This window comes from Trifolium pratense, linkage group LG1 (assembly GCF_020283565.1).
Source record: "Trifolium pratense cultivar HEN17-A07 linkage group LG1, ARS_RC_1.1, whole genome shotgun sequence".
Lineage (NCBI taxonomy): Eukaryota > Viridiplantae > Streptophyta > Magnoliopsida > Fabales > Fabaceae > Trifolium > Trifolium pratense.
This window is the reverse complement of record NC_060059.1, coordinates 35,359,519-35,420,466: the sequence shown is the minus strand read 5'-3', so window position 1 is coordinate 35,420,466 and position 60,948 is coordinate 35,359,519. Positions and strand designations below refer to the sequence as shown.

The following is a 60,948-nucleotide window of genomic DNA, read 5'->3' as shown; positions in this document are numbered from 1 at the left end:
GAGAGGAACAGCAAAAACTGCATCTAAAGAAATGCATATAAGTTTTGTCCTATTTTTAATCCGTAACAAACGGCCTCTAAATATGTTTTTGATCCCTATAAATTTGTTATCTCTACTTTTCAGTTAATTTATGTATATCATTCAAAATTTTAAATTTTTTCTACGGTCATGTTTAATACATTATCAAAATCTCTCTTATAAAAGTTTAAATTTTTTAACAATTAATAAATTAAATATGAATTTTTAAGCTTTTTGCACTAAAAAATCATAAATAATTCATTTTATGTTAAAAAATTCTAAGTTTTTATGAGAGTGGTTGATTAAAAAGCATGACCAAAAATCATGACAGAAAATATTTGAGACCAAAACTTACTGAAATATTTTATAAGAACTAAAAACAAAATTTAAGATGTTTATAAAATTACAAATATAGTTACGATTTGTTTGGATTGACTTATTTTTAAGTTTATGTAAAACAACTTATGCAAATAAATAAGTTTTTATGTATTATTATAAATTTTTTAAAAGTAATTTATGAAAAAACAAATTATAAAAATAAAAATTTTATCGATAAGAACTTAATTAACATAATTCATTTTTTATTTGTATAAACTATTTTCGAAAACGATGCATTCTTAGAACTAGAACTAGAATCTCCCTCGGACTCGCTACTTCTTCTCATACCTTCATTCTTCTTCTTCTTCATTCACTAAATCTAATGTGGAGTTCAAACAGTAACAACAAATCAAGAACAATGCATCATCATCATCAACATCATCCACTATGCACACGCACGCACCAGATCGGCGCCTTACTCTTAGTTATCGCAACCTTCTTCTTCACGAGACTCTTAGACGCTCCTTGTAGAATCTCCCCCACCGTGTCGTCGCAACGGAAATTCCTTCTGTTACCGGAATCTCAAGAAGTTTCGATTAAGATCTATGTTTATGATGTTAATGAGATCGATGGATTGAATGAACTTTTGAAAGGAAGAGATGGTAAGATTGCTCCTGAAGCTTGCTTGAAAGGCCAGTGGGGTAGTCAGGTAATTTCACACCATACCGCCTTTTTTTATCATCGAAGTACCGGCATAGATATTAGACATATGTGCATTGGTAAAAGTGGAAGTGACTGAATGTAACTGCTTATGCAATTTGTGAAAATGGTAGTGATGAAATGTAATCTCATGTGTCGGTGTTGCTTTCGTGTCTAGCACGCCTAGACACTGACATGATACTGATACATTAGTTATTCAATGAATCTGATAAGTGAATATTTGTTTATAATTAAGGCGGATGGAGTATAATTTATGAAAATGAAAGTGATTGAATATAACTAGGTCAGTATTGTGTTAGTGTCCGGATATTGTGGAAAATTACGCTCAAATGTAGTTGATACATCTTGAATTTGATTTAGCATCGTAGCTTCAATTGTGGCTGTAGTTGTTGAGACGTTAAGAGAAATGATATTTTTGACATCAAAATTTTGATGTCAAGTACGGTGTTCTTTGTTTTTTATATGTATTTTTGAAATGTGTGTAAGTTGTTGAAGTAAAAAAATAAGAGAGATAGAGATAAACATATCAAAAACATCAATGCCATGAACAACTCTATAGAGCCCAGGAAGAGTAAAAGCAGTGTGACTCTCATACTGGCCAACGGTATGCATCCTGAAAGAAAGACGATAAAGTATCACATACTGCGTTTGAGTATCACATACAATAGTATGTATTTTGATGATCAAGTAACGCAACTCGACATTAAAAACCTAAATGTTGTGTTTGGGATCATTTATAATTTTCTAAAACCCTACTAATTACTACTTTTGTTTTGCAGGTAAAAATACACAAGTTACTTTTAGAATCAAGATTCAGGACGAAAAAGAAGGAGGAAGCAGATCTGTTTTTTGTTCCATCTTATGTTAAATGTGCACGTATGATGGGCGGACTTAACGACAAAGAAATTAATAACACTTTTGTTAAAGTAAAAAACTCTTTCGTTTCAATTTAAAGTGTATTGCTAATGTTCTAAATGAATCTTAGGAATTACTTAGCTGAAATTCTGTTTATGTGATGATTAGGTTATTAGCCAAATGCCTTATTTTCGGTTATCTGGAGGCAGGAACCACATATTTGTTTTCCCAAGGTAATAATGCTGGTGATGGTTTTATTTTTTGCATTGTGAAAAGCATGTGGCATTTGTGTTTAATAGGTTAATACGAGTATCAATGTTATGTTTCTTTATATGAATTTAGACATTGGTAAGGTTTCCTATTAGCTAATATACATGCTTTGTTAATTGCTTTGTTTTTAGTGGAGCTGGTGCTCACTTGTTCAAGTCTTGGGCAACATATATAAATCGCTCCATTATTCTTACACCTGAGGTGAACTTTTACTTTTCCTCATAGTTTTATAGGTTTTATCAAAGGTTTTAAGTTATGGTTGCTTGCTTTATGAAAATAATCGAAAATGTGGTTAGTTAGGCTGCAATTGTAGTTGTGAAGATGAGAAATCTAGGTGTTTTGGTCGCAATTTTGGTTGTGAACCACAACTTAAATTGTTGGTTTTGTATGTTTACCAGAAACACTGAAATGACAATTGTAAACCAAACTGTGTGTTACTGTTTGGTGTAATAATGTCTTTAGTAATTAGGAGATGGAATTATGTGAAGTTTGGAACAAGCTGAGGAAAGAAGTACCAAATGTAATGTATGTGATGTGAAACAGCAGGGAATAACAATGAGGCAAAACTTGAACATATCTCAACCTTAATTTTTACAGTGTTGGTTTTCATTTTGATTTTTCCTTTCTTTTTGTTGAACTGGCCAACTAGGGGTAAAAGTTAAAAGTTTCCGTGAACTGAGTAGTGATTACTCACCTTTGATTAAAAGAATTTAACATTCCTCTGTCCTGTAGTCATTCACCTTTGATTAAATGAATTTAACAATCCTCTGTCCTGGCCATGAACGTGAAAGCCCTGGAGGATTTCATTCTAGAATATTGTATTGATATTTTGTTAGCAATGTTACATTTATAAAAAATAAGCATTGGAGTAATTGAGAAGTAAAGTTTAAATCCCGCACTCTTTTGTTTGCTAGGTTCGGCCCTTAATTAGGAAAGAATCGATTACATCAAGATGGGCCAAGGAATCAAGTTGGCAGACTTTGTTACAATACACATTGGAATTTATTTAAGACATAAGAGACAGCCTTGTAAGGAAATCTGATTGAATATGTTGTTTTGTTAGGCTGTTATAAACAAAAGCAGAGAAGATACAAGGAGTTAGATGATTAGTAAGTTAGTTTAGGTTCTCTCATTCAGGAAGACACCGTTGATTCTTATTCCTGCTCTCAATCATGGATACCCATTGTTCAAAAGTTGAAGGATGATAAACAATTTTTTTTTAATATTTCTTTCTAAGTCATCTTTATATTTTGTACATGGTTTTTTCATCTTCACAATAGCGGTCATCTTTGTACAACCGAGACTACATAAGCCCTACTGATCAACAGAAGTAGTATTCCGGTACAGCAGAAACTACACATTAGTTCATATATCAATTTGGTTCTTTCCATTTAAATTGTGGTATTGAGAGTATCACTATGGTATAAATTCTACAAAATAATGGACCATTCTAGAACCAAAAAAATGTCTATTTTGGTACAAATTTTGTAAAACAGTAGACCATTTTGGAATAAAAAATAAAAGAGGGACCATATTGGTGTAACTTTGAAAAACAAGAGACCATTTCGGAACAAAAAAGAGAGATCAAATTGAAAAACCTTTATTTTTATTCTTCCAAACTTGCCCTTCATATTTGTTTGTTGAAAAACCTCTATATTTTCATATCTTTAACTATTGGGGCTTGAATCATCCAAGAATGAAAGGTTAAATTCATGAAGTTGTCATGAAATGAAAGGTTATTGTTTTTAAAGTTTGTTCTTTTGCAATTCAATGTAGGGGGATCGCACTGATAAGAGAGATACTAGTGCTTTTAATACATGGAAAGATATAATCATTCCAGGTAATGTCGAAGATGGTATGACCAAGACTGGGTCTCCCATGATCCAGCCTTTGCCTCTGTCTAAGCGGAAGTACTTGGCAAATTATTTAGGACGTGCACAAGGAAAAGCTGGCCGTCTGCAGCTAATAGAGCTTTCAAAACAATTCCCAGAGAAGGTATGTCATCTGAAACAGTGACTGGTTAGTTCTATTAGTGAAGTTATCTTATTGGCAGAATACTTTCTTTCATTATTTTGTTTTAATTTGAGTTCTAATAGTGATTTTGTTACCTACATTCAGAATGTTGTTATGCTAAAGCGAATGCAATGGCTGATAGATAGTAATCCATTTACTTGGTCATTGTTTAGTTCACAAGTGAAAATTGAATTGAATTAGAAACCAGTATGGTCAAACCAAACTCTTTTTGATGCACTGGAACTTTGGTTCAGTGGACCAGTTTTGAATTGTCGAACCAAACTGTTTTATTAAGTGGTTTCTTGAACTGTTCTGAACTGATTTTACGAAGTGGTTAAAACTCAAAACTAGTTCAAAAACTGTTTTTGTCAACTAGCCTCTACAACATATGTCAATTAAAAGTCGACAAATCATATCACAGTTCAATATCAAAATAAATTCATATCAATATTTAAAATTCTGAAGACTAGCACTTAAGATTCTTTACAGACTAAATTGCTATCAGTCAATATACAGTGTAGCCCTCGGAAAATAACATTTTGGTTGCATGACATCAAAATAGTCAAGATCGAGTGTCAAATCGTAGGATCATACGATCCAACGTGTCATTGTGCCCCAATCTGGTCAAGATTGTTTTCGTCACTTGTGGTCAAGATCAAGCTTTTTCGGGCAAGATCGTAACATGCTGGCCTGGGTATTTTCGTGACCTGTTTTCCTGGGCTTCCTAACCAGGTTGCGTTCGAACACTGAGAACACGCGTGTTTCCTTCACTTTTCTTACAAACGATGGAATTGGAAACCCTAATCTGCGATTCCTCTCCTCCATGCGACGCCGTCTACCTCTAATTTCGGCGATGTCGTGCCTGTTTCCTTCCTTCGCCACCCCTCTTTCCTTCATCGTCATTGCCTCTGTTTCCTTGCTTTTGTTCTGTGTCATCGGTCTTGTTTCCCCAAATTCTCTTTCATTTTTTTTTCTTTCACAAGATAGTAATGGCTTCAGGTGGTGGGTCTCAGAATGTTCAGCCTCTGTAGCTTCTGCCTCAATTAGGGTTGCAAAGAATGGCCGTGGAATGAAGACTGGCCCAGAATGGCAATATTGTGTCCTTGTTGATGAAGCTTCAAGAAAAGTGAGGTGTAACGTCTGTCAACAAGAATTTACAGGAGGTGCTTATCGATTGGAGCATCATTTGGCTTGAACTAGTAGAGATGCTAAGCCTTGTTTAATGGTTCCTGATAGTATCAAGAAAGCTATGATGGATATTGTTCATGGCTTACAAAAAAAGTTGCTGAAAAAGTCATATGCTTTTGACATTGAAGGTGACAATGATTCTAAAGTTGTTCATGAGGTTGCTGCTGATTGAAGTGGAAAGAGAAAAGTTTAGGGGAAATACCACGCAAGGATATGTTCAAAAGAGAAGTCACTACACTTACACAAGGATATGTTCAAAAGAGAAGTCACTACACTTACACAAACCACAATCATGGTTCGAAACTGCTAGACACATGTAAGGACACTGCTAGACACCATTGATTGTGGTTTGTTGTGTAAGTGTAGTGATTCCTCTTTTGAACATATCCTTGTGTGGTATCTCCCTTAAACTTTTCCTCTTTCCACTTGAATCAGCAGCAACCTCATGATCAGCTTCAACATTGTTGTCACTTTCAATGTCAAAAGCAGAAAACTTTTTCAGCAACTTTTTTTGTAAGCCATTCACAATATCCACCATAGCTTTCTTGATATCATCTGGAACCGTTAAACAAGGCTTAGCATCTATCTAGTTCCAGCCAGATGATGCTTCAATCAAGCACATATGCAAATTCTTGTTGACAGAAGTCACGCTTCACTTTTCTTTAAGCTTCAACAAGAATACGGTATTGCCATGCTAGGTCGGTCTTCATTCTACAGCCGGAAACAGAACAACAGTAAGGAAACAGAGGCGATGAAGGTAGGAAACAGGCACGACGTCGCCAGAATTAGAGGTGGACGGCATTGCAGGGTTTCCAATTCCATTGTTGATGAGAAAAGTAAAGGAAATGTGTGTGTTTTAAGTAAACTGGGTTTTTTAACAAAACCTGACCCAGTTAACAAGCGCGGGAAAAAAGTTGCGAATTATCCAGCATGTTACGATCTTGCCCGAAAATGCTCAATCTTGACCACATGCGCCGGTGGCGAAAACAATCTTGACCAGATCGGAGCATGTTGGATCGTACGATCCTACGAGTTGACACTTGATCTTGACTACCTTGGTATTGCTAACTTGAAGCAGTATCTTTAGACACATTGTGCGCTGAGTTTCAAAACAACGGAGATCCTAACAATAAATACTTGGCCAAGTACCTAGGTAATTATGAGAAACAGCTACTTGTCCATGAGATTATTTTGATAGAACTTAAGTTATATAATAAAATTAAATGTTAAATCTATTATTGGCAAGTCCGCAACTGCTTACTAAATCCGGCAGAAACAATGAAGAGTTGTAACTAGAAAATTTGGAAGAAATGGGAAATCAATTGTGATTATTATAAACAAATTAAAAAATCACACAAATAATTAACACATACACAAAGAAGCAACAGAGATTTAGATATCAGAGGGAAACACTAACTCCTTAACCGAGTTGGAGAGAGAGAGCAGGTTTTTGAAGTTTGAGATGATCATCAGCTCCTAAAGGCAAAAACAAAGTAAAAGAGACTCAATTTGTAGGGGAGTGATTCACATAGTATAAATTAGGAACAATTCATTCCATCTTGGTGGTGGTCCCTATTTTGTGGATTTGGGACCTACATGAGTGATAGTGAAGGAGATTCCACAATTAAAATTATGATATTTGGGATTTAGGTTTTCGTCGTTCTTGCCGAAATTGGAGAGAATAATTCTCTGACATGGTTTTTCTCGTGCAACAGTTTTTTGCAGAAAACTTGTGTTCACCGAACTGTATTGTGAAATGATTTGGTCAGTTTGTACCGAACTTGTGTTCACGTGAACTTGTTTCTAAAAATCCTGTTCGGTTCGAGAACTTTGTTCATAAGTTCAGTTATTTAAACAGTTTGGTTTATTAGAACACGCAAAGATCTAATTACATCGTGTCCATTGTTTGGTAATTTACTTCCATTGGCTATTGCACACTTCTTTAGTTTCTTCAGATTACATGTTAGTTGTTCTGATATTTCCCAGCAATTTCTCCCACCATTGTTTTAACAGGAGAATTATACTTAATATTGTGCGATCATACAAAAAAATTTATGAAACATATATTGATGGTATAAACAGTTGGAATGTCCAGATTTGAAATTTAGTGGAGGTGAAAAGCTGGGAAGGAAAGATTATTTTGAACACCTGCGCAACTCCAAGTTTTGCCTCGCTCCACGTGGGGAGTCATCTTGGACCCTTCGCTTTTATGAGTCCTTTTTTGTGGTATGTTTCTCCCCTTCCTATTTGTTCTTCACCCTAAAGACTGGTTTAAATGAAAAGAAATAACCATATATTTTTCCATTTCAAAGGAATGTGTTCCAGTTATATTGTCAGATCAAATAGAATTGCCGTTCCAGAATGTCATCGATTACAGTCAAATATCAATAAAGTGGCCATCCAGTCGAATAGGTCCAGAACTATTGGAGTATTTGGAATCCATTCCAGGTAAAAATCGTCAACCATTTACCTCCAAGTTTCAATAACCAATACCCAATACCCATCATGCCCTTTTTTTTACCTTCGAATGTATTGATTGATCTGTGCAGATAAAGACATAGAGGCAATAATAGCTCGTGGTCGACAAGTTAGGTGCATGTGGGTCTATGCTTCAGATTCAGAATCTTGTTCGGCAATGCGTGGAATCATGTGGGAACTGCAAAGGAAAGTAAGGCAGTTTCACCAATCAGCTGAAACATTTTGGCTGCACAATGGATCATTTGTAAACAGAAACTTGGTCGAATTTTCTAAATGGAAACTCCCTGTACCTTTGCCTTGATAAGCTTGGCATGTAGTTTTTCTTGTATAAAGTAATTTTTGTATCACTATTATTCTAGTCTTGATTCTTCACAAGCATATATTAGTTAATCATTGTCGTCTAGTAATCTATCTATATAGTATATATAAAACAGAATAACTTTTCATTGATTAATACACATGTGATATTAACAAAGATTTGTTTGTTTTCCTCTGCTGTGAATAATTTTATCCAACATGTTGCTCCAAGTTGAAAGTTTATTTCTCTTATCTGTTGGCAGTGATATAATTGATTATTGAAAACCACCAAGTGCCAACCAGACCAAACCACCCACTTTCTATACTTCTATTATATTTATTAATTAATATTTTTACATTAAAAAACTGGTGATTATGTTACTGCACAGTGATGATCCTACTTGCTCTTAATTTTTATTGCACACAAAATCAACATGATAATTATTTTGGTGAATGAAACCTTCTCATTCTTGTTCACAAACCCCACCAGCACCAGGTGAAGAAAACCAGAGAGCAGCTGAAAAGTATATGTACTTGACAGTTAGGAAAGAAAAATGATAAAAATTAGAAACAAACAAATTTAGGTATCTTATTTCGTGGGACCTGATATGAACACTTTTTTCTTTGGCAAACTACACGATTTAACTTCTAAGAAAAGAAAAACTAAGTTTTACAGTACTTGAGGATTCACTTTATTACATAAAAAGATTATTTGAAAATATGAACAAAAAGAATTGAACATGGGGCTTTGTCTAATATGTATCACTTAATCGGGGCACAAGTTAACAATTATACTATAATGAATACGAATTTTACAAAATTCACTGTTGGATTGAAAGTTTATGTTGTATAGATCATCTATAAAAAATTTGAAAAAAATTAAAAATCATTTGATATGTCATGGAGCCCGGTCAAAATTAACGGTAGTCAATAAAAAACCATAAACCGTTAATTTTGATGGGTCTCAATAACATATCAACTGATTTTCAAAAAATTTATGGATGATCTATACGATATAAACTTTCAATCCAACAGTGAATTTTGTAAAATTCGTATTCGTTATAATATTATCATTCACTCGTGCACCGTGGAAGATTTTCTCCACTTGTGCATGTTAAACTTGCCTTGAAGATGGTATTAGTAAACTCGGATTCCTAAAGGCATGAATCCTAAATTCACGTTGTAAAAAAAGGACCCACTAGATCATCTAATCTAGTTTGAGGATCAGTTATGAGTTATGACATCAAGTGGTTTCAGTCATTTCCCGATCACAATTGCGGGAAATCGAACCGTGGTCCTCCCTATCAAGTTCAGCGTCAATTATCAATAAACCAACTAACGATCGGTTGATAGAGATCAGGCTTAAATATGAAATTTTCCACTTATTTACATTAAAATTTGAAAAAATATAGGTCACCATAAATCTACTAAATCGGAACCTCTAATTTTTGTTAAGTGATGAAATAATCTCTATAGTCACTTATAGTTAGGGAATCTATTTTGTATGTTAGTTTCCTTGTGTCGGTGACATGCCTAATTTTGGCCATTAGATGCAAAACAAATTAACAAATCATCATCATATTCAATTTATGAATCTAAATTAATTAAATATAAAAGTAAATTTTTGCAATCATGCATATTTGTATGAAAATCTTATAATCATATCGTCCCCACTAGCCAAATTTTTGAATCCGTCCTTGTTTTTGTAGGTAAGATTTTTTGTCTTATAACTTTGTAGCTAAGATTATGTTAGAGCCTTTTAACCCTACTGTCATACATTACATACCTTTGCTGTTAGTTGTATCCCATGGCGAGTGGATTCTCTCCCATGAACAGTACATCCACTGAAATCATGGTCTTCTAATAAACAAATTAAAAAATATAAAAAGAAGAGAGAAGAGGATTTAATAGCTGAGATCAAAACTAAAGGGAATACAGTGGATAGTATATTGGAGACAATCCACTCCCGTATCCCGAGGATGGTGATAAATGGGCATTCACTTGTATTTTTAAATTTTGTATATGTCTAAGTAATAATCAATCACAAAAATTAATCTCCGTGAACATAACTTAATTGGTATAGACATTGTTTGTATATGCATGACCAGAACCACTGAATTTTTTTGTATGATTTGTGGCTAAATATCTATAATGCATAAATATAGATATGATATCAGATATATGTACCAAAATATATATATATATATATATATATATATATATATATATATGGGGGCTGCTAACTTAGACCCAGTTGGGTCTAAATTAGCAAGGTGCACCTTTTGAGTTGGACAAAAATACCCATTTTTTAATTTTTTGGAAGAATAGAGCAACAGGGGCATTTCTGTAATTTTATGCAACAGTACACGCGCCCCCACTTCTTTTTCCCCCCCCAGGACACGTGACAGCTTCTCATTTGACAAAAATCACGCGCGTGCATGACACGCGCCGACAGGTGCGCGTGGTGGACAGGATGACGCGGAGAGAGAAAGCTTTTTGAAAAGGCAGGCCACGTGTCACACAATGATTGGCTGCGTTAATTTTTTTCCATTTAATACTTTAAACTCGATTATTTCGTCGTAAATTAATTTTTTATTTTTTAATTTTTATACCAAAATTCATAATTTTTTTTTCTCTACAAATAGAGACTTGGTTTGTTTGATTTGGACACCGAAAAAAAAACGCAATTTTTCACTACTTTAAACTCGATTATTTCGTCGTAAATTAATTTTTTATTTTTTATTTTTTATACCAAAATTCATAATTTTTTTTTCTCTACAAATAGAGACTTGGTTCGTTTGATTTGGACACAGAAAAAAAAACCCAATTTTTCACTAACTTAATCTCATTTTTCACTACCTTACATCAACTCACTGAAACCATTCTACCAGAAAAATGGTTTCGGAGTACAAATCTCTGAAACCATTCTACAAGCTAAATGGTTTCAGAAGCAAACACAATTAATAAATTACTCACTGAAACCATTCTACCAGTAAAATGGTTTCAGAATACAACTATGTGCAACCATTCTACAAGCTAAATGGTTTCAGAAGCAAATAACTAATAATCAACTTACTGAAACCATTCTACCAGCAAAATGGTTTCAGTGAGTAATTTATTAATTGTGTTTGCTTCTGAAACCATTTATCTGGTAGAATGGTTTCAGAGAGTTGTAATCTGAAACCATTTTGCTGGTAAAATGGTTTCAGTAAGTTGATTATTAGTTATTTGCTTCTGAAACCATTTTACCAGCAAAATGGTTTCAGATTACAACTCTCTGAAACCATTCTACAAGCTAAATGGTTTCAGAAGCAAATAACTAATAATCAACTTACTGAAACAATTCTACCAGCAAAATGGTTTCAGTGAGTAATTTATTAATTGTGTTTGCTTCTGAAACCATTTATCTGGTAGAATGGTTTTAGAGAGTTGTAATCTGAAACCATTTTGCTGGTAAAATGGTTTCAGTAAGTTGATTATTAGTTATTTGCTTCTGAAACCATTTTACCAGCAAAATGGTTTCAGATTACAACTCTCTGAAACCATTCTACCATATAAATGGTTTCAGAAGGATTTCGGTGTCCAAATCAAACGAACCAAGTCTCTATTTGTAGGAAAAAAAAAATTATGAATTTTGGTATAAAAAATAAAAAATAAAAAATTAATTTACGACGAAATAATCGAGTTTAAAGTAGTGAAAAATTGCGTTTTTTTTTCGGTGTCCAAATCAAACGAACCAAGTCTCTATTTGTAGAGAAAAAAAAATTTTGAATTTTGGTATAAAAAATAAAAAATAAAAAATTAATTTACGACGAAATAATCGAGTTTAAATTATAAAATGAAAAAAATCACGCAGACCCATTCATATGCTGACACGTGGCTGCCTTTTTCAAAAGCAAAATTTTCTCTCTCCAGAATATAATCTAGTGTGGCGCAGACAAGATGATCTGATAGATCAGGATGATATGGGCTGTCTGATTGATCAGACAGTCTTAATGAGATCACATCTTGGCTGTCTGATGGAAATCAACGGTCTGTAACCATGGTCCTTCCGTACGCGCGCGACACTGGATCCACGTCTATTAATTGTTTAAGAAGGTGGGGCGCGTGTTGTTATTTTTTTTTTTTATGTAAAATTACAGAAATGCCCCTGTTGCTCTATTCTTTCAAAAATTAAAAGAATGGGTATTTTGGTCCAACTCAAAAGGTGCACCTTGCTAACTTAGACCTAACTAGGGTCTAAGTTAGAAAACCCCTATATATATATATATATATATATATATATCAGATATAGATGCGGTATAGAATATAATATTTTTTAAATCTATTTTTATTGGTCGATGGATAAATATACTTAAAAAAACAATATTTATGCTACTTTTTCACCGCTCCATGATATTGCCGTATTCACCACGGAATAAAACAGATAAAAATGAATACATATCAACATGCAAGACATGAATACTATACGAGTATCATATACAAATTCTTCAATATTTTAAGAGTATATATATTCATGCTTCGAAACGGATATATACTACATGATCATATAAGAGTATTTAGTATTTACATTCATAGTATCATATATTTTAGTGTATGAGATGGGCATATATATATATATGCCGTGGACATTGAGAAGGGTGCCCTCCCCTGAAGGCATGTTGGAAGTGCACCGCTAGTATTGAGGATTCATTTTAGGTATATGTGCCAACATTTATAATGTATTAAGACGTTACATAAATTTATAGATACACAATACAAATACAAGTATATTTATTTTTGAAGGATACAAATTATACACAAACTTGTTCCGTCACTTTTTTCAGTCACATACCCAAAACTCCAGTCTCTATATGATGAAATTTGGGACCAGAGTTCCTGGTAACAAATTGCCGCATTCACATATTTAGGACATTTTTAATTGTTAAAATTGAATGATCTAAATTTTAAGTTTAATGACTTTTTTTTTTAGAAGACGAAAAAAATCTAGACATCAGGGGAGGAAGAAAGGCTTCACCCCGTCATTTATCTATATCTTTTTATTATATTGATAAAAATAAACCTAATACATATCAATTTCTAGTTCTAATGATTTTATTTTAAAATAAATTAAAAATTGCATTAAAATTTAGACTTAGATGATATTGTTCTAATGAATATGTGCCAAATGCATGCAGCAAATATGTGATCGTAGAAAATCTAATTTTTAAAATTTATTGAATGAGATTTCGGAGAAATTGAATGATAAGAGTTTTGAAAAACTTGAATGATAGTAAAATTCATATGGAATTATTTTGATAAAAGATAGTAAAACGAATATGTGATTTTCATATATAGTATAGAGTTAGTGTATAATTAACTAACTAACTAACTTATGTCAAAAAAACTAACTAACTAATTAACAAATTCTAACTAGCTAATTAAAACTCTAACTAACCATTACTATTCCTTTTAAGGTTATGTTGATGATCCATGTAGTAGATTAAGGTATTTTCAAAATGTTTTAGTTACTTGTATAGTTGGGACCTGGATTCCCTACAGTAAATTTTTAACACAATTTCCTGCTGTAGTTAATCTGGACCATTCATTTATGATCAGACGGTACACATTTCAAACACAATTTTCTAAATTAAACAATCTGAACCGTCAATTCAGATCGGACGGTGTAGATCTGTTACAGCAGGGTGCTGCATCAAATCCGTTTCCGTATAGTTGCATGTAGTTGAGACATATAAGCCTCGCTATATATGTATGGAAGTATTTTATAGTCTATGTTTTGTGATTGATAATTGAACAGGTATTAAGTACTAAAAATATGAATATAAGATTTAAATTACGTAAGATTGCATTTATTTGAGTTTGAGACTATGAGTTGATGAGATACTAGTAGTAGCTAGGAGTGTCTCACACGAAGTACAAAAATAAAGGTCTTAAGGTTCCATTTTAGTTTTCTAAAAGAGTTTAATTGTTGTGCACCGTCGGTGTAAATTTTTTTTACACATACATCCAATGACGCGTTGCCACATTATTTAATGAATGTGACACATTATGTGTTTTTAATGACCATACATGATGTGTCGGTATATTATTGGACGCATGTGCAAAATAATTTTACACCGACGGTGCATATAAATTAAATTCTTTCTAAAATCATCCAATGTTCTATATTTTGTCTCATGTGTTTGACTCATAAACCACTAGTAATATTTTAATGATGCATCATGTCTAATTGACTTTTTGCTTACTCTATATCTTTTGCTATGTGACTAATTAAAAAGTGAAAAAAAAAATCAAAATAGGGGCAAGAATGTTTGATTTTAAAATAGGAGGATCAAAATCGCAGATCTTGCAAAATAGCAGAATAAAAAATGCAATTAAGTCTAATAATAATAATCGAAAGGAATATATGTATACTATCGTCTCAAATAAGCCATTAGGAATTCAATTCTTAACCTCAAAAAAAAAAATTGGTACCTTTTACGTCTGACAGAATTTAGTTGCTGTTAAACGGCGTAAAAAAATTTATTTCTATATATTGATAATATTGACATGTATATTACTAAGGAAAAAAAGTTGAAAAAATAAATAACCTTAAAAACAATAAAAGCATTCAAATGAACCTAATAAAAAAAATATATAAACCTTTCTCACTATATACACTACACACACTTCTCTATATTTTACTCCCACAAACACAACTTGTTAGTTAGTTACCTTTCAAGTTTCAATTCTTTCATTTGATTATTTTTCATATAAAATAATCTTTCCATTTTTCCTATAAATATTTGCTTTTTCAACTGCACATTACCACTCACTAGTATCAGTTTTCATTTCACAAAAGAAAAAAGAAACCAATTGATTCTTTCATCAAAACTCTCTCAAAAATTTCACAAAAACTTTCTTATAGTTTCTTCAACTTCTCAAATATCTTCATAGCTTCATCATCATCAAGATCATGGATATTGCTCATTTTGTATTCGGATTATTTGGTAACTTCATGATCCTCTTAATGTTCTTGTTTTGAGTTCTTGGTTTTGTAGAATTCTGTTTTTCTCTGTTTCTCATTTTCTTTCTTCATTTTTTCTTATGCAGGAAATGCTTTTGGTCTTTTTCTCTTCTTGGCTCCAATGTATTGATTCATTTCTTCAAACTTTTCCACTTTTTGAATCATTTTACAGTTACCCTTTTAATCTTTTTCATTTCTTGTTCCTTATGATGTATAAAAATTTAATCTTTTTCTGTGTGGTACAAAGTTTTGAGTAAGTGAAATTTGGCTTTTTTGTAGAATCACTTTCAAGAGAATTATTGTGAACAAATCAACAGAGAAATTCTCAGGTGTTCCTTACACTATGACACTTCTCAACTGTCTTCTTTCTGCTTGGTAACTTTCTTTCCTTCTTCATCTTCTTTCTTAGCATCATTCACTTATCATTTTCTTCATTTTTTGTGGCGGTTATGTTATATTTGTGGCGGGTATGTTATAAAATGGTGCAATTTCTAGAACTATACAATAGTAGTTGAATTTTCACTTTTTTTTTATAAAAGTTGAATTTTCTCTTTTAAATTCCAAATTTTGGCTTAGAACTAGACACACTATTCTAATTACTACATGGTACATTCTTTTTTCTTAATTTTTTTCTTGACAAAATTTTTTCTTAATTTTCAAATTAACAAGTTCATTTGAATTTGAATAAGAGAAATTTCAAGTGGGTTGATTCTATATATTCTTTATACAAGATTAATTTTAATTTTCATTCATGTGCAAAAAGAAAATGTTAATTTAATTTTAATTTCTATTAGTTTAGTTATTTATTAATTATATAATTAACTTATATAGAACATGTTTCTAATTTGAGTATTAATTAATTTTACAATTTATAGGTATGGTTTACCATTTGTGTCACCAGACAACATGCTTGTAACAATCATCAATGGAGCAGGAGCAGTTATTGAAATCATATATGTTTTCACTTTCATCTTGTTTGCACCTAAAAAGGAGAAGTTGAAAATAAGTGGCTTATTTGCCATTGTGATGACAATTTTCTCTGCTGTTGTTTTCATCTCTCTGTTTGCTCTTCATGGTAATTCAAGGAAAGTGTTTTGTGGTTTTGCTGCTGCAATATTTTCCATCATTATGTATGGTTCACCACTCTCAATTATGGTAAGTTATGTTCATACTTTCTATTTTAATTATTTTGTGTGTTTTGTTTTTCTTATCCTTATCTTGTCATTGGATTTGAAATTATTTACTTTTCCTTATCTTTACTATAGAAAATAATACTTAAAAAATGTTATTTTTTATTTTCTATCTAGTCTTAGTAGACGTTTTGAAGTATCTACATGTCTTAAGTCATTTTGGTTCGCTTTAGACGTAATTTAGGATCTTTAATTTAGTAGACGTTTCGAAGTATCTATATGTCTTAAGTTATTTTGTTTCGCTATGAAACTAATCATCGAGTTGCCGACTAATTTATGATGAAATTATCAAGTGATGTACATTTGGACTTTTAACTGTTTTACAATGTGAAAATAAGAGTAATTTAATATGAATGAGACATCTAAGTTTGAGTGTTTAGCTAAATAAAGCATTATGCTTAGTTTAGTGCATGGAATCTGTTTCCTATTATTTTCATTATTACTGTACAATTCATTCACTTTTAAAATAATCTACTCTTATGTGCATCTAACCTATATATATACAAAGTTAATTTTATAAATATGTCCATATGCATAATTATTTTTTATGAATATGTATTAAATTTCTTAATTTTGATGTGTGCAGAGATTAGTGATCAGAACCAAAAGTGTGGAGTTCATGCCATTCTTCCTTTCACTATTTGTGTTTCTTTGTGGTACCTCATGGTTTGTCTTTGGTCTATTGGGTCGTGACCCATTTATTGCAGTAAGTACACAATAATCACTTCAATTGGAATATTGAAATGACTTATGAGTGATTATTTCGTATTGCATTATTATATTTGGCATTGAAAGTGACAAAATGATGGGTTAATTTTGTTAATTGTAGGTACCAAATGGTGTAGGGTCAGCATTAGGGACATTGCAACTAATATTGTATTTCATATATCGTAAGAATAAAGGAAATGCAAAAACAAAAACAACACAAGAAGAATCAATGGAAATGGGCACCGCAAAACCATCCAAAAATGCAATGGGAGATGAAGAAGAACTCAAAGGGGACACGTCTTAGTTAAGGACACGTGTGTTAGTTTACAAAGATCATTCTTCATACTCATGACACAAATTAGATCAACATAATAATAATCCTCGGTTATGTTTGTCACTATTTGTCTCACACCAATTAATGTAGTACGTAGCACTTTTATTTTGTTTTCTATATATGTTTGTGATATTGATGATGATGATGTTCATCAATGGTTTGTTTGTAATTTTTACTTCTTTGTTATGGCAATCGTTATGATTTAGATTTCTAGTTTATCCAATGATGTATGTTTTGAAATTTAATTAGAACAAATTATCTACATGCATTGGTCAAGTCTCATATTGAAAGTTACTTTTGATACCCTTTTAATTCTATTACTTATGTATATATAGTTGGGTGAAAAGTGAAAAGCTAAAATGCGTAAGTGTAACTAAATTAAGGTAAAAGAATCTGAAAAATTGTCTTGTTGCAATGAAAAAATTAGTGGAAAAGGACATAGGTGTTGCAATGAAAAAATATGATTTGAGGATGACATGATCCAAACAGGAAGGACAAAATACGTTATCAATTAATTCATGTATGTTAATGTCATCATCTTTCACGTTATCATGATCAGTTCAAGTGGTTCCTAGTAAGAGATGGAGACAATATTAGATTGGAAAAGTGAATCGTATCTATATCTATATCCAAACCTCTCATTGTGTATGGGTTTGTTTTCAACTTTTCATTCAATTACCCTTACTCACACCATTCTCTGAGATGAATTATGAGTGGTTAAATCTTACATTAGTTATGAATGAAAAATATATTAGATTTATAAGAAGGTGGACTCATAGTATATCTTAAGATTTTGAATAAAAGATGTGACATTTCCCTCTTTTATGGTCTTGAAACATTGATCTGTTATATCTTCCAAAGTTCTTTCGATTTTTGAATAGATCGAATATCTGACTGTTTAATTAATCAAATCTCTCCCCTCCCCCCATGTTTCTGTTCTAACCATGTTTTTCTATTTTTGCCCTGAATAAATATTTCGGAACACGTTTTCCGAATTCTTTTTTCCTTCGAAAAAACTTCGGAATGTGTTTTCCAAATTTTTCCCGAATTTGAACTATAAAAAATTCGAAAAACGCGCTCCAAAATTTTTATACAAGAACAAAAATGGAATAACAAAGGTAGAAAAGAAACACAAGGGGTGGGATGAGGAAAATCTTGAGTAAATGAACTTGGTTTGTAGCTAAATTCCTACCCACGTTGAAATTTTGCTTAAACCCAATTCTATGGATACTAAGCCCATATTGGAGTTTTATGGGCTATATTAAGGTGTAGGCCCAGAATGAACCTCAATGAATTATTACAGTGTTATTTGTTATAAAATCAAGAATATATGTTGATAATTTGTATTAACTCTATCAAGTTTATGGCAAAAATTAGTATTTACCATCTAATTTTTCATTGAATTTTTTTCCTCTATTTCTGATAGTGATGTTTAGAATGCATAAATCTATGCGTTCCAATAATTTACACATTCTTCATACAATATACTTTTTTTTTACAAATGCAAAATCATTCAACTATTACAATGCTACCTCCGGTACAACAGATGTTAAAACATCAAAATACCCCAAAACATAGTATGTATTCCATTCGTCCCAAAATATAAGCAAAAAGTGATCAATCAAAGTGGATGTATTTGGTTTACCACTTTGGGACGGAGAGAATAGTATATTTTAATATAGGTTTAATTAGTCAAAATAGTCTCTTAAAGACATTTTAGGTTTTACAATGCTCATTTAAAGAAACAAAAATGTCTGGATTAGTCCCTTAAAGACATCTCCGTTAATCATTTTGGTCATTTCCGTTAGTTTTTGACAAAAAACGTTAAATTGTACAAAAAAACACTGTTCATCTTCTTCCTCATCTCTTCTTCATATTCTTCCTCCATTCTTTTTCATCTTCTTCATAAATATCATAAAAAATATACTCAAATCTTCAATCAACCTTCAAACAAATCCAAAAATTCATCTTTTTCCTCAATTTTCCAACATCATCTTCTTCCTCAATTTGTCTCTTCAATTTCCTTCTGAAGTTTAAACCAAGTAAGTATTAGTTGATTTATGTTCAATATCACGTTCTGAAGCTTTTCCAACCGTTAATTTTGTGTTGGTTTGCTTGAATCATGTTTTGGTCATTTTTATGTTCTTAAGTTGTTTCGATTTTCAAAATATAAGCCTCCATCATGAAATCTAAGCATAGATTCATGACCAGTGCAAAAAATCAAGCGAATATGTGTATTCTTTTGTGATTTTTGAGACCGGTTTGAGTTTTTTTTGTGAAAGCTCCATTGGAGCTTCAATGGTGTGTTCACGGTGAGTCCATTGAAGAAGATGGAAAAATGGAGAGAAAAAATAGTTGTTGATGGTGTATTGCTAGATGTGGTAGACATACAAAATCCAATGGTTACTATTTTGACAAAAGAATTAAAGGTTAAAATTAAATGATTTATTAAGATCTATGGTGGACCACATGTAATGTTAGTCCACCTAATATATTTGGTTTTAATAAATTAACGGAAGGGACCAATGTGGCGAACGTGATATCAATAAGGGACCAATTCATACCTTTTTTCTTTAAGGGACCATTATAAAACCTAAAATTTCTTTAAGAGACCGTTTAACTAATTAAGCCTTTAATATAAATATTGCAAATTTGCAATGAAAGGAGAATGGATTCTTTCCATTTAATTTTCCTCATATTCCTCAATTTCTTTAATCTCTACCTTTCAATTCACTTTTTTCTTCTTTTCTTTTTCTCTCTCCACTCAAATCAATGGTTCAAAACAAAATTTATCCTAAATTAACATGAGAGAATCCACTCTCCAATGAAAGAAATGAATAGAGAGCAAAATTTTCAATGACTTTGATTTCTCAGGGGAAGGTTCTTTCTTTGTCCACTTCTTAGTTCTAACCAATTACATTCTAAACCAAAAATCACAATCTAATAATTTATGGAAAATGCTAAACACTGAAACAATATTGCTATCGTCTTCAAGTGAAACAATATTTTTTGTTGTCTCCTTACCCAGATGGATAGTATTATTAATATGTTAAACAGTGCCCCTGGGACACTAGTTAAACATATTAATATGGAAATTTTGTTTTGAAAATTTCGAATTCAATGCATTGAAAGTGTAAAAAATTATCTTATCACCATTAATTTTGTATTTTATTTCCTTTTTTGTCATGTTTAACAAGTGCCCTGGGGCCGGGGCATGTTGAAGTACAAAAGTAAGTATTGTTTTTATCGTCTCCACAGGGACTGATGCGATACCGATGCTTTTCAACAATTAATATAATTTCAAGTAAAGTGGTTTCAAAGATGTTTGATTACAAAAACGTGTGAAAACATAAAAGTAGTAACAATGAGTACGTTGACAGAGAGATTAAATTGCTAGGATTAAACTTCAACTACGCATTCATACATATTTCCTTAATCAATTATACATATTCAAACTACTTATCAATATCATCACGTATTTACTCATCGAACGTTTCGGTCCCCAGATAACGTCGAGAAATCTATTAAACCTATCAAACCCCGATCCCTCAGATGCTTAATCGATCCAAATAGCATTAAGTGCCAATACCTTAAGTGAATATTAAATCTAAGTATATTCCTAAATCTTAGCTTTTAATAGATGTTATCCTAGAGCAAGATTCAAAACATATATTCCTATACCATTTTAAATCCAAAGATGAAAACAATAACAACAACGATAACATCAATATTGATTTGTAACTAGAACATATATAACACCATGATCAAGATCAACACATACTAATAGAGTAATTTACATTCAATCCCAACAACAAGAGAAATTAGTTACCCATATTCATGATGAGAACTTTACAAAAGATTAAGAAGAAAAGAGATGAACAAACATTACAATGATGATTCCTCAACTATTGTTGTGTATCCACCTCCAAAACCCTTGAATCTGCCTCTTAGGTCTCTCCTAGACGAATTTGAGTGGTGGGAATGGTATTTTCTCTGTTTTTTCTGCATATGGTGGCCTTATATAGTGGAACTGGATTTTTAAGCTGGCTCAGCCAGCTTCCTTACTTCATAGATGAGTTTGCTAACACGTGTCCCACTAGCCCTCTGAGTCACCTCTCAGCTCTTCTGGCTTTCTCTGGTCCAGCCAGAAACATTTTGCCAATTCAACAGGGTCGGTAGCTTTCTCTGACTTAAGCCAGAAACTCTCTGCCAATTCAACCAGATTTCTAGCTTTCTCTGGCTTTCTTTAGCCCAGCCAGCATATATCAGTTCAAACATTAATTTTTCATCAAAAATTCAACTTTAATTACAAAAACCTGTCAAAATGGTTGGGATTAAAGATAAACTAACCAAAATTAGACCAACACATATATGTACAAGTTCTTGGGGACTTATATACACAAATCTTGCAAAATAAGTCAATAATTGCCTTAATTCATAATATAATTCAACTACTTTTTGGCACTTATCAAGGCACTGTTTAGCATGACCGATAATTAATTTGAGCCTTTTTTGTTTTCTTCTATAGTTTAATTTTATATAGTTTGGTTATAATGGAGAGAGAAGAGAAAAATATATAATATTATATATATATATATATATATATATAGGGGAGGGATCAAATTACACCGGTGTAACATTTGAGTAATGTTACACCGCTCAATAACGCTTTAATGAATACAAATTTTACAAAATCTATCGTTTGATTGAAAGTTTATATTGTATAGATCATATATGTTAAGTTTTATAAAAATTTAAAATCGTTTGATATGTTATTAAGATAGATCAAGATTAACGGTATTTGATAAAAGCGCATGAACCATTAATCTTTCCCGGTCTCAATAACATGTCAAACGATTTTAGATTTTTGTAAAATTTAATATGGATGATCTATACGATATAAGTTTTCAATCCAACGGTGGATTTTGTAAAATTTGTATTCGTTAAAGCGTTATTGAGCGGTGTAACATTACTCAAATGTTACACCGGTGTAATTTGATCCCTCTTCATATATATATATAATTTTTTTTTTGGTGGTGCATTTTTCTTTTCTATACATTTTTTTTAATAAGCTAGTACTTGTTGAAGTACAAAAGTAAGTATATTTTTATCGTCTCCACAGAGGCTGATGCGATATCAATGCCGTTCAACAATTAATATAATTTTAAGTAAAGTGATTGAAAGTGTTTGTTTATGAGAAAGTATGAAAATATGGTGATGGTGGAGAAATGATCGAAATCACAGAGAGATAAGTTTGCTGGGATTAGATTTCATTAACTCATTCATTTGTATTTCCCTAATCAATTATATAGATTTTAGTCATCTACCAATATTATCACGTATCACTCGTCGTACGTTTCCGTGTCCAGATAACGCCGGTATATCTATTATACCTATTAACCTCTGATGTCTCGGAAAGTCAATCAACACAATAACATTAAGATCCGATACAAAAAGTGAACATTAAACCTAAATCTATGTCTAGAATTTAAGTTTTAATAGATATCATCTTAGTTCTTTTAGATTCAAAGAGTATATGTCTATAACAATTCAAATATTAAAATAAAACATGGTGAGATTCAAAGATAATATCAATATTGATAGATAAACTAAAACATATATAACAAGATCAAGATAAATACATACTAATAGAGTAATTTACACCTAATCCCAACAAAAGAGAGATTAACTATTCATATTCATGATAGCTTTATAAAAGATAAGAAGAAAAGAGAGATGAACAAACATCAATGATGATTTCCAAACAAAAATTGTAGATCCACCATCAAATCTCCTTGATTCTGGCTCCTGGGGTCTCTCTCTGCTTATGGACGTGTTTTTGAGTGGTTGAAAGTGAATTGGATATGAAAAAATAAAGTCTGATGGCCTTTTATAAGTGACAGAAAAGTGGATCTTCGCTTAGCGACGAAACTGTTTGCTTAGCGACGGAGGTTTCTTCACCCTGTCCCTGAAGTACTTTTTAGCCACCACAGCTTCGCTGGCTCTCGCTACGGCTAGCCCAGCGACGACCTCTCGCTATCCCTTGCTATCTCTCGCTAAAGCGCATCCTACCACTGACTTGACTCGCTATCCCTCGCTTAGCGACGACACTGATTTTTCTGCATTTTCTGACATCTTGTGTCGCTTTGTCTGTCGCTTTGTCGTCGCTTAGCCAACAACTCATACTCAAAATCTTTATCTCTTCGTTCCAAATTTCATTCAATCCAAATTTTCCTACAAAAAATGTTGGAATTAGATAGAAATAGTAAATATAACTAATTTTTTCATTAAAACTAATATTTACAATTAGTTGGGTTTTTTATATGAAATTACTTTTAAAATAAGTGAATAAGTACTTAAAATATATAAGTAAAATTACCACTTTTTGGCACTTATCAGTACTAACTACTGATGCTTTTTTGTATTTTTTTATAAACTACTGCTATTGCATTTCATTATAAAAAAAAAGTTTGCTACTTGCTCATTGATAGATGTTTTTCGTGTATGTAGTTTATTCGGATCTCATAATAAGATGCATAAATTTAAGAAAGCTTTTATCCAAATATCAAGCACCGCCTACAATTTGTTTCATTAGTTCATTCCAAACTTTCTTTGTATGCTCAATGGTTCTAGATGAGATATGTGATCTTATATTGACTTGGTTTTTAGCAAATGTACATGCACTTTTTGGTTCTTATGTTTTTTTTTTTTTTTCCTCTCAAGTATTGGTTATAATTTTAACTTTAAAATAAATAAGTAAGGAGTTTGAAGTTCGAATTTCGATCCTTACATGTAACAATGTATTTACTAACTGAACTATACTCATGAAAATTGGTTTTTATATCTTTATTGGTCATATATAACAAAACAAAACATAAAACAACTTCATTTATTTACAACTATGACATCAAACACAATGTATTTTACTATTTCTTTGTGATAATGCAAAATTAAATTTTAGAGCGTACAAATTCAATGCATGTAAAACTATTATACATGTACTAGCAAAAACTATAACATAAACAAGAAAAAAATAAAATAAAATAACTTCATTTATGTACAACTATGCCATAATGCCATCAAATACAAAGAACGTAATTTTAGGATGAAAATGATGTTTTTTACCATGTGGTTCTATGCTGCAGATGTATTTTGATTGTTTCTATTAATTAACCTGAAGATCAACATTTAGTCAAAAAGAAAAAAAAAGTTGAAGATCAGCATGAGATCAAATTATATATTTTTTTATCTAGCAAATTATAAATTTAGTGTATTGTATTTAAATTACTTTGACTTGCGAATTTATATTTTATTGAACTTTTGACTTGCTAATTTATTTCTAACATTTTACAACTAAATGTTTTCTTCTTAAAATCTTATTAACATGTACCTAAGAACATCACATTTTATATACACGGTATCTTATAATTTTAAGACAAAAATGAATCACTATTAAGCAAATGTAATAATTTTATACGTAACATGTTAAATAAAAAAAAGAAGAAAAGGAAACACATGAATAAGAATTTATGATGTTTACATTACTTTTACCCTTTTTATTCGGGTCTCTTATCCCACATGTTTTAATAATAATTTAAGACCATACATGCCACTTAAGCATGCATGTTGTATGCATATATCATACATGTATGTCTATTTGTACGATGCATACATGTTGTATGGATGGATACCAAGATAGATGATGTATGTTAATATGTTATATGTTATTTATGTTATGTCATCCTTTTCTAATGACAGTGACCATCTAATACCCTATACATGAATATTTATCAAACATAATTTTTTTCTTTAGATTTATTCAATAATCGATGTATTTACTCTTTAATATAATCTTTAATACAGATAAAGTATAGTATTAATTATTCAATAAATTTTAAGTGTATGATCCCTCAAGTCCTTAATATAAGAGAAATTTTACTTTATATATTCATTAAAAATCTAATGTATCTAGTCCATATAATTGACTAGATACATAGATTTGCAACGAATCTACATTAAGGACTATCAGGAGGATTTAATTACTCCCAATTTATTTTGTTTTATTGGTAAACCAAAGGTATTCTCCGCGCGCAGCTGCAGAGATTAATCGAGATAACTGAGATCCATTGAAGAGGTTGACCTCTTCTAACAAATGTTTTCTCCATACGCACTGATCAGAGATCGAACCAAGAACCAAATAATTAAGAAATCTAAGTATCTACTACCACTTGTGCCACACTACGTTGGTAAATACTCCCGATTTAAGTTAAAGAGTACATGGTATGTATGTATGCATGTATATATGGATAATAAAGGCATGATATACATACATAAATACATGTGGTGAAGACAGACAGGCCACAAAGAAGAATAAGATTTGACTTGTTTTCAGAAGACAGAGTGTGTGTCTATGTGTGTGCAAGTGTTACATTAACAACACAACAACAACGATAACAAAAAATTAAATTAAAATAAAATAAAAAGCAAAAAATAAATCAGATCTAATTCTATTTTCACGTCCGCTACACACACATAACTTTCTCTCTCTCTCTACTTTCTCTCTCTAAAAAAAAACTCAGTGAGATAATAACAGAACCATAGGGTCTTAGTTTCTTCTTTCACTACTAAGAAGAAAAAAGAAAGAAGAAGAAGAAAAACAAAGAAACAAACCCTAGAAAAACTCTAACTCAAATTCTTCATAAATTCTCTTCAAATTTCATTTCCATTTCATTTTTTTTCTCTCTTCAATTTCAACTTTTGGTAAGTTTTTTTATCCGGTTCAACTCGTCCGAGTCATGGATCGTTCAATTCGACTCAACTAGAACTCGATCTTAAGCTACTATATTTGTTATTTTGTATTGTTTTGTTTAATTAGCTTCATTTTTTTTTCAATTGAGCTTAGAATTTGTTGAGGTGGAATTTTAGAAGCTAATTTTTGTAGTAGTAGCTGATTTGATATTATCATAGAGATTTTTTTTTGAAGTTATCGATAATTATTTTTTTAATTTTGTTTATTATGTAGTGATTTTGTGGTGTTTACTGTTTTGTTAATGATTTGGATCTGTGTTTTCGTGTGTTTCGTGCAGAGATTCATTTTGAAGTGGTTTGAAGATTGAAGGTTGAGCATTTTACTGGTGATTTAGTGTAATTGTGGTTTAATCAGTTTGTTTTTGGAGGATTTTGAGTTCAGAGACTTTTTTTTTAATTTTTGGGATTTTTTTGTGAAGTGTTTGGTTGTTGTAACTTGGGTGAATTTATGTCTAGTGAAGTTAGTTATTGTTGTTGTGCTTAGTGTTGTTGAGTGATTGTTTGTTAAGAATGGTGCCTCCGGGGCCGCCGAATCCGATTGGTGGTGCCCCATCTTTGACGCCTTCGCTTATGAGAACGAATTCAGGGATGATGGGTGGTCAAGGAGGACAAGCTTCTTTTCCTTCGTTGGTTTCACAGCGAAATCAGTTTAATAACATGAATATGTTGGGCAATATGTCTAATGTTGCTTCCATGATGAATCAGTCTTTTCCCAATGGGATTCCGAACTCGGGGATCGGTGGATTGGGAAATGGTCAGCGGGGTGGTATGGATGCTGGGGCTGAACAGGACCCTTTGTCTGGTGTTGCTAATGGAATGGGATTTGGTAATCCTTCGTCGTCGTTTGGGCAAGCTAATGTTGTTAACCCTGGTTCGTCTGGTCAAGGCCAAGGTCAGGGTCAGCAATTTTCAAACCCTTCTGGCAACCAGTTGTTGTCGGATCAACAACATTCACAACAACATGAAGTTCAAAATTTCCAACATAATCAGCAACAGTCAGCGCAGCAGTTTTCGGCTCCAATGAACACTCAACAACAACAACAACAACATCAGCAACAGCAGCATTTCCAATCAATGCGAGGAGGGATAGGTGGTATTGGACCGGTGAAGATGGAGCCACAGGTAAACAGCGATCAGTTTGGGCAGCAGCAGCAGTTGTCATCGCTGAGGAATCTTGCTCAGGTAAAATTAGAACCGCAACAACTTCAATCAATGAGAGGTATGGCTACTGTAAAAATGGAACCCCAGCATAGTGATCAGCCGTTTTTACATCAACAACAACAACAACAGCAGCAGCAACAACAACAACAACTTCTCCATATGTCAAGGCAAACCTCCCAGGCTACTGCTGCACAGATGAACCTTTTGCAACAACAGAGACTTTTGCAATATCAACAGCAGCAGCAACATCAGCAGCAACAACTCTTAAAATCGATGCCTCCGCAGCAACGGTCCCAGCTACCGCAGCAGTTTCAACAGCAGAATATGCCTGTAAGGTCTCCTGTGAAACCAGCATATGAACCTGGGATGTGTGCTAGACGGCTGACACATTACATGTATCAGCAACAACATAGACCTGAAGTAATAATTGTTCTTACTACTTTTCTTCCTTCTAAATATGTATATTGTATATTATCTATCATATTTATATACATTTGCACTTGATTTAATGTAGGATAACAACATCGATTTCTGGAGGAAATTTGTTGCCGAGTATTTTGCCCCTAATGCCAAAAAGAAGTGGTGTGTTTCCATGTATGGAAGTGGCAGACAAACAACTGGAGTTTTCCCTCAGGTCTGTTGCAAGAGTTAACCATATTTTCATCCCTGTATATTCCCATCTAAGTTAGTATTTTGATTATTGAATGATGTACATAGTCTGTTCTTAATTGTACTATATTCATTTATTAGCGTCTTCATCTTGTTGGTATGATTGCCGTAATGTTATATCTCAAGCAGCCAGTTTTAAATATTCTATTAGATTTAAGGCACAGTCGTGTTAGGTTTGTGAAATCAAGCATTAATTCAAGCTAACATGTTAATTTTTGAAATATTTTCAGGATATATGGCACTGTGAAATATGTAATCGCAAACCGGGCCGTGGGTTTGGTAAGTTTTTTCTGTTATTTTATCCATTTTTGGTTCTTTAACATCTAAATATTGACGTTATAAACTTTTAAAACCTGTTGCTAGTTTAAAAACATGATTGTACTGTATTAACATCTTTCTGAAATTTTAAACGTGTTTTCAGAGGCAACGGCTGAGGTTCTTCCCAGGCTTTTCAAAATAAAGTATGAAAGTGGTACTTTAGAAGAGCTACTGTATGTTGACATGCCTCGTGAATATCATAATTCCTCTGGCCAAATTGTTCTAGATTATGCAAAAGCAATTCAAGAAAGTGTTTTTGAGCAACTTCGCGTTGTTCGTGATGGTCAACTTCGAATAGTTTTCTCTCCAGACCTGAAGGTTAGTGATAGGAATAATTATCTCGGGCTTTTAACTGAACTTGAGCTTCCATTGTTCATGATATAATCTTTTATATATCCTACAGGATTTTTAGTTGACATCCATTTGTTCATTCTTTCTTTTTCAGATATGCTCTTGGGAGTTTTGCGCTCGGCGACATGAAGAGCTTATCCCCAAAAGATTGTTAATACCTCAGGTTGCATATCAAACACTTCATTTATATCTTGATCTTGTATCACCAATCAATATCAAATTATCAATACATGCTCACTGGATATTATGCTATGATGGCTGACATTTTATGTTGAGAGTTGTATGAATTTATGTTTTTGTTTGATATTACTATTACTTTAGCATATTTTCATATGGTAATATATATATATATATATATGCATGCCAAGCACTGCCCTTCTGTATATCATTGGTTGCTAGTTATATTATTTGCTAGCATGGATTATAAAGATTTTAACAGAGAATTAAATTGTTGTTTCCAATAAAGTGTTATATACGTTATTCTTATCCATTTGTGTATTAATTGTTGTATCAGGTTAGTCAGCTTGGAGCAGTTGCTCAGAAATATCAGTCATGTACTCAAAATGCAGCAACCAATCTATCCGTTCCAGAGTTACAAAATAATTGCAATATGTGAGTCCATTCTTCCATATATTTTACATTTTATTTCTGATCTCTAGTTCCACTCTTCTTTAAAACTTAAAAGTTTGTTAATTATCTTGTACTTTCTTCTTCCATGATGATGGAGTGAGCCTTGGTTTATTTTCCCTTTTGAGTAGGGATTTCATATGTTAAATTTCACTTTACTTATCTTCTAAATTTCAGTCTGCAATCTGTTCTCTCGACCCTTCTTTTTGGTTTGTCCTGCTAGGTCTTCTTGTATATAGTTCTCATAGTGATGCTTATAGTGGTTTCTAATGAAATCTTATTTTTAATTTGTTTACATCTATATTTCGGGCTCAGGAACGAGTGTTGCATGCACTGATTCGTTCACTTCCTTTTCCTATTTGATTACACTGCTTTTTCATGATATGTGTGTTTTAAATTAGCTTCACTTGTTTTAAAACTTCTCTCTTTTCCTTTGTCTAATTTCACATGCTACATTGCTGCTTTTCCAGGTTTGTTGCATCAGCCCGTCAACTGGCAAAAGCTTTAGAAGTTCCATTGGTTAATGATTTAGGATATACAAAGAGATATGTGCGGTGCCTACAAGTAATACTCTAATTATTGAGACACGTTCTTTCGATTTCAGTACTCCTTCCGTCTAATATTAATGTCATGTTTGGGATATTTGCTTGTCTTGTAGAGTATTATTTTTCATTTTAAAATACTGATGAAACATTAATTATCCTTTTCCATTGATACTCTTATTTATTGCATTTCAATCCATTTAATTACTACACTAACTACTTTATTAATAGGAGTATTATAGTCGGTGAAGCTCATTTTATCATGAAAATTAGAACACCCAGTGATTTGATTTTCTTAAGAAATGTGCATAACCTTATTCTGCACTTAATGTGACTTTAACTACTGTACCTAAATATACTGGCAGATTTTGCTTGGGCGTGTTCATGCAGTGGTCAGCCAATGTTATGTTGAGATAGTTCCACATTAGGGAGTGTGTTACAAATAGGTTAATGTCTGTTGTGAAGCATAACTTTGCGAAATGGTTTAACCAATTTTATACTCTACTCCCAATAGTTGATCAACATATAGCATTTTTCTTTGATTTCATAATCTTACCGCAATTAAGATTCATTTAGTATTTGGCACATGGAGGGAATAGTATGGAATAGACTATATTATCTTTTTCCACCTTTCTAGGGGAACCAAAATGTGCTACTATTAATACTTGTATCCAGTTCTGTTTTTGAAATGCACCAAACATAAAACAGAACACATGTTTGGTCGGTTCTACCAAGCCTTGCCTTCCAAACGCTAGCTTAGTACTTCAAATAAGATTACACTGAATAGTCTCTTTGTTAGGTATTTCTAGTGTAAATGTGCCGTTCAAGTTGGTACTACTTGGTAACTTCCTGTACGACCCCCTCCCAGTTAGCTAGTTATCCAATTACCTGGTTAAAATAAATTAGTTTCTTGAGATAATTAGAGCGGGATGACAGTGTCTTTAAATAATATGAGGGAGTGAAAGTTATGTATTCATTTGAGAGAGGTTGGACTTTTGGACAAGAAACTTTCTAATAAAAATATTAGGTTTCTGTCAGTGCCACTAAGCGTGACGTGCGTCATTTAGGCTTTAAATCTTGTGGATTTCCCCAGTCATTGAGTTTGATGTTTGACAAAAAAAGCCTTGCTAAGTTAGTCTATAGCACTTGGTTTATTTTCCTGCCTGGTTTATTCTGGAAAAAATCATGTACTCAGTTCCCACTTTCTCATGCTTTATTTTGTGCCAATTATTCTAGTTTGTTTATATATTCTACAGTTTCATGAATTCCTTGTTTGTTAGAGTCTTCTGAATGAGGACTTTGAACCCAGTATGAATGGCCGATATTTTCATGCCTCTTTTTTTCATCAATATTTTTCTGTAATCTTTGGGAAAATAGTTGTGTATGATTTCATTTTTAACTCCTGATGAACTACCTAACAAAATGAATAAGCCTTTTTTTCCTTTGCAATTGATGCTGTATTGATAGTGTGAAAGAGAAGTTATCAGAAAAATTATAATTTTTTTAAATATGATTTTCAATATTTTTGAAGTAGGGTCTGGTCTGCTGAGTTTAACTTGTCAATTTTTTTTTCCTTCTTTATGTTGCAGATATCAGAAGTAGTAAATAGTATGAAAGACTTGATAGATTATAGCAGAGAAACAGGGACTGGACCTATGGGTAAGTTAATGATCTGTTTACTTTTTTATAGTACATGCATTTATGAATGGATATGGTTATGAAATAGTGTCATGCTTTATTAAAAAGGCACCAATATGTAGTTTTAATGATTTGGTGGCAAAAAGGTCACATGTCAGTTAGTCCATGTGAGTCGCTTGTGATCATTGATTGAATTTATTTTTCATTTATGCCAAGGTGATCTGGCATATTGCATATAGCTCTTTGCCACCAAATATTAAAATATTGTGTATGCCATGTGGTATTGTTGTTTGCTTATTAATCATTCTCCTTGTAAACACTATTGGTTTATTTAAAGAAATGAAGCTAGAGTCAACCTAAATTGTATTTTGCTATAAAATGGAGGGGGCAAATGAGTAGTTTGAAAACCAAACTATGATTTAAATTTGTTTTGGACATTTAACTAATTCCCATGAAAAGAGTTATCCTACACTTTGTTTGATATCTGAAGGCGCTGCCTACAACTTTCAATTCAAAGCAATGCATATTAAATTAATTCCTGGTAAAAAAGAAGTCATTGTTGACAAAAGTTTGAGGTAATTCAGTGTATTATTATAAGGGTCATGCTAAACAGTGCCCCCGGGGCACTTGTTAAGTATACCTAAAAAGGAAATAAAAAATAAAATTTATATTGAAAAGACAACTTTTTGTACTTTTGAGGCATTGAATGCACGTATTTCGAGACAAAATTTATATTTTAACATGCTTAACCAGTGCCCCGGGGGCACTGTTTAGCATTTTCCTTATTATAAATCCAAAATACTAGATGACTGCTATTCAAAATTTGTATATGTTGACAAGTTAAAATAATACTCTATATTCATGGGAGATATTGCTGTCTGTTTTATTGTAATGATATGCCATTAATGAAATGTTTATTTTTCTTGCATTCTCTCAGACAGCTTAGCCAAATTCCCTCGGAGAACAAGTAATTCATCTGCACTTCATAGTCAGGCGCAACAGTCTGACGATCAATTACAGCAGCAACAACAGCATATGGTGGCCCATAACTCAAATGGTGACCAAAACTCTGTGCAAAATGCTGCCATGCAAATTCCTTCTAACAATGGTGTGGCAAATGTAAATAACAGTGTCAGCTCAGCACCTGCGTCGACCACCACAAGCACCATTGTTGGGCTTCTGCACCAGAACTCTATGAATGCTAGACAGCAAAATTCAATGAACAATGCAAGCAGTCCATATGGAGGTGGTTCTGCGCATATTCCATCCCCAGGTTCTTGCAATACAGTGCCACAAGCACAACCAAACTCGTCCCCTTTTCATTCACCAACACCGTCCTCGTCTAACAACCCACAAACTTCTCACCCGGGCATAACATCTGCAAATCACATGAGTACAGCAAACTCGCCGGCTAATATTTCCTTGCAACAACAGCAGACATCAATATCTGGTGATGCTGACCCTAGTAACGATGCTCAGAACTCCATGCATAAAATCATTCACGATATGATGATGTCCTCCCAGATGAACGGAACAGGTGGAATGGTAGGCGCTAATTCTCTCGGAAATGACATGAAGAATGTAAATGGCATCCTACCAGTGAGTACTAATACAGGCCTCAACGGTGGCAATGGCATGATGGTTAATGGAGGCGTGAACAGTAATTCTGGTGTTGGGGTTGGTGGTTATGGCACAATGGGTCTTGGTCCATCTGGTTTACCGAATGGCATGAGACCTGGAATGGGAAATAATTCAGTCATGAATGGAAGGGGAGGAATGGCGTCTATGGCTCGGGAACAGGCAATGAATCATCAACAGGATTTGTCAAGCCAACTACTCAGTGGATTAGGAGCAGTAAATGGTTTTAATAATCTTCAATTTGATTAAAAAACCGTGTCTACAAGAGCCTTAGGGCCTGTTTGTTATCAGTTGTAACCAAGCATGCACTCACCACTAAAATTTCTTGCTTCTGAAAAACTACAGTAAAAATGCCTAAGGATGCGAGCTTAAGTATGGCAACCTATGTCCAAACATAGGCATAATCTTTTGCATGTAGGGTGGTTCTTGGGAAGCTTCTTGTGCAGCATGGGGAATGCAAGATTTGCTATCAGCACTCTCCTGATGATGGCAGAATGCAGTCCGCAGTCGGGTAGTCATAGGTCTTTGTACTAATCTGTTTTTCTTACATATATATAAATATAAGAATATGAAAATTTGTTGGCTGCTTGTTTGGCTGATGGGGCTGATTTTTCTCTGTATTCAGTTGTAACTTTTACTTATTGTATTTTTAAAATATGTTTATGTAGTACACAACCTTATCCATTACATGCAAAAGAGGTGATGCTTTGGGGTGCAAACTGCAACTGTTTGGGAGCATATGTTCATCAGTGGTGGATAAGGTTGGCTCAAAGCTGATTTTAAAGCAAAAATATTTGATGAGTTATAGTAATCACAATTGGACATTGGGTTCTGATAAGCAGCATTGAAGAAAAGTGGGACTGATTAAGGAATTTGAACGGTCATTTTTAGTACAAGTTATTGAAAAAGGTATGGATACAAAGTACTATTTTAAGTTTGCAAAGGTGGTCCTTAACATCCCCCTCCATTTTTGAAGAGTAAAACAGTTGGTATATGGTATGCTTCTTGTTCCTCACTGTGTGGCTATGTTGGGAAAGTTATGTTTGTTAAGCTTATAGCATGCAAGTTATAGAGAAACCATCAAATGTGTCCTTCATTTTTAGGCCGCTTTTAAATAGGTTCTTGAAATCATGAATATATCAAAGAAAGCCTGTTAAATTTTATTCATATTAGTTCTTTTGAGAGTCGGGGATCAAATTCGATGGTAATGTGATAATTTTAGGAATGAATTGGGACTAACTCTACCTCTACTAAGTAACTAGTAAGATAAGTGGTGCTATTCTATGAAAACTCTTACCAAATCTTTATTCTGTGTGGGGCTTGAGGTAATAGTCATCACCTTACATGTTAATCTTTTTAGAATGAGTTGGACATAATATAAAATTTAATATGATATCAGAGTTCATGGTGTTCACAAGACTTTCAACTTGACACACAAACCTGAAACAGAAAATCAGACAATAATTGATGAGGGGAAACAAATGATTGCACAAGCAAATGTACGCAACAACAACCATTGTCAATGTTATCAAACTCAAAACTGAAAGCAAGGCGTAGACGAGAATGAAAAGTGCAACCAAACCAGTCGCAAAATCCAGTTCAGAAACTTCAAGAACAACATTAACATTATTTGAAGCACGAGTAACAATTCGTCTCTGCGTGTTACATGCATTTGGAGATAGAGAAAATTGAAGAAATGAATCACAAGTAACAAAACAATTACAATTGATTTAGGGCGAAACAAAAAACTAGTGATCAAGTGCCAAATCAAGAGTTGTAATCGATTTAAAAACCCTAAAAATTTATGATTTTATAAGGACTAAAATTATATTTAACCCTTATCTTTATGCTCTCATCACGGTTGGTCTTTTAAATTTATATGCTCCGAACGAATGGTGTCACTATTAACATGACAAAATCTTAAAGATTATTTAAATATCACCTTAACATTTTTTCACACTATTGATAGATAACTTAGCAGCAATGACTTATGCACATGGTTAGAGGTTCTTTGACTTATTTAAATATCACCTTAATAAAAATAAATTAATCTTTGGCATTTTCATACTAGTGATAGGCAGCAATGACTTATTAGAATTTGAGAGGTCTATACTCAACCACAAAAGCTAGTTTGAGAGTTGAGGTTTGCACTACACTTATAAAGGCTATCTTTAGCCTATCTCTAGCCAATGTGTGACTTCTAACACACCCCCTCACGTCCAGAACTGAACAAGCTGGAACGTGGGATCAACAACAACGGGTGGCCCAAATATGGGACGTCTCCACAACAAATGGATCTAGGATAGACTCTGATACCATATTAGAATTTGAGATGCCTATTGTGGTTGAGTATAGGCCTATCAAATTCTAGGGAGGAGAAAATCCACTTTATATGCTCAACAAATTCGTCTACAGAAATTAGTCATCGCTAACTGCAATGTAAATTTCATAACAATGGTAATCCAAAAACTTACTTCTCTAATTAGTAATTAATTTATCTTGAATTCCTAAATTTTTATTGACTCTAATTAGTAATTATATCCGGTAACATATATACACGGTTGATACCGTTACCTATCATACAAGAACACGTAGTAGCAGCACAGTTAGAGTTAGTAACGCCGTAGAAATCAACTCCTTCACCGCCGTTTCTCAGCTCTCCGCCGCCGCGACTCTCGCTGTCGAGCTCTTCTCTCACTATCTCGCAGGTACAATATTTTTCTCTCACAAATTGAACTCGAGTTCTTCTTCCAAACGATTCGTGAGTAACCATATTTTTTGTTAGAGTTGTAGTTTTTGGTTGAAGCTAAAAACTATTCATTTGATTAATTATTTTCAATTTCTGTCTTCGCTGGTTAATGTGTTGTTTATTGCAACCTAATTGGGATGAAATAGTTTCAGAGAGTTAACAATTTTTTGCTTGTGTGAAACTTCACTTTTAGTAAAATTTGTGTTCTATCATGTTCATGTATTATTTGTTTTCTGTTATGTACATTTCTGTGATATTATGCATTTTCAGTAATGTTAAATAGCATCTATAGTGGTGTTATGCTGCTATGACGTAGCGGAATTTGGGCAAATTGCTATTTAGTACAAAATGTTGTCGAATAGATGCTATAGTGACTCTTTAGCACTATTGCATAGCAGAATTTTAACAATCCGCTATCTACATTGAGTCATTGACAGCATCGATGCATTACGGAAGGTGAATGCAATTTTTCGTAAGTCTCTTCATAGGCCAGTCAATTGAAATGCAAAACAAGTGCTATGTTGCTATATGCACATGTATGCACCTTAGCACATATTGCATTGACACGAGCACCAGGCACGGCACTGTTAGTCTGTATGTGTTAGTGCCGTTGTTGTGTCGGACACTCAACACACCTTCGACCTAAAGTGTCGGTGCTACATAGCATATAACTAGGAGTTGGTGTTTTAAATGCTGTTTGAACAACATGCCATCTACAGTTACAACTTTGCCTTGTGATGCTTTTGCTGGTTTGTATATTCAAGTGATTTTGATTTGTTGGTATATATGATTAACTGGAGTTGCTTAATCTCTTATGGTTTTGCAGGCCAAAGCAGATGTTGTTTTCAATGAAAACGATAATTCAAATCTGAATCTTGCTGTAGGTTCTTACCACCATTGTGTTACTTTTGAAGTTTTTATTTTAAATAATCATGACTGGGACATATTTACAGGACATTCAAGGACTTGTAACTTGGGTGCTCGGCGAAGGATTCATGCAATCATGGCTTTTTATCAAGGTACAAATCATAGTTTCCTTTATTTTATTTTTTTCAATAAATATATTCGCAACAAAAATGACCAAATAGATTTATTTCTAATTAATTGCTCAGTACTTACTTTATTTTAAATTACATTCATTGCGTGGTATAACAAAAAAGACTAGGTTCAGTACTTACTGTATTTTAAATTATATTCATTGAGTGGCAAAAGAAAATAGACTTGTCTTCTCAATCTTTATACTTTGTAAATTGAGTTTATGCGTGTCTTAAGAATTAGAAAAGGTTGTTAGACAATGTTGAAAAGCTTTTTAACTTAAATACCAGCTAGCTAATCGTATGCCCAATAATGAAATTTTTTCATTCCTGTCAATAAAAAATAGTGTTAGACCATCAAATTTAACCCCTATGTATGACATGTTATTCTTTTTTTTTACTACAATTATTACTAATGCAACACTGTTATGATTTTTAGAATAAACCTCTAATTCTGAAAGTTGTTATGCTTTATATACCAGGCCTGGATGCAGCTTTGTACCTGTCACTGTCCAAAGTGCTTCCTGAATTAAAAAAATCATGTGGCAAACCAAGACCAGTTCTTGCTCTCAGGTGTGTAGAAATTGCATTCAGTTGTTTTTCCCCTCCAAATGTTGCTTCCCTGCACTCAAATTTTTCCTTTTCTTTTTTTTGGTTAGCTGTGTGTCAGATAGTATGCAGACATTAGACGCACTCCTAACATGCAAGCCGAAAAGAAAAACGGATCAAAATATTCCAATTACGACAAAATTGTCTCCGACATCTCAACAAGGTATGTAGAAAATTTCTGTATTTTGGTTTCATTTTAAAATCATCCTCTTTGTACTTCAAATAAGAAAGAAAAGATTCGAATCTGACAATGCAAATCCAAGTGAAGGCTTGTTGTGATTCCTTTAACTGCACTGATTCAGAGTTAATAAACATTATTATAAATTTGCTGCTTCAAGTGTGTTGTTTCTTGGAGCATTGTTGGCCATAAACATGATTGCATCAGTTTCATTTCAAAGAAATAAGTTAATAGCAGTATGAAATTGGTCTCTGTATGAAAACATTCGACATCTTTGTGCAGAAGAAGTCTGTGGCGGTACTGCTGGTCTATCATTTGAGGAGATAACGAAAGACATACCTTTCCCTGTTGAATACTATACACTAACAGGAAAAGATCTGGAAGAGAATGAATATCCTGTTAATAAGCCAGGTGATTTTTATTCTGCTACAAATTATATGTTAATCTTATGACCTTTTTTGCATACTAAACAGTTTTTTCTTCGCCAATTTGGTATAGGTTTTCTTTCTACTCTTCCTGCTCCTCTGGGATCTCGTTTTTATAAGATGGTAGCACTTGACTGTGAGATGGTTAGTCAATCAATATCTGTTTGTTTTAATAAAATTATTGTTAATGACGATATCAATAAACTTTCCATATTTTGTCAGTAAGAGTGAGTGAATATCTCTACTTAGGGAAATGTGCTCATAATATGATACTCCAGCTTTAGAGTGTTAGCTTGTGAGAGTGAGAATAAACCTTTTAAATTGGTGGATCGGGTGTCATAATCTTAGTAGGATAACATACAGATTTCTTTCAATTTCTCAACGTGCAAAATAAACTAATAATGAGGATCTTACAATGAAAATGTTTATTGAGGGGTAAAACCATTTGTGTTTATTGTACGCCGTATGAACTGGCTATGAAGCTTAAATTTTTTGACAACCCTCATCAAATCTGGGTATCAACAATGTGAGAATGTGTTATTTATCTCCCATCATTTTAATTCTTTTGTTTTGTTGTTATCTTGAGCTAGTTTATCTGAATGCAAAATTACATGATTAACTAGGATTGGCCGTTGATAATATACCAAATGTTACTTGTTTTAGCAAAACTAAATGCTAATGGATTTATTTCGTATTCATGGAATTAAGTTGCATCAACGCAGATTTTGTTGGAATACACAATATTTTGAATAACTTAATTCTTTATATAAATATAATTATGGAAATTTATCTAGTCTTGTGTGTTAATGTAATCGTGGTTAATCTCATTGTCAGTTTTGTCTGTTCTTCATTTTTTTTCTTTTTATATGTAGTGCATAACAGGTGAAGGGTTTGAGCTAACAAGAGTTACTCTAGTGGATGTCAAAGGACGGGTACTCACTGTTTTTCTTTTGAACTGTATGAGTGTGCTACTTATTTTAGTATGTATGGCCATTTTTTAAAAATAAATTCACTAAATATCTATGACTATTCACCGATCAATTGCTAATCTTATGTTAATGTTAATTTCTGTGTCTATTTTCATTGAGTTTTATCATTTAACCAGCTACTGTTTATTCTATGGGCAAATGTTAGTTTCCGGGATCCAACCTGGGACCTCCTGCTTAAACTCCTTCAATGTCCTTTAGCCCACCAACTAATGTGCTGTTGTCACTCTCCAGCCATAGTAACTTCCATGCTGCTAGTTACATAGTCAGGCTCCACCACATCATCCTGCTCACTATTCCCTTTGGCAGGGAAACTTGAAAAAAAAATCCCCTTTGGCAGGGAAACTAGCAAAAAAATATAACTTAGAAATTTAGGAAGACCACTGACAAGTTCAATATAATTGTCCTGCCAAATATAAGAAGGGATTGCAAAGGTTTTAGTGGACCATCCAGGGGGGAAGAAACTGTGTGTTTTGGTCTTCGATAAACATCACAGACCTGCGCAAACTCTGTTGTAACCGTACTAAGTCCATTTTAATCCCATGATTTTGTCATTCTTATATCCTTTGGGCCTTGGAGTAAAAATTGCCATTCGGAGAGGAAAAAACTGCATGCTATTGGATTGATAGTATGTTTTGTATTCTGTCTCACAAGTTTAAAACTTTATGAACCTTTTTACATAGTGAGACTCGGTCAACTCATCAAAATTATCACTGTTTTCCATATATTTGTAACCATTAAATTTTATCTCTTCAGGTTTTGTTAGATGAATTGGTAAAACCTTCAAATCATATCATTGATTACAATACAAGGTGCTGTTTTCTTCTAATATTTACTCCGCACTTTGAGTTATATGTGTGTGCTGGATGAATTTATATTTGTAATGTTTCTCTATATTTATAATTTTTATATTTCAAAGGAAAGCTAAAAGAAAATGATGAATTTTTTTTGAAAAAAAAAAATAGACAGGCAGGAGAAAAAAAAGGAAAGATTTTTTCATCTATGATCTGTTTTTTTTTTTTTTTTGGGTACTTAGTAAATTGCCTGCAGCTAGTAATATTGATGTTGTGCAGATATAGTGGAATAACGGACGATATGTTAGATGGGGTGACGACAAGTTTGGCAGACATTCAGGTTGTGTTGCATGAACTGTCTTAATCTGCTTTTGGAACAAATTGCTGTCACAGTGCTGAGCTATTTCAGTTGAAACTATATGTTTTGCTGACATAACTTCAATTGCTTCTCATGTTCAGGAAGAGTTCCGAAAATTGGTTTACAAAGAAACTATTCTTGTTGGGCATGCTTTGGAAAATGATTTACTAGCATTGAAAATATCACATGACTTGGTGATTGACACAGCAGTATTATACAAACACCCCTGGGGGTCTCCCTATAAATCCGCTCTACGGTTTCTTACTAAAAGATTTCTTTCAAGGGAGATACAGCAATCAAGGAATGGACACGATAGCATTGAAGATGCTAGAGCTACCATGGAATTAGCACTATTGAAGATCAGACATGGCAAGTGATTCTTCTGCATGCTTTTTGTGAAAACTACTTAACCAATTACGGTTTTTAGTACATATGCAGTTTCCATAATATTAGTTTTTTTTTAAAAAAATTATTTTGTTTTTTGCTTTAGACTCGAACAGATCTTGTCTACAGAGCTATTATCATTCACATTATATTTTTTATTTTATTTTTATGTTAAAATTTTGAAGCACATGACTTGTGCTTGAATAGAAGTAATACTAGTTTTGTTAAATGTATGTTTAGGAGGCATAGTCATTTTGGCAATAGATGTGAGAATTGGAGTCATGGTTCAAGTATTTTTGGTCCATAGTACAAAATTATAGATCAATAAGGGGGAGCAACCAAAGTACTCAAATAAGGTGGATAAAGTTGAAATTGAAGAATGTTCTTGGTGTAATTTGTGATTGAAAAGTACTTCCCAATTACTAAAGGAAACTTTTACACAGCTCAGATGTTGTGATATTGTGTATGACTAAGTGATCGAAGTTTTCCACATTGAAGAAGGTCGAACGTTCAAATTTTAAAAACTAACATAACCACCAACTTACCAAAATTGCCTATCCAATTTGTAGTTTGTACCCTTTGACAATACCGAGTTGATCAAAGTAAGCCCGTCAATTTTACTCTTTGTAAAATTAATTTTCAGTCCCAACACTAATTCAATCCCTCTCATTGTTAAAGGGTCCATAAGTTACCACAACAACATTCTCCCATAAAACATTGTATCATCAGCATATTGAAGGAGTTGAAATTGTAGTGAATTGTTAACTTTATATCTTGATAGAGTGGATCAATGCAGTAGAAATTTAAAATAATTAAAAACAATAAAAAAAAAAAAACGGTGAACAAATTCACAACCTCTAAATCTGAAACATTTGTGCCTTCAGATAGCGTTGATGATATTAAAGTTATTAATTCGATCTGCACTGTATTAAACTTAATCCTTAAACTTGAAATAAATAAACACCGCACGAAGACGAGAAAATAAAATACACTGCACTAAGATGAAAAATCAAAACAAACTTTTATGGTAGGAATCTAATATTATATATTCATGAGTCGGATTTGAACCTGAATATTCATTTATGAGTTATGAGCCTGTTTGAATTTGGCTTATTTGCATAAATAAATTTTTATGTTAATAATAGGTTTTCACTAATAAAAATTAAATCTTTATAAGATATTTTCTCATATATTATCTTGAAAAACTTATAATAAGACTAATGTTATGGTTGGCCAGTTTCACAAGTGGTCCATCGTGGACCAATACTTAAAATTATCAGAAATTCTAACGACTGTCAATAATAATTTTTAAATGTAAAAATCATGACTCTTTTAATTTTTACGGCTAAAAAAATAACATTATTAGCCTTATTAGAGTCTGTTTAGTACGAATTACATCTTTGTTATATGTTGTTTTAATCAAACTGATGTCAATTAATTCATTATTTCAATCATAAAATGGAAATAATCATTAAATTATACTTTCACACATCAACATTTATTTATTTTTATTTTTTTGTCAGGGCACATCAACATTTTATTATCAATTATATTTTAAATATTTGTTAAATACCGATACATCATGAATCATTTGAAAAAGTTGTCTATATTAAAATTTTTCTTTATAATAATACATAACAATTTTTTTTTTACTTAATACATAAAAACATATTTATTTATAAACTTTCTGACAAATTATTTGTTTATAATTTTTTTTTCTTTTTACTTATTATTTATAAACTTATTTATTTATATAAACTATTGCATAAACTCAAAAATAAATCAAGCCACAGAAAAAACTAAATAATAATACTCCGTATACGGTAGCATATGCACGGTTCACCGCCGCTTTCTTCCTAAACTCGTTTCTCACCTCTCCGCCGCGCCACTCTCCCTGTCGAGCTCGCAGTTAGCAGTTGCCGCTACAATGAAATCCTGTCAGAATAAATACGAAACCCTATCTAACGTCGAAGAAGAAGAAGATGATTCCAACAAATGCACCAACTTCTACGATATCTATGGTCCCCAAGTATATATCTATCTATTCTTTTATTTTCTTTAGTTTAATTGGGTTTATGGGTTGTTTGTTGCAACCTAATTGGGTTGAATTTTTTTTTTTTTTTTTTTTTGGGTGTGTAAAATAGCACTTTTAGTTAAGTTTTTGTTTTCTGTTATGTATGTTTCTCTGGTATTAGGTTCATTATTTTTTTTAGCCTGGTGGTTAGAGTTTCTGGTGTGAGTACCGGGTTTAAACAATGCAATGTCCCTGCCAACTAAGCTATGCTCCCGGAGACGTATTAGGTTCATTCCGTAAGGCTTTGTTTGCGAGTTGGTTTCCGACCGAGGGTTTTTGAGGGTTAAATCTATATTTTGGTATATAGTTAATATTTTAAAATAATTGAATGAAGAGTTTGATAAATTATCACATAATACTTTAATCACACTTAGATTATTTTTAAAAACATTTTATAGTGTTCTTAATTTAGAAAAGAAAAATAGGTCTTCCCCTTACTTCGCCTCCAATAACGAACTCGCAAACAAAGCCTAAAAGTTTCCCCTTTTGTGTGTTTAGAAATCGACTGTTTTGTGTTATGCATTACAATGTTGTTAAATAGCAGTTATAGTTGTGCTATACTAATACTGCTATAGTGTAGCGGAATTTGAGCAACCTGTTATTGTTCTCCAATACGCTATTTAGTACAAAATGTTGTCAAATATCTGCTATAGTTGCTCTATAGCACCTTCGAGGTATCTACGATTGACAATATTGATGCATTACAAAGTCTATTAGGATATAGAATGAAGGGAAATCAAAGTAGTTTAGAGTTGGTATAGAAGTTAGTTAATTGTCTTAGTTAGTTGGGTTTGTTTATTAGTTGTTATTGATCCTTTTCCCTATCCTTGCGCATAGGAGTTCTATAAATATAGATATAGACTTCCATTCCCTTAGAAAGTATCTTATGAAAAATATTGTTTTGACTGGTTTCAAACCAGTGTAAGGAGAGTATCTTCTCTGGTGTATCTTTATTTATTTATTTTTATCAAATTGATTATTTTTTTTGGAATCCAATTATTGGGTTCCTAACAAAGTCTCTGGGGAAATTATGCTTACCTCTATTTTGAGGTATGTATAAATTGAGCCCTCCTATGTTCCATGTACCTTTTTTCTATTACTAAATTTTTGAGGGGAGGTGTGTGAAAATTTTCCCGACAAATAAGGTTGGTGAGTATTTATTTTAAAAATAGAAGGGGTGTGCGCGCGTTATTTTGCCATAACTCATGGAAGGCGAGTGACATTTACCGTAAGTTTCTTCATAGGTCAGTCAATTGAAATACAAAAGTGCTATGTTGCTATATGCACTAGCACATAAAGCACTGACACGACACTGTCACTAGTAATCATTTGAGAAAATGCAATGATTGAATGTAAAATTGTAAATACATGTGTTAGTGCCGTGTTGGTGACGGACACTGGACGCCCTTTCAATCTAAAGTGTCGGTGCTACATAGCATATAAGTAGTTGGTCTTTTAAATGTTGTTTGAAGATGCCATCTACAATAACAACTTTGCTTTATGATGCTTTTGTTTGTTTATTCAAGCAATTTTGTTTTATTGGTATAGATGTTTAACTTGAGGTGCTTAATCTCTTATGCTTTTGCAGGCCAAAGCAGATGTTGTTTTCAAGGAAAATGATAATTCTAATCTGAATCTCGCTGTAGGTTCTTACCACCATTGTGTTACTTTTGAAGTTTTAACTTTAAATAATCATGACTGGGACATATTTACAGGACATTCAAGGACTTGTAACTTGGGTGCTTGGCGAAGGATTCATGCCATCATGGGCTTTTATCAAGGTACAAATTATCTTTTCCTTTCTTTTGTTGCAATATGAATGACCGAATACATTTTATTTCAAATTGTTTAGTACTTGCCGTATTTTAAACTACACTCATTGAGTGGTATAAGAAAAAGACAAGTCTTCTCAATCTTTATACTTCTTAAAACGGGGTAGTATGTGTCGGTAAACGTAGAAAAAGTTGTTAGAAAACCTTGAGAAGCTTAGATTAAATACCATTTAGCGAATCCTTCCTTTATGCCCAATAAATGAATGTATCATTTTCTGTCAATACAACTTAGTGTTTGACAATCAACTTTAACCCCTATATGGCATATTATTCTTTGTTTTATTAAAATTGCTAATGCAACACTCATGAATTGCAGAATAAACCTCTTATTCTCAAAGTGGTTATGCTCTATATGCCAGGCCTGGATGCAGCATTGTACTTGTCACTGTCCAAAGCGCTTCCTAATTTAAAAAAATCATGTGGCAAACCAAGACCAGTCCTTGCTCTCAGGTCTGTAGAAATTGCATTCAGTTGTTTTTTCCCCTCCAAATGTTGTTTCCCTGTACTAAATTTTTTCTTTTTCTTTTTTTGGTTAGCTGTGTATCAGATAGTATGCAAACAATAGACGCACTCCTAACATGCAAGCAGAAAAGAAAAAGGGATCAAGATGATTCAACTACGACGAAAAAATCTACTCTGACATCTCAACAAGGTCTGTTGAATATTTCTGAATTTTGGTTTTATTTTAAAATCACCCTCTTTGTACTTCAAATATTAAAAAAAAATTAGAATCTGACAATGCAAATGAAGGCTTGTTGTGATTCCTCTTACCGCACTAATGCAGAGTTAATAAACATTATTATAAGTTTCCTGCTTCGAGTGTGTTGTTTCTTGAAGCATTGTTGGCCATAAACATGATTGCATCGGTTTCTTTTCAAAGAAATAAGTAAATATATGAGTTTGGTCTCTTTATGAAACACTCGTCGTCTTTGTGCAGAAGAAGTCTGTGGTGGTACTGCCGGTCTATCATTTAAGGAGATTACGAAAGATATACCTTTCCCTGTTGCATACTATACACTAACAGAGAAAGATCTGGAAGAGAATGAATATCCTGTTAATAAGCCAGGTGATTTTTATTCTGCTATAAGTTATATGTTAATCTTATGACCTTTTGCATACTAACCAGTTTTTTCTTCGCCATTTTCGTACAGATTTTCTATCTACTCTTCCTGCTCCTCCGGGATCTCCTTTTTATGAGATGGTAGCACTTGACTGTGAGATGGTTAGTCAATCAATATCTGTTTGGTTTAATAAAATTACTGTTAATGATTTATTTATCTCCCATTGTTTTAATTCTTTTGTTTTTGTTGTTGTTATCTTGAGCTAGTTTATCTGAATGCAAAGTTACATGATTAACTAGGATTAGACGTCGATGATACACAAATTGTTACTTGTTTAAGCAAAACTAAAGGCTAATGGATTCATTTCATATTCATGGAATTAAGTTGCATTAACCCGGATTTTATCGGAATACACAATGACAATATTTTTAATAGCTTAATTCTTTATATAAATTTAGTTATGGAAATTTTATCTAGTATTATTAGAGTTTCACCATTGATGCAATGTGATGAAACCTTGAAGAAAGAGAGAGAAGGGAGAGAAAGGTCTGTAACTGAATTGGTTATTATTTCATTGATCGTTCAATACAAGTGAATACACTTATTTATATACTATGACATGTAATAGCTGGCACTTCTAACTGCCAGCTGTACCCTACTTGATTAATAGAAGCTAGAGCTATCTAACTAACTTAGAGTATATTGTATTATGTATTAATGTAATCTTGGTCAATCTCATTCTTTGTTTTTTCCTGGTTTTCATTTGTTTTGTTTTTATACATAGTGCATAACAGGTGAGGGGTTTGAGCTGACAAGAGTTACTCTAGTGGATGTCAAAGGACAGGTACTCACTGGTTATTGTTTTGAACTGCTTTTTTGTAGTATATACGAATCTACTTATTGTACGAATGTACTACTTATTTTAGTATGAATGACCACTTCTAAAAATAAATTCATTAAATATCTCACTATTTACTAATTGGTTTTTAATTTCATGTTAATATTAACCTCATGCGTAAAACTCCTTCAATGTCCCTTAGCCCACCAACCCAAATAATGTGCTGTTGTCTCTCTCTCTCTCTCTCTCTCTCTCTCTCTCTCTCTCTCTCTCTCTCTCTCTCTCTCTCTCCAGCCATAGTAACTTCCATACTGGCAGTTACACTAGTCGGGTTCCACCACATCATGCTGCCCACTATTCCCTTAGGAAGACCATTGACAAATTCAATAAAACTATCTTGCCAAATTTAAGAAGGGATTGCTAAGGTTGTAGTAGACCACCTGGGGGAAGAAGTTGTGTGTTTTGGTCTTCAACAAACATCACAGACCTGCGCAAACTCTTTTGTAACAGTACTAAATCCATTTTAAGCCCATTATTTTATCATTGTTATTGCCTTTAGGCCTTGGAGGAAAATTTGCTATTCGTTGAGGACAAAATTATATGCTATCGAATTGATAGTCTGTTTTGGGTGTCCTTTATTCTGTCTCACAAGTTTAAGAACTTTATTAACCTTTTTACATAGTGAGACTCGGTCAACTCATCAAAATTATCACTGTTTTCAAGATATTTGTAACCTTTAAATTTTATCTTTTCAGGTTTTGTTAGATGAATTGGTTAAACCTTCAAATCATATCACTGATTACAATACAAGGTAGTGAGCTCTTTTCTTCTAATATTAAGTATTCACTCCCCACTTTTGAGTTATATGTGTGCTGGGTGAATTTATATTTATAATGTTTCTCTATATTTATAATTTTATATTTCAAAGGAAAGCTAAAAGAAAATGATGAGAATTTTCTTAAAAAAGAAATAGACAGGCGGGTGAAAGAAAGAAAAGTCTTTTCTCCTACGATCTGTTTTTTTTTTTTGGTACTTGGAACATAAACTGCCTGAAGCTAGTAATATTTGATGTCCTGCAGATTTAGTGGAATAACGGCCGAGATGTTAGATGGGGTGACGACAAGTCTGACACACATTCAGGTTGTGTTGCATGAATAGTCTTGATCTGTTTTTGGAACAAATTGCTGACATAACTTTAATTGCTTCCCATGTTCAGGAAAAGTTCCGAAAACTGGTTTATAAAGAAACTATTCTTGTTGGGCATTCTTTGGAAAATGATTTATTAGCATTGAAGATATCACATGACTTAGTCATTGACACAGCAGTATTATACAAACACCCACGAGGGTCTTCCCATAAATCCGCTCTACGGTTTCTTACTAAAAGATTTCTTTCAAGGGAGATACAACAATCAGGGAATGGGCATGACAGCATTGAAGATGCTAGAGCTACCATGGAATTAGCACTATTGAAGATCAGAAATGGCAAGTAATTCTTCTACATGCATTATTTATGCAAGCTTTGTGTGAAAGTTACTTAACTAACTGCGGCTTTGTGTTAACAGAGGTCTAGGAAAACTATGGGTTAAACCACTTGATATAGACATGTTTCCTGTGCAATTTCAAATCACTTGATCTAGGAAAACTTTGTGTTGAAAGTTCCTGTGCAATTTCAATTTTTTTATTTCGTTTAATTCTTTATTAGAAATATAGACATCTTTCCTTACCTATAGTTTTCAAATTTTGAGTTACAAACACTTGATGCTTAGTTTTAAATAGTTTCTGTCTTGTGTGGTTGCCTTATTTTTTATTATTAGAAATAAATGTTCATATAGTCCATATCACATAACCATGTTTATAATATATTAATAATTTTTTACTCTTTTAGTATTTTACCAGGCACCATTTTGAACTACTGTTTGGGTTAACACGCTTCAATAAATTACCTTTAAGGAAGCATTCCATACATTTATGCTTAATCGTGCTTGTCAACCACCTGTGTTTTCACCGTCTTATATATGATGGACAATTTTGTACTAAGTTATGATTCTTGTATGACTCAAATTTAAGAGTGCAGGGGAAATATTATTTTGATTTTTGTTTATTTATTGTTTTTGTGTTATCCCTATACATTCGCATGGCTTGCCTCGTTAGCATAACTGGTATGACATGCTGCTGGCATTTACTCTTAACAGGGCCTGGCTTTGGTGCTCCTCCATCCTTTATGCGAAAAAAGCTTCTTTCAATTTTGAGCGAGTCCGGCAAAACTTCTTCAATGATTGATGATATATCGATTGTAAAACGATTTGCCTCCGAGTCCTCTAATGCAATTCCAGTGACGTCTGATGAAGACGCGCTTGCAAAAACCATCAAGGAGGTAATAGATGTCTTAGCTGGCTAGGACCTGTTTGGAAAACAACTTAATTAGACACTTCTAGCATAAACGCTTATCATCTAAGTGCTTATGCATAAGCTATTTCTATAACAAAAGATTCATAAAATAGTTAAATTATTTTCATATAAGCTATAAGCCGTTTTCATAAACTATCCTCTAGAGCTTATGGAAATATGCTAAAAACAGCTATGGACATATGATAAATTGTTTTCATAAGATCTTCCAAGGTAGTCTCACAAGTGTTTATATTTGTAGAGTAGATGAGCTCAAATAAGCCAATCCAAACAAAACAAGCCCTATATTTGCAAGTGTTTTCCTTTTTGGTTAATAGTTGCAACTGATCTTTTATTTATTTCTTGCCTTTTTGTTTCAGTTGAAGAATGAAAAGGTGCATTTTATCTGGACTCAATTTTCAGAGTTACACACACACTTTAAGAAACAAGCCGAGGATTCAGATAGCTTGAACAAAAAACTCGCAGAGATGATTGCATTACATACATGTGAGAAGAGTTCTTCAAAAGGGAAAGGCCTCAAGTCGAATGTATCTGCTGAACTGAAGGAAATTCTTACACGCATGGATAATAGAATTCATAAACTGTACAAGTCATTACCAACAAATGCTATGTTGATAGTTTGCACTGGTCATGGTGACACGGCAGTTGTCCGCAGGTAAGATATGCATGCCTTATTTTTTATGTCCAATTATTCTATATTTGCTTCGTGTTTACTGTGCTATAGCTATACATTTTTCACCTTACAGTTAAATACTTCAAATTATTCCCTCATAGTTAAATACTTAAAATTAAATGGTCCATGAGAATTACTTATGAATGTTAAATTAGTTTCTATATTTCTTTGGCAAAACTCAAAATGCCACCAGATTGACAAACATTAAGATTTAAACTTTCAAATGATGTAATTATCCATGAGGATTTGGCTTTAGTCTTTTTTGATTAGGAGTGAGTGGTCTTGAACTTGACAAAGCTAGGGTTGTACTTTTTAACCGATGTTAATGTTATGTGTTATGTTTTGGATGCAAATTGATGGTTTTTAACTTCTTTTCCGTTTTTTAAGGTTGAGGAAAATGCTTACGGAAGAGAGTGAACCTAATTTTGGTCGTGAGAAGATTGTGGAAAGCTTGGAAGAGTTTCAGGCTAGAGCTGAAGTAGCCTTGTGTTTTGTAGGTGTAAAACACTGATTATAGAAGAATACAAAATGAAGTTAATTTTGTAACCTACGGCGATTAGCCATAGTTTTGATTAAAATGAACTTAAGTTAATTTTTATAACCTATGGCGATTAGCCATAATTTTGATTGTTAATGTTCTAAATGTAAATATTTGTTAGCTCACATGGCAAGAGTTCTAAATGTGTCAAGACAGTATCAGGAAAATTTTGAAGAGAAGAGTCCCAAAATGTTGTATTTGATTCTGCTTTTTGTTTCTAAAATTACAATTGTTCTTAAATTTAATCTGTTCAGTTATGGTCATAAATTGATCTTGCATTTAGTAAATAATCTTCAAATGCAAAACTTAATTAATCTCCATACGACTTGTTAACATTGACAATTGCAGTTGGAAAAGAAATAAAGAATTGAGTTGTATTGGTGAGTATGCATGCTCTTTTTGTTTATTTATTTTATTTCATTTTATTTTTTATATAGTTGAGCTATACTATTTACAAGAAATTTGATCATACGAACGAAATTTCACTCATTAACTGCTTTTGCCAGAAAACATGGCAGGTAATGGGTGAAAATTTCTAAACCTTAAACTAGTAGCGTGACGTTGCTCGATCATGATGTTGTATTTATTGTGATCGGTCTATTTGCAATGTTAAGCATTATTCTTTTTAGTTTCATAAATGTTATAAATTGCTCTCTTTGGAACAATACATAGAAATTGCCCTCTTTTTGAACTAATTTTAAGAATCAGTAAACAAAATCTGCTGTATGACATTTGAAAAAAGTGCTTAGCAAAAGCTGTTTGGTAAGGCCTTTCAACTGTTGTTGAGAAAATGCTTATCAAAAAGAAAAAGCAGTTGTTGGGAAAAATACAAACATTAAAATCATTATATTGTTTATTTTTTTACCCCCTTTTTATCATTTTAATTTTTTAAGTTACAGTTTTTCACACCATTGTAGTGGAACAAGTTTTTACAGCATTGAACATAACAACTATGTACAATATTTAAACTTCAATTTGATCCAATAAAATACTCATTCTTGTTATGATTGTCTTTGAATATAGTATTTCTCTATAGTCAAACTTTTGACTCAACTAATTTGGCACCATCATTGCATCACAAATCAGCCTGATGAGAGCACCTGGATTCATCATGAAGACACTTGTAAGTTCTGAAATTGTCAAAGCCTTGTGCTTTGAAGAGTTTATTTGTAGACCTTAATAGATATTTAAGAGCATATAAGAAAATAGCTTATAACATATCATAAACTATTTAATTTTATTCAAACAAATTATTCAAAAGTTAAGTTAATCAATAGAAGAAATGCAAAATTATGGTAACAAGCAAACAACATTATAATTACAACCTAACCATAACTGGTTTATGCTGTTATGTACAATAGTGTCTTCCAGCCACGTTAAGCACTTAGATTACAAGAAAGTTCATATCAGCTTAAGATTGCACGTTAGTAATACATCTGATCTGGAGATTCTGAATCACAGCTAAATACATAGACTAAACAAGCACAACCAAATAATATCAAAGAGTCTATATAACAAAAAAAAAAAAGTAAATTGCGATCTTGGTCTCTAAATGTGTGAGGCGTCACTGTAGTCCTTGAAAGTAGTGAAAATTACAAAAATATCCTTGAGTAAGTCTTTTGTAAGTAATTTTATCGACCAAATTGACTAACGAAAGAGACGTTGGAAGATCAAACTAATTAACAAAAGACACATATGAAGAAGACCAAACAGACTATTAAAAGACACATTTAGGTATGTTTTTGTAATTTTGAAACATTCATGGACTATTGTGACATTGATAGCGACTCGCACATTAAGGACTAAAATGACAGTTTACTCTAACAAAAAGTGTTGTCATGGTCACTTCCATGCTGAAGCAACAATCAAGTTTTTGTCTTCCCATCCAAAATGAAGAGCCCCCATTTCTTGTTTTATCTTGTATTTGTCACAATACTGCCTAATGAGTTCCTTAATTGCTTCTTCCACATTTTCACTCATCGGCGATGAAGTAAATCCGGCCATTTTCAACCTTGCCCTCCATTTTCCTGCGACTTCATACCGTTCAATTCTATCCTCGCCCTCGCACGCAATGATATTGACAATGTCCCTTGCCAAGCATTGCCTTTCAACATTCACCCTATCCTGACTCTCTCTCGGAAGAGTGGCGTCGAGCGACTCAAACACGGCAGAGTAGTAATTGTAGGCTTCAACAAATCTTGGTAGAAATGGAGAAGTGTTGGTGTTTACGTCTTGTTCCACAACTGTTACAAGTTTTGGATTAAGGCTCTTAACCATGCGAAGAAGCTGGTCTCGCTCATTTACTGTTGATACACTTTCGTCGCGCATGTGATGAAGCTGGAATGCGAAGTTCACCACAATTGCTTCCCCGGGTCGACAGTTGAGCATTGATGGAGTAACAACTGAAGAACTTGACGCTACAGCACGGAATTCAAATGGCAATCCGAGTACTTCTGCTAGCTTTTCAAGTCTCTGTCCTATAATACTTAGGCCTCCAACAGATCGCTGCACTGATTCAGGATCATCAACGCCGGTCAATCTCACAAAAGGCGGCTTCCCTGGCCTAGAAGCAAGTGTTTGTATTAGGGTTATATATTGACTTCCTTGGTTGATATCAAAATCTATTATGTGAACCTTCTTATCATCTTTAATAGCCTCGGCAATAGCACCATTTGCAGCAATGAATCCAAATTTAAAACACGGGCACACCTCGAATAGTATCTGCATTGCTGCTAGACGATCGGATGTAGGAGGTTCCTTGCATCTCAAAGCTTTATAAATAGATTTTCCGGACGAAGCCAAACGAGCTGCAAGTCCTTCCACCATGTAGGCTGCAATTCTTGTGGAAGGATCTCCCTGAATCGAAACCATCTGCCTGAGATCGTCTATCATAGCTGAGGCTTTTACTTCATTTCCTTCTGAAAGTGCACTAGCACATTCATAGAGTAACTGCTTCGGGGTCCGAGGAGATTTTTGCGATATTTCTTTGCAGCTGCTGCTACAACTAAGATTGGAATCTGATGACAAAGATTCCTTTGGAGAGTCGTGAAGTGACATTTTCTGAGCAGGATTGGCGCACTCGGCAAAGTCAGGATCAATATCCATGCTCTGAACAGTCCTAAATATGTTTTCTCCATCATCATCGCAATCATCATTATTGTCACCAAGCAATGCCCTCTCCAATTCTTGTAGTTTCAATCGCATTTCACCATCAAATTCAAAGCAATCTGGGCTCTCATTTTCAAATAAATCTGATTCAAAGTTTGACTGATAAGCATCCCTTTTCCTTGTAGACGATACATAAGTATCAAATGGGTTATCAGTGACCATAGAACCTCCAGAATTAGCCCTGAGCTGGTAAGAAGAATCACTATCAGCGTGAACAGAATTTCCTGATATGCCAGAACTAGATGGTTCTATCAGTTCTTCTGTCGGTGAATCAAGGAAGTATTTTTCATAACTCTCACTCGAGTAAGAATCGTTCATGTACATGTTTCTGTGCTTATCAGGTGCAAAATTATGAGAGGACAAGCCAGGTGTAACATCGGTTCCCTTTAACGAGTATAGCTTCGCATTTCTGTATGATGCATCGGCCAACTCCGGAGATATAATCAATGACATAGTTTCCGTTCTATTCACTCAGCTCACATAAAATTTCAGTCTGTGCACAAAACAGAAAGAAGATCAGTCACGAAAACGCTATAAATTCTGCAATCCATTAACCAAGTTTTTTTCCACACATTAAAGATATAGTAAAATAGGCCAAAGTAGCTCACCAATTAAGTTTAGTTGAATCTTCTAGGATACCTTTGCTGAGATAGGATAAACAAAAGCAGAAAACAATATTAGAAAATGCTTTCAGTTGGAATAACGGATCTATATAAAGAACGGCAAAAACATACTAAATCCACTTCGAGTTTAGTGCTTTACAAACTAAGATTTTCATAAATAAGCTAGTTGATAGTTGACAATCATTCAATTCACAAAGATTTTATCTAGAAATTGAAGAAAACCGAAGTAAAAATGTACTTACGACTTGAAGAGAATTTATTGCTGCTTGGTCCATAAACCAGCACTAAGATTTTGAACATACACAAACACAAGTAGTAACTATAAATTATAATCTCACTTGTAAAGCAAAGAAAAATAAAAATCAAACATCCTTTTTTTGATAAAATTTAATTGCTAGCTATTGTCAATCATCAATGGACATGGCTGACATAGATCCATCTTAAGTTCTTAACATAGCAAAGAACATCATACAGCTCCTCTTGCCACGGTTTTAAATAAAGGTTTGCGACCGCAATCTCAGCCAAAAAATAACAGTTTTTTATGTTAGCTGAAACTGCAATTCTCCTCAATATCAAGGATTGCAACGAGACCGCAACCGCTATTTAAAACCCTGAGTCTGCTTGTAGTCTGCACATGCTAGATGGATCATAATCAAATTGTCATAACAAAATGCAATTTTTTGAATTAAATGATAATTCTCAGGAACCAAATTTTTTCATATTGATAAAAGATTCTCAAGACACAGACACTAATCTTTAAACTTATCTTCCACAAGAAAAGGATGATTTTTTATATATTTTCTTCTAACATGAAGAGATTGAACCTCCTGCTACAAAAAACACAACTGAATTTTTTTGTATAATTTTTTTTTTTTTTTTGGATAATAATACCTTTGACCATGTCTTTGTGTTTAGCATAGGAAGAAAGTAGAAACCACACGGAAACAACGATAGTTTAAGACAAAACAAAAAGGATTAAAAGCATAAACATTTTTTTTTGAGGTAAATTAAAAGCAGAAACTTCTAATTTGAGAGGATACAAAACTTGTGTTTAAAACAATAAATTTGAAACAAAAACCAAGAACAAATGAAGAATAAAAAAAAAAGAGAAGATGAACCTGCTGCTGCTGCAACTTAGCTAGAAATGAAGAAGTGATGAAGCTATCAACCTGAAAAAATTGATTGAAATAGAAAGAAACCGAGCTGAAGAAGCTTTTGACCAGAGAGAGAGAGAGAGAGAGAGAGAGAGAGAGAGAGATTATATCAAGAAAATTTGTTGATGACTCGTTCATGTATTTATCTGTTTTTGTTTGTTTGGTTGGTGAAAATCAACGATCAATGAATTATATAAATAAATATAAATATATCAGCATTTTTTTTTGGTTGATATATAATATAATATATGAGGAGCGTTTTGGGAACGATACGTAGATAGATATATAAATTGTTGTTTAAATTTAGCCAAAGTTACCCTATGTTTTAACTTTTAAGGATACTTCATCCATCTCAAAATATAAGTAAAAATAGGTTAAATAAAATCGATGTATTTAATCTAAATTTTTAACTAAATATATCAATTTTCATTGACTAAATTTCCTTATATTTTGGGACATAGGAGTATTATTTAAGCATTTCTATAATAAGAAATGTTGTCTTGTAGATATATTTTTAATTAGTCAAACTAATAATTACATCATTTTTTTCTTCTAAAAAATGATTTCTTGTGGATCCTTAAATAATGTAGTAGGTTTAAGGCTAGTTTGCACTAGAAGAAAATCATGATTTATTAACAAAGTTAAAGAAATTTATTCTCAGTTTTTATACACTCGATAATTTATCAGCGGTTTAAGTTCTCTCTGTAAGGAAAAACTCTCACAAAAGAAAGAAAATAGTGTTGTCATGTTTCTTCTTATGTTTCTATTTTATTATATATTTTTAGGCTTTTGTGAGTTGATTTTTAAATTAAGAACACCATAAAATATATTATTTTAGAAAAATTATATAAGTGTGCTTAAAGTATTATAGAATCATTTATCATATTCTTCTTTTAGTTATTTTAAAATATTAATTATATATCTCTAAAATTCAATTCGCAAACAAAGAATATTTGTTCCTATTGTTTCAGTATCATACATAAGAGTTTATCATAAACTATTCTAATAGTAATATGTATTGTTTTATCTATTACTTTATTTTTACAAATTAAACGGCCTCTTCGAATTATACACCATAATCTCAAGCTTATTAGAAAAATATATGTCAATATTCTCAACAAAAGAAAGAATACAAATTTACGAATATATATGTCAATATTCTCAACTCAAGAGACCCATTTATTTATTTATTTGTTTTTATTGAGAAAGAAGTAATAACAAGAGCTTCTTGAATCCAACACGATGAAGTGGAAAATTACATAAGAGTTGACGATTTTTTTTTTACAAAAGAGGTAACGAAACTTCTTGGTATTATTACATGCAACTTGTATGTACTCAATGACAAAGGTGTCCGTCCATTGTGGGCGGTGCAAACAGCAAATGGAAACTCTGTGCTGCTCATCAGCCCATCTTACTCTCCATTTTCAAGTAGGGGCGACACAATGAGATTTAGTTTTATCATTCTACCAGTTTCTCGTGCGTCCTATACTTTTATCGTTTTAACTTTCTGCTATCATTCAATCAGTTTCTTGTGCGTCCTATGCTTTTATCGTTTTACCTTTATGCTACTTAAGTAGCGGACAAAGATATTTTAGTAAATTCATTATAAAAGTAGGTGTTTTTGGGAAGGATTTAATTTAAATACACCGACGGTGTAAAATAATTTTACACCGCCAATCAATACCAACTATGTTTTCCGCCACATCACCCACTTCACCCCACTTCTCGTGCGTCCTATGCTTTTATCGTTTTACTCTTCCGCTACTTAAGTAGCGGACAAAGATATTTTAGTAAATTCATTATAAAATAGGTGTTTTTGGAAATATCCGCTATCTAAGTAGCGGACGGGGATATTTTAGTAAATTTATAGGACACGCGAGAAAATTAGTAGATGAAAAAATTAAATCTCCGATAAAATAAATAGAGTGAGAGCACTCCATTGAAAATGGAGAGCATATATACATATTCATCACAGATACTTTATATATATGCAACAATCAACTTTTTCTATAATTTTTGCCTAAAAATAACTTAAAAATTCTAAACAAATTAACTAATTCTAAGTCTCTATAAATACTATAATTTATATAATATGATACTGTTATACGGTTATTTTGGATTTTTGTTGTTGCTATTTTACTCTTCTTTTCGTGCTTCCAATAAAATCTCTTTTCTTTTTTCCTAAATCTTCTTTCTCTTCTTCAATAATACAAAGTGTGTGTACTTGTTCTCCGACAAATAAAGATAGGTGGTTAGCTTGATAAACAAGTAACCAACTAACCAACTACTAACTAACAAGTTAATTATAACCAACTAACTTGAAATAAAACTAACTTTTAAACTAAGTTTGAACAATATTACAAAAGAACATGCTCTCTTAATTTTCAAACCTATACAATACATCCTACGATTTCCATTTTCTATAAATTCATGAAGTAAGTGGTGGGACGGGACAAATAGCATTAAAGCAAGTAAGCCACATGCTTGTTTGGTTTACATTAATTCTTAAATTAAAATGCAATTTAGTTGTGGTGACGTACAACCTTTCATCATCATCACTATAACTCATGTCATTTTTTCTTTCTCAAGTGAAGCAACTTAGCAAACCAAATTGAGTGAAAGGTGAAAATGTCATGTGTGATTATTTTTAGTGTGATGATTTGTCCAATGTTTTAAAACTCTTCCAAAAGTTTTAATAGTATTTGAGTCTAGCTTTTTTTTTTTTTTTTTTGAGAAAGTATTTGAGTCTAGCTTAATTCACAAGGTTTGAGAGAGTGGGAGTGGGAGTGGCGACGAATCGCATTTAAGTGAGAAAACTCATGTACGTAATATTTTAAGGTTTTTTTTTTTTTTTGTGATATTTAAACTTTATTCCCAGTCTAATATGTTGATTTATTCTAGTGTAGACTCTTTCAAAAGTCACGGTTTACTTACCTTAAATCTTATGAATTGAGATAAAATTAAAATCAAATTAATAAAACAATTAAATTGTAGTTAGAACTGGTTCACATGATCTAATCGATCAATTATTATTTATTTTTTAAAATATTGCATGGAATATACACATGATTTTTTTTTAACAAGTATACAAATGAAATTTAATTAATATGTACCACATGGTCAATTTTCTTTTTAGCTTTTACATGAAATAAAGGTCAATTTTCTTTTTAGCTTTTACATGAAATAAAATTCAATTAAAAGAGTTTTAACTACTAAAAAAAAAAATTCAATTAAAAGAGTTTCAATTTTCCATATTGTTGTGTATAAAAGAAGTTTCCACTAGACCAAAAAAGAAGTTTCCATACTTCCAACAACATCAAAGAAAGTTTTCCATCGAGATAAAAAAAAAAGTTAAATTTACATATACATTCAATCAAATATATGTAATAATATTATTTTCAAACATACTTAATAAATATCTAAATAACAAGATCTTGCTGAATTTCTAAGTAAAACTATGCATATAGAAATTAAATATATAAATTTTCAAACTCAAAAGACAAAAAAGAAAATGGGAAATCGTTGTACTTTTTGACTAAGTCAGATTTTTTAAAGTTTGTCTCCTTTTCCTTTTTACTTTTTTTTATTTTATTTGAACAAATCATTTTCTTGTTCAAAGTTCAAACCATACATACTTGCCACCATCACCAATATTGGTAGGCAAGAGTTGACAATTTTCCTTATTATTTCTACTAACGCGTTAAGTCCTCAAATAACACTCAATTAAAATGACAATTTAGCCCCTCACAACACATATTTATTGGATAAAGTTATAACAAACATTTCAACTAAAATACTTTATTTATGACTAAAAAGCACTTTATATATATATATATATATATATATATTATATTTTACCTAAAATATTTAATTTACTTTGCTAACTTATCTAAACGTGCATCTAGTGGGGGAGGACTATAGTGGTAAATACTTATATATATATTGTGTGAAACGAATCAATATGTCATTAATCATGTTCATCTTTTTTATCACTATTATGTGGAATTAGTAAGAATCCAAGAGGTTAACATCCACATAAGTTAAATTTAATATTATGAAGTCTTAATCGTTGTCGATTCATCTTATCCACAATTGCACAAGAAAATACTAGTTGACATAATGATTTTTGACGAAAAATTGTCTACTTGGTTTGTTGATTTTGTTTGAAAGTTAATCTAGAGTTTAAGCTGTAATTAATTACCTAAATGATTACCTTAGTCTTCTATCATTAGATATGTTTAGTTGCCCTTTGATTCTTTGAATGTACATGTAACAAAATTGTCATCATAACTCTCACTAAGTAGAAGATTACTACTTATAGATATAATGGTTTTACTGTTGTTTAGTAAGTAATCTCTCAATCAAGACAAATCTGTTAAACACAAATTCACTTCTTCCAATCGATTTTTTTTTCATATGCAAGAGTTAAAGATCGATGGTTCATATCTTATATATCACATTGGTTAATTCATTGTTGATACATAGAGTTAAATTTTGTGGTATATGTGTGTTTTCTCTTATTTTTAAGGAGCTTACACGAATTAAATCGTTGTCTCAGCTCTGATAAAGAGTAGGATCATGAGTTTCTACTTTTTAAAAACAATATATGTCATTTTGAAGTAATCTAATCATTGCAGTTGCATGCAGTGAATACTTTTTATTTTTTAAAAAAGTATGTCATATTAAATTTTCAAACAATTTCTTAAATATTGATCAACATGCATGGGATCACCTATCCTATCAAACTAGTCTCAGAATGATTTGCCCCGAAATTAGTATGATCAAATTACTTTTTGAATTTTGTGTATAAATGTAAGCAGGATCCACATCTTACATATTTTTGTTGACTTATTTTATTCATACAACATGGCCTGTTTGGCTTGGGGGCATCCAATTTAGCGACACTTATTTTTGGCAATACATCATATAAAAGTCATAGGCTTCATGATTCAAAGATTTGGTTTGTACCTAACCAAAGAATTTAATTAATCATACAAAAATCATATCCGTTGAGATCATGAATGAAACTACAAGAAAGTCTCATCTTGCCATCAAATGTAATTAATTTTTAAGTATTTTGAGAATCATAAGTTTTTTCTGTCTTGAATTGATGTACTTATATTTACGTTCTAAATTTTTCTATAAAAAAACAAAAAAGAAAGGTGGGCTTAAAAGGGCTTCTCACATGCAAAAATGATAATCGACCTAGTTGTTTATAAATTGGATAAGTTCCTTCTCTTTTTTCTCAATCCCTATTCTTACTTTTTATATCTCTCTTAATCTCATCCTCTCTTTTGATTATATTTTTATTTTTTAATGAAGAAAGAGAGAGTGAGCGTTAAATTACGAGAGAGATAGCAAGTTAGAAGAGAGAATGCGAGAAAAGTGAACTAGAGAAGAACCATTTTCATTTGTTTAAGATTCTTTAAAAAATTATTTTCTAAATTTTAATTATTCTTTTGAAATGTTGAAAATAAGCAATATGACCTACGATCGATAGGTTCAAACACAGATTTTTAAGTCTAAAGGACCCGCACTCGACATCTTAGCTACAAGGGGAAGTTGTTTTTTTTAAAAAATCAAACAAGGAAAGTTAACTAAAGTTTTTTTTATTTTATTTAAATCAATTCATTAAAAAATTATCGAACTTAAAAAACAAATAAATAAAAATGATTTTTTTTAAAAAGCGACAATTAATGTTTGCTTGCTTAAAAAATAAAGCGACAATTATTATCAAAAAAATAAAAATAAATAAAGCGACAATTAATAACTGAGAAACATATAGGGGTATGATTAGAAGCTGTATGGTACATTTAGCATCCGCCTTATATCTTTGCTTGTTACATATGCAGTATCGTTGAGCCACAAGTTTTGGTCCGCTTAACAAAAAGTTTATAAGCATTTTTGTTATTCGC

At 32.4% G+C, this 60,948-nt stretch overlaps 6 protein-coding genes across 10 annotated transcripts; 5 read left to right on the top strand and 1 right to left on the bottom strand.

The window, feature by feature from the left end:
• Window positions 1-620: 620 nt before the first annotated feature.
• Window positions 621-8,349, top strand: LOC123920750 (probable glucuronosyltransferase GUT1). The gene is made up of 8 exons (XM_045973060.1): window positions 621-1,045; window positions 1,836-1,982; window positions 2,080-2,144; window positions 2,313-2,382; window positions 3,958-4,176; window positions 7,465-7,608; window positions 7,695-7,830; window positions 7,932-8,349. The coding sequence occupies exons 1-8, from the start codon at window positions 719-721 to the stop codon at window positions 8,159-8,161; spliced, it is 1,338 nt and encodes a 445-aa protein (XP_045829016.1). The 5' UTR covers window positions 621-718; the 3' UTR covers window positions 8,162-8,349.
• A 6,471-nt stretch (window positions 8,350-14,820) lies between these two features.
• LOC123920743 (bidirectional sugar transporter SWEET1-like) lies at window positions 14,821-17,712 on the top strand. The gene is made up of 6 exons (XM_045973049.1): window positions 14,821-15,146; window positions 15,250-15,286; window positions 15,443-15,538; window positions 16,039-16,318; window positions 16,940-17,059; window positions 17,183-17,712. The coding sequence occupies exons 1-6, from the start codon at window positions 15,113-15,115 to the stop codon at window positions 17,363-17,365; spliced, it is 750 nt and encodes a 249-aa protein (XP_045829005.1). The 5' UTR covers window positions 14,821-15,112; the 3' UTR covers window positions 17,366-17,712.
• An 8,080-nt stretch (window positions 17,713-25,792) lies between these two features.
• On the top strand, window positions 25,793-34,232 carry LOC123920733 (transcriptional corepressor SEUSS). Its single transcript, XM_045973039.1, has 10 exons — window positions 25,793-26,155; window positions 26,482-27,784; window positions 27,879-27,998; window positions 28,264-28,312; window positions 28,455-28,669; window positions 28,797-28,865; window positions 29,217-29,314; window positions 29,800-29,893; window positions 31,461-31,530; window positions 32,447-34,232. Exons 2-10 carry the CDS (start codon window positions 26,714-26,716, stop codon window positions 33,394-33,396), a joined length of 2,736 nt encoding a protein of 911 aa, XP_045828995.1. The 5' UTR covers window positions 25,793-26,155; window positions 26,482-26,713; the 3' UTR covers window positions 33,397-34,232.
• A 1,469-nt stretch (window positions 34,233-35,701) lies between these two features.
• On the top strand, window positions 35,702-40,841 carry LOC123920717 (small RNA degrading nuclease 5-like). Of its 2 annotated transcripts, none has more exons than XM_045973025.1 (11): window positions 35,702-35,855; window positions 36,723-36,776; window positions 36,850-36,915; window positions 37,413-37,503; window positions 37,590-37,702; window positions 38,000-38,128; window positions 38,216-38,286; window positions 39,015-39,074; window positions 39,885-39,940; window positions 40,202-40,262; window positions 40,382-40,841. In XM_045973025.1, exons 3-11 carry the CDS (start codon window positions 36,900-36,902, stop codon window positions 40,655-40,657), a joined length of 873 nt encoding a protein of 290 aa, XP_045828981.1. In that variant the 5' UTR covers window positions 35,702-35,855; window positions 36,723-36,776; window positions 36,850-36,899; the 3' UTR covers window positions 40,658-40,841. The 2 variants fall into 2 exon arrangements, with proteins under 2 accessions (XP_045828981.1, XP_045828987.1); XM_045973031.1 differs by having other exon boundaries at window positions 36,723-36,780.
• A 1,598-nt stretch (window positions 40,842-42,439) lies between these two features.
• On the top strand, window positions 42,440-50,328 carry LOC123923021 (small RNA degrading nuclease 5). Its single transcript, XM_045975673.1, has 14 exons — window positions 42,440-42,693; window positions 44,327-44,380; window positions 44,454-44,519; window positions 44,887-45,020; window positions 45,107-45,222; window positions 45,508-45,636; window positions 45,722-45,792; window positions 46,416-46,475; window positions 47,225-47,280; window positions 47,549-47,609; window positions 47,686-47,953; window positions 48,664-48,845; window positions 49,237-49,532; window positions 49,938-50,328. Exons 1-14 carry the CDS (start codon window positions 42,592-42,594, stop codon window positions 50,059-50,061), a joined length of 1,719 nt encoding a protein of 572 aa, XP_045831629.1. The 5' UTR covers window positions 42,440-42,591; the 3' UTR covers window positions 50,062-50,328.
• Window positions 50,329-51,384: 1,056 nt separating this feature from the next.
• On the bottom strand, window positions 51,385-55,239 carry LOC123913910 (scarecrow-like protein 1). Of its 4 annotated transcripts, XM_045964826.1 has the most exons (4): window positions 54,998-55,172; window positions 54,140-54,144; window positions 53,865-53,904; window positions 51,385-53,749 (listed from the first exon to the last, which is right to left on the bottom strand). In XM_045964826.1, the coding sequence occupies exon 4, from the start codon at window positions 53,707-53,709 to the stop codon at window positions 51,931-51,933; it is 1,779 nt and encodes a 592-aa protein (XP_045820782.1). In that variant the 5' UTR covers window positions 53,710-53,749; window positions 53,865-53,904; window positions 54,140-54,144; window positions 54,998-55,172; the 3' UTR covers window positions 51,385-51,930. The 4 variants fall into 4 exon arrangements, with proteins under 4 accessions (XP_045820782.1, XP_045820791.1, XP_045820800.1 ...); XM_045964835.1 differs by lacking the exon at window positions 54,140-54,144 and having other exon boundaries at window positions 53,865-53,900; window positions 54,998-55,239; XM_045964844.1 differs by lacking the exon at window positions 54,140-54,144 and having other exon boundaries at window positions 53,865-53,903.
• Between the last annotated feature and the right edge of the window lie 5,709 nt (window positions 55,240-60,948).

Coding starts and splice junctions, on each gene's coding strand:
- LOC123920750 (XM_045973060.1), top strand. CDS start 719: ATGTGGAGTTCAAACAGTAACAACAAATCAAGAACAATGCATCATCAT. Junction 4,177..7,464: donor CAAAACAATTCCCAGAGAAG/GTATGTCATCTG, acceptor TGGTATAAACAG/TTGGAATGTCCAGATTTGAA. Junction 7,609..7,694: donor TTTATGAGTCCTTTTTTGTG/GTATGTTTCTCC, acceptor TCCATTTCAAAG/GAATGTGTTCCAGTTATATT.
- LOC123920743 (XM_045973049.1), top strand. CDS start 15,113: ATGGATATTGCTCATTTTGTATTCGGATTATTTG. Junction 15,147..15,249: donor TTTTGTATTCGGATTATTTG/GTAACTTCATGA, acceptor TTTCTTATGCAG/GAAATGCTTTTGGTCTTTTT. Junction 16,319..16,939: donor GTTCACCACTCTCAATTATG/GTAAGTTATGTT, acceptor TGATGTGTGCAG/AGATTAGTGATCAGAACCAA.
- LOC123920733 (XM_045973039.1), top strand. CDS start 26,714: ATGGTGCCTCCGGGGCCGCCGAATCCGATTGGTGGTGCCCCATCTTTG. Junction 27,785..27,878: donor AGCAACAACATAGACCTGAA/GTAATAATTGTT, acceptor GATTTAATGTAG/GATAACAACATCGATTTCTG. Junction 28,670..28,796: donor TTTTCTCTCCAGACCTGAAG/GTTAGTGATAGG, acceptor TTTCTTTTTCAG/ATATGCTCTTGGGAGTTTTG.
- LOC123920717 (XM_045973025.1), top strand. Junction 38,129..38,215: donor ATATCCTGTTAATAAGCCAG/GTGATTTTTATT, acceptor AATTTGGTATAG/GTTTTCTTTCTACTCTTCCT. Junction 40,263..40,381: donor CAAGTTTGGCAGACATTCAG/GTTGTGTTGCAT, acceptor TCTCATGTTCAG/GAAGAGTTCCGAAAATTGGT.
- LOC123923021 (XM_045975673.1), top strand. CDS start 42,592: ATGAAATCCTGTCAGAATAAATACGAAACCCTATCTAACGTCGAAGAA. Junction 47,610..47,685: donor CAAGTCTGACACACATTCAG/GTTGTGTTGCAT, acceptor TCCCATGTTCAG/GAAAAGTTCCGAAAACTGGT. Junction 47,954..48,663: donor ACTATTGAAGATCAGAAATG/GCAAGTAATTCT, acceptor TACTCTTAACAG/GGCCTGGCTTTGGTGCTCCT.
- LOC123913910 (XM_045964835.1), bottom strand. CDS start 53,709: ATGTCATTGATTATATCTCCGGAGTTGGCCGATGCATCATACAGAAAT.